The sequence below is a fragment of the Felis catus genome, chromosome B2, assembly GCF_018350175.1.
Source record: "Felis catus isolate Fca126 chromosome B2, F.catus_Fca126_mat1.0, whole genome shotgun sequence".
NCBI classification, from domain to species: domain Eukaryota; kingdom Metazoa; phylum Chordata; class Mammalia; order Carnivora; family Felidae; genus Felis; species Felis catus.
The window spans coordinates 31,710,345-31,779,668 of record NC_058372.1 but is presented as its reverse complement, the minus strand read 5'-3'; the positions used below and the strand labels follow the sequence as shown (position 1 = coordinate 31,779,668).

The window sequence follows — 69,324 nt, the reverse complement described above, 5'->3', positions numbered from 1 at the left end:
GGAAATCCTAACCACAGCAATCAGACAACAAAAAGAAATAAAGGCATTCAAATTGGCAAGGAAGAAATAAAATTTTCACTATGTGTAGATGACATGATACTCTATATAGAAAACCCAAAGACTCCACTAAAAAACTGCTAGAACTAAGAAAAAAAATTCAGTAAAGTTGCAGGATACAAAATGAATGTACAGAAATCTGTTGCATTTCTATTCACCAATAATGAAACAGCAGAAAGAGAAATGAAGAAAACAATCCTATTTACAACTGCACCAAAAATAATAAGATATCTAGGAATAAACCTATCCAAAAAGGTGAAATACCTATATTCTCAAAACTATAAAACACTGATGAAAGAAACTGAAGATGGCACAAAGAAATGGCTAGACATTCCATGCTCATGGATTGGGAGAACAAATATTGTTAAAATGTCTACATTCCCCAAAGGATTCTACACATTTAATGCAATCCCTATCAAAATACCAACAGCATTTTTCACAAAGCTAGAACAAAAGATGCTGAATAGCCAAAGTAACCTTGAAACAGGAAAGCAAAGCTAAAGTCACAATTCTGGACTTCCAAGTTATATTACAAAGCTATAGTGATCAAGACAGTATGGTACTGGCACAAAAATTAACACATAAATGAATGGAGCAGAATAGAAAACCCAGAAATGAACCCACCACTATGTGGTCAATTAATCTTTGACAAAGCAGGAAAGAATATCCGATGGAAAAAAACAGTCTCTTCAACAAATTGTGTTGGGAAAACTGGACAGCAACATGCAAAAGAATGAAACTGGACTACTTTTCTTATACCACACACAAAAATAAATTCAAAATGGATTAAAAACCTAAAAATGAGAAAGGAAACCATTAAAATAATAGAGGCGAACACAGAGGAGAACCTCTTTGACATTGGCTATAGTAACCTTTATTTGATATATCTCCTGAGGCAAAGGAAACAAAAGAAAAACTATTGGGACTACATCAAAATAAAAAGCTTTTGCACAGCAAAAGAAGCAATCAACAAAATGAAAAGGCAGTTTATGGAATGGAAGAAGATATTTGCAAATGACATATCTAATAAAAGGTGAGTGTCCAAAATCTATAAAGAGCATATCAAACTTAACACCCTCAAAACAAATAATCCAACTAAAAAAAGGGCAGAAGATAAGAATAGATATTTTTCCAAAGAAGACCAACAGATGACCAAAAGATGCATGAAAAGATGTTTGACATCACTAATCATCAGGGACATGCAAATCAAAACTACAATGAGATATCACTTCACACTGGTCAGAATGGCTAAAATTAACAACATAAGAAACAACAGGTATTTTTTTTTAATTTTTTTTTCAACATTTATTTATTTTTGGGACAGAGAGAGACAGAGCATGAACGGGGGAGGGGCAGAGAGAGAGGGAGACACAGAATCGGAAACAGGCTCCAGGCTCTGAGCCATCAGCCCAGAGCCCGATGCGGGGCTCGAACTCACGGACCGCGAGATCGTGACCTGGCAGAAGTCGGACGCTTAACCGACTGCACCACCCAGGCGCCCCAGAAACAACAGGTATTGACAAAGATACAGAGAAAGGGAAACACTCTTGCACTTTTGGTGGGAATGCAAACTGGTGCAGCCACTCTGGAAAACAGTATGGAGTTTCCTCAAAAAGTTAAAGACAGGGGCACCCGGGTGGCTCAGTCGGTTGAGCCTCTGACTGCAGCCCAGGTCATGATCTCATAGTTTGTGAGTTCGAGCCCCGTGTCGGGCTCTGTGCTGACAGCTCAGAGCCTGGAGCCGGTTTCAGATTCTGTGTCTCCCTCTCTCTCTGCCCCATCCCCACTCATGCTCTCTCTCTGTCTTAAAAATAAATAAAACATTTAAAAAAAAATAAAAAAAAGAGTTAAAGACAGAACTACCCTGGGATCCAGCAATTGTACTACTAGGTATTTATCCAAAGGTTACAAGAATGCTGACTCAAAGGTCCACATGCACCCCAATGTTTATAGCAGTGTTATCAACAATAGCCAAATCATGTAAAGAGCCCAAACATCTATCAATCGATGAGTGGATAAGAAAGACGTGGTAAACACACACACACACACACACACACACACACACACACACACACACACACCGGAATATTACTCAACGAACACAAAGAATAAAATCTCGCCATTTGCAACAATGTGGATGGAACTAGAGGGTATTATACTAAGTAAATAAATCTGTCAGAGAAAGACAAATGTCATGTGATTTCATTCATATGTGGGATTTAAGAAACATAACAGATGAACACAGAGAAAAGTAAGGAAAAATAAAATAAGATAAAAACAGAGAGGGAGGCAAACCATGTGAGACTCTTAAGTATAGAGAACAAACTGTGTTGCTGGAGGGGAGATGGATGGAGAATTGGCTAAATGGGTGATGGGCATTAAAGAAGGCACTTGTTCGGACGAACATTGGGTGTAATATGTGAGTGATGAATCACTAAATTCTACTCCTGAAACCAGTGCTACACTGTATGTTAACTAACTTGAATTTAAGTAAAAAAAAAAAAAGAATAATAAAAACAAAAACCAAACCAAACCAAACAAAAAACCAAAACCAAACAAACAAAACAAACCAGGCCCTACGATCCAGCAATTGCACTACTAGGTATTTAACAAAGAATACAAAAATACTGATTCAATGGGATACATGCACCCTGATGTTTATAGCAGCATTATCTAAAATAGCCAAATTATGGAAACAGCCCAAATGTGCATAGACTGATGAATGGATAAAGAAGATGTACTATATATATATATATATATATATATATATATATATGTATATACACGTATATATACATATATATGTATGTATATATATATATATAATGGATTATTATTATTATATGTACAAATGGAAATCTTGCCATTTGCAATGGTGTGGATGGAGGTACAAAGTGTTAGGTTAAGTGAAATAAGTCAGTTAGAGAAAGACAAATACCATATGATTTCACTCACGTGTGGAATTTAAGAAACAAAACAAATGATCATAGGGGGAAAAAAAAAGAGAGAGGCAAACCAAGAAGCAGACTCTTAACTATAGAGAACAAACTGATGATGGTTACCAGAGGGGAAGTGAGTGGGGGAAATGGGTGAAATAGGTGATGAGGATTAAGGAGTGCACTTGTGATGAGCACTGAGTGTTGTATGGAAGTATGGAATCACTGAACTGTACACCTGACTAATATTACACTGTGTATTAACGAACTGGAATTTAAATAAAAACTTAAAATTTTTGGTCTTGGGCACCTGAGTGGCTCAGTCAGTTAAACATCTGACTTTGGTTCAGGTCATGATCTTATGGCTCATGAGTTCAAGCCCCATGTCGGGTCCTGTGCTGACAACTCAGAGCCAGGAGCCTGCTTTGGATTCTGTGTCTCCCTCTCTCTGTCCTTTCCTCATCGCACTCTGTCTCTCTCTCTCTCTCAAAAATAAACATTAAAAAGAATTTTTTTTGTCTTCTGGCAGAAATAATAGAAAACAACAATCTCAGAAGCTCATTGGAAATGACTCTACTAAGTATTGTTGATTCTTGATATTGCAGATATTAGAATGAGAGAACAAACTTATGGGTTTAAGCACTGGAATTATAGGACTGCTTTAGTACACAGAAAAACCTTGAAAAAGCACAAACACATGGAGGCTAAACAGAAATGCTACTAATCAACCAATGGGTCATTCTAAAAAAATCAAAGAGTAAATAAAAAATAAATGGAGACAAATAAAAATGAAAACACAATAGTCCAAAATCTTCAGGACATAGCACAGGAAGTTTCTTAGAGGAAAGTTTATAGCAACACAGGCCTCCCTCAATAAACAAGACAAATCTCAAATGAACAACCTAATCTTACAACTAAAGGAGCTAGAAAAAGAACAAACAAATCTTAAAGCCAGTAGAAGGAAGGCTATAATAAAGATTATAATGAACTTAATAAATGTAAAAGAGACCAAAAACTCAATAGAAAAGGTCAATGAAACCAAGATCTGGTTTTTGAAAAGATAAACAAAATTCATAAACTTTTAGCCAGATTCATTAAAAAAAAGAGAGAGAGAAAGATGCGGGGTGGAAAATAAATGAAATCAGAAATGAAAGGGGAGAAGACTCCACCAGAAAATTTTAGAAGAACAAATGAATTCAGTAAAGTTGTAGGATATAAAATTAATATGCAGAAATTGGTTATATTTTTATATCATAATAACAAACTATCAGAAAGAAATTAAGAAAACAATTCCTTTTGCAATTGTATCAAAAAGAATAAAATACATAAGAATAAACTGAACCAAAAAAGTGAAAGACTTGTACTCTGAAAATTATAAAATATTGATGAAAGAAATTGAAAATGATAGATATAAATGGAAAGATATGCTGTGCTCATGGATTGGAAGAATTAATATTGTTGAAATGTCTGTACTACCCAAAGCAATATAGAGATTCAATGTAATCTCTACCAAAACACCAATGGCATTTTTCACAGAACAAGAACAAATAATCCTATAATTTGAAGTTCCTCAAAACATTAAAAATAGAAGTACCATACACGCAATTCCACTTCTGGGTACTCACCTAAAGAAAACAAAAACATTAATTTGAAAAAAAATGCACCCTACAGTTATTGCCGCAATATTTATGATAGCCAAAATATAACATGAAAGCAACCTAAGTGTCTATCAATAGATGAATGGATCAAGAAGACATGGTCTACACACACACACACACACACACACACACACACACACACACACAGAGGAATAATAGTCAATCATAAAAAGAAAAAAATCTTGCCATTTGAGACAACATGGATAAACCTAGAGGGTAAAATAAGTGAAATAAATCAGAAAGACAAATACTGTATGATCTCACTTATATGTAGAATCTAAAAAACAAAACAAAATGAACAAACAAAACAAATAAAACAAAACAAAACAGAAATAGATTTATAAACACAGAGAACAAACTGGTGGTTGCCAGAGAGGAGGAGAGTGGGAGGATGAGTTAAATAGGTGAAGGAGATTAAACAGTACGAATTCCAGTTATAATAAATCACAGGGAAGTAAAGTACAACATAGGGAATATAGTCAATAATATTGTAATAAATACACACGGTGACATATGATAATAGGACTTATTGTGGTAGCCATTTTTTAATGTATATAAATGTCAAATTACTATGTTGTACATCTGAAACTAATATAATATTGTGTGTCAACTATACTTCAGTAAAAATAAATAATAAGACCCTGCCTTTGTCAAACACGCAACGAGGAAGTCTTTATGTCTGAAATCTAAACTGGCTAAATAAAAGAGACTATCCATCTAATGATACTGAATTAGAACATTACTGAAAATGTTCTGAAAAATCTTATTTATACAGGAAAAACTGCTCTAAAAATTAGAAATAAGGCAAAAATTTTGCTTGCTTGATTATTCACTCTCATACTTGAATACTTTCTCATAATTCTGCCTGATCACAATTTGGGTGTGTTAGGGATTGTAACTTGACTTAAAAAGAACCCAGCCAGCCTTGTACTATTAGAGATTAATCTGTAGAAAGCTGATAAGGTATGATGGCTTTGCTTTTCTCTGGTAAAGAAGATATGTCAAGGTTGTGATTTTATTGCTCTGTTGTACATTAACCATTTTGAATCTCTAACAGCAATTTTTCCTGACTACATTCATCTTGGTTTTGCAAATCTCTCTCTCACCCCCACCCCCTTTTTTTGTCTTTGAATCAAGTCTCTTTTATTCTTCCTGGGTCCTTCATTAATGAGTTTGATAAGACTTCAAAAAGTCCAAAAAATACATTTCTCTCAGACTTAGGGTTTTAGAGTAGAAATGTGGAGACAACAGATGGAAGGCTCATTATAAACAGGACAAGACACCCCCCCACACCCCTTCCCCCACCCAGACACAGAATATGTCTGATAAACCGCATCACTGCTGCTGTCCCACTTCTTCTAAAGCTTGCTTTTTCCTCTGTTGTTAGGAACGGGACTTTACCACAATTGGTATTGAAGACACCTCCTCAACCACTTCTGTTCCAGGAACTTCTTTTTTTTAACCACTGCTTCCCCAAAAGCCAATTACTTCTTCTGTCACCTTTGTTAGTGAAATAAGTGCAGAGTGGACCTCCATTTCCTTCTGTTGCTCAGTGTTGAACTGAAGTCACAGGTGGATGAATTTGATTGGTGCCCTAGCTTTAAAGATGGCCTAGGGAATTGAGTTTTCTGATTTCTACTCTGGGGAGGCAGGACTCATAATGCAGGGCAAGTTTTAGGGTATTCTAAGGATTGTGGAATCCCATAGTCAGCCAGAAAACATAACTGTTGTCCATATATGGAATGTGAGATGCTGTGTGGAGGATCTGCCGTGAATAAATGCTTTGGTTCATGGGCTACATCAGTACCTCTTAAAGCCCAGTTAACCTACAGACTCTCAGGAGATAATAAAATGATTGGTTTTGTTTCAAGTCATGAAATTTAGGGGTGGTTTGCTACACAGCAATATATAACTGAAAGATACTTGTATGTATTTTTTGTGTGTCTGCCTTCTTCACTCAATATTGTTTCTATCAGATTTATCCATGCTATTGAATTTTAGTTTATTCATATGGATTTCTTATATAGGATTCCATTGTGTGAATACAGTACATTTTATTTATCTATTTACCATTGAGGAACTATTTTGTTAAACCATTTGAGAATAATCTGTGGACATTACGACAATGCATCCATCAATAGTTTGGCATGTGTGTTTCAAGAACAAGGATATTTCTCCTACATAACCACAATACCACCAGCATCACCCCCAAGACACTTAAAATTGATACAATATTATCAAATACACAGTCCATATTCAAATGCCTCCTATTGCCCCAATAATGCCCCAAAGTAAATGCTTATTATTTTAAGCTGCTAAATTTTGGTGCCATTTGTTACACAGCAATAGATAACCAATAGAGTGGGTATGGCAGGGTAATAAATAACTAATGCAATGGGTCTGCTTCTTCCAGCAAAGATGCTTGGGAGAGTGAGGATTCACAGTTGTCTGACTTCCCTGTATCTGTTCATATATCACCATGTCATATCTCAGGGCCCGAATCTTCCCAACTAGTGGCCTTACCTTAGCATAAGAGACACTATGGGGTTATACAATTAATAGCTTTATAACCCTCATCTACATCTGTGCTAGGATACAGAAGAAAAGGTATCCTTTAAAACTGCTACAGTGGTTTTTTAGAATTTCTCATTCATGTCTTGAGTTTGGATGAAAAGCTATTAATTTGTTCTTTTTTCTATGTATGCTCTCTAAGGCAGTCTAAGGCAGCTAGCCCATAAAGGTAGGGACAAAAAATCCTCAATGAAATCACTCAGTATTTGTTTGGTACCTAACTTAATCTAAAACCTGTTTGCATGTTACCTGGGATGTGAGGTCAGTCTGACACTTCAGTGATCTTTCATCTGTCCTAATGGGTTAGCACCTAGTCCATTTCCTTCCTCAACATTCCCACCACATTTACCTCAAAGTTGCACCTTGAGCCATGTGATGGCTGATTTTGTGTCAATTGGGTTAGGATATGGTACCCAGATATGGTACCCAGGTCCCAGAGGACTCTGACTATTACATTTCCTAGAGAAAGCACTTCCCAGAGAAATCCACTCTCTTCCCTGCCAACACAGTTTAGATAAACATTGAATATCTGTACTTCATCTCTGAGTTTTTGAGAGCATATAGTCTGTATTACACATACCTATAATCCACATACAACTCTGTCATAAACATTGTTGGGTAAAGTTGAATATTGTTGAACCAATTTCCAATGCTTCTGAATAAGGTCAATGGAATTAAGACAGTTTTCTTCTTACAATGTATGCCCATAACCAGCAGAGTTAAGAATTTGGTAAAGAGGACCAAAGATAATCCATATATTCTGGCTCATTATATAAAAAAGAGGATGTTTATTAGATTCTAAAAGACTTAGAATAAAAAATACATATTACTGGAGATAATTAAATTGGAAAGAGATGCTGTAAATGTAGGGAGGAATCTAAGCTTTTTTAATTTCTATCTCCCCTGTCTAAATCCTGATCTTCAACTGAACACTTTAACTATATTCCCTGTATTTAGTTAGATGGAAAAAATAGGGAATTATCGAATATTTGTCATGGAAATATAGAATAAATTGCTCTCAGAGCTATGATTTTCTTTGAGTCATTAATTAAAAAAAAATCTTACACACAAATAGTAGAATTATATTCCTCAGTTCATGGCACATGGTCATCACTGGTCCATACAAAATCTTCTCTATGTTTGTTACTATTTATTTCTGTTGATGCACGTTTCCCAAATTCCAGTTTCTTTCCCTTCACCAAAGGCAACCCTTCTCTTGTGTTTTGTATATATCTTTTGGTTATATGTATTCTTGAAAAATGTGTATTGTTTTGTGTGTATACATTCTTTATTCAAAGTGAGTTGCTTTGTGCTTAACAGTTCATTCTATTACCTTTTTTGTTTCTCCGCCTCTTTTAAAAATGTTTATTTATTTATTTTGAGAGAGAGAGAGGCAGAGAGAGAGGGAGAGAGAATCCCAAGCAGGCTCTGTGCTGTCAGTGCGAAACCTGACGTGGGGCTCAAACCCACTAACCATGAGATTATGACCTGAGCCGAAATCAAGTGAGATCATGACCCGAGCAGAAATCAAGAGTAGGACACTTAACCAACTCAGCCACCCAGGCGCCCTCCCCATACCTCATTTTGAAATCAAGATTATGCTAGCCTAATAAAATTAGCTGAACAGCTTTAATCTTTTTTCTATTTTCTGGAAAAAAGCACATATGATAGGAGTTGTATACTCTGAATGTTTGATGGAACTCACCTGTGAAACCATGTGGGCATTTAAAAAAATTATTTTTATCAGATGCTATTAGCAACTTTTTTCATTTCTTCAATATTTATTGGTATTCTCAAATTTTTATTTCTTGTACAAATTGCATTAGTTTAAATTTTTCTAGGAGCTATCTGTCTCATCGAAATTTTTCAATTTTCTATTTGATAATTATACCCTTTATTAAATTTCATATCTGTAATATTTGTAGGCTATTCTCCCCTTTTCATTCCGTATTTTGTTTCTTCATTTTCTCTCCCCTTTATTCATCATCAGTCTTGTTCTAAATTGGAGTATCTTACAAATATTTTTTTAAGAAGGAGCTTTCGGTTTTGTGAATTTTTACTACATAGTTTTTGTTCTCTATTAAATTGCTTTCTATTCTTATCTTTATAATTTCCTTCCTTCGTATTGCTTTAAGTTTATTCAATCACTCTTTTTCAAAATTTTGGAGGAATTTTAGGCCATTTATATTTAACTTTTCTTGTTGTAATAAATGTATTTGAAGCTGTAAAATTCTGAGTACTGCTTTAACTGCATCTCATAAAATTTGATATGCAACATTTTTACCACCTAGTTCTAAACATGTTATTTTCTCTCATGACTGCCTTTTATTTTTTAAAATGTCATTGCCATTTATAATTTACTATTATTGTTATTTTTTAACACTTATTTATTTTTGAGAGACAGAGTGTGAGTGGAGGACGGGCAGACACAGAATGTGAAGCAGGCTCTAGGCTCTGAATGGTCAGCACAGAGCCCGATGTGGGGCTTGAACTCATGGGCTGTGAGATCATGACCCGAGCCAAAGTCAGACACTTAACTGGCTGAGCCACCCAGGCACCCCATGACTGCCTTTTACATCCACGTTATTCATTAATACTTTCTTAGTTTGCAAACTGTGAGAATTTTAGGTATCCTTTTGTTATCAAGTTCTACTTTTAGTATAATATGGCTATAAAATGTAGCTTTTTTCAAAGATACTGATACTTTGGAATCTACTGTAGTTTCCTTTAGGGTATCATGCATATCCTGTTTTTGCAAATCCTCTATGTGACTTGAAAATTTATTCATGTATATAGAGTTGTTTTTGTTGGATGGTTTCTTTTTAGTTAATTTTTAAAAATTGAAGTATGGTTGACACATAATGTTATATTAGTTTCAGGTGTACAACATAGTGATCCCACAAGTTTATGTTATGCGATGTCCAACACAAGTTGTAGCTGCCATCTGTCACCACACAACACTATTACAATATCATTAACTATATTCCCTGTGTTGTACCTTTTATTTATTATTTTTTTTACATTAAAAAAAGGTTTATTTATTTTTGACGAGAGAGAGAGAGAGAGAGAGAGAGAGACAGAGCATGAGCAGGGAGGGGCAGAGATAGAGGGAGACACAGAATCAGAAACAGGCTCCAGGCTGTCAGCACAGAGCCCGATGCGGGGCTCAAACTCACAGACTGCGAGATCATGACCTGAGCCGAAGTTGGACACTCAACCGACTGAGCCACCTAGGCGCCCCAAGTGCTGTACCTTTTATATGAATCTTTTGAACCTCATACCTGATTTCCTTTCCTTCTTTGTTTTCACCACCTTGTAGCTCAGAGCCAATTGTTTTTTACCCATCTGTAGCTGGTTGATAAACATATGCCCTGTTAAACTGGCTCTCTGGGGAAAAACATTCTGACGCGTAACATTCCTGGTTTCTGTAGAATAAATACTTCCAATCATGGCCAATGTTAAGATACCCATGGTTAACAATTGTCTTTCACAATTTCGGAATATTTTACAATTTGCTCTTGTTTGCCAGTATAAGACAAATCCAGTACTCCATTTCTTTTATTTTCTTTTTTTTTTTTGATGTTCATTTTTTAATTTTTTTTCAACGTTTATTTATTTTTGGGACAGAGAGAGACAGAGCATGAACGGGAGAGGGGCAGAGAGAGAGGGAGACACAGAATCAGAAACAGGCTCCAGGCTCTGAGCCATCAGCCCAGAGCCTGACGCGGGGCTCGAACTCACGGACCGCGAGATCCTGACCTGGCTGAAGTCGGACGCTTAACCGACTGCGCCACCCAGGCGCCCCGATGTTCATTTTTTTAATATGAAATTTATTGTCAAATTGGTTTCCATACAACACCCAGTGCTCATCCCAAAAGGTGCCCTCCTCAATACCGATCACCCATCCTCCCCTCCCTCCCACCCCCCATCAACCCTCAGCTTGTTCTCAGTTTTTAAGAGTCTCTTATGCTTTGGCTCTCTCCCTCAGAGTCTAACCTCTTTTTTTTTTCTTCCCCTCCCCCACGGAACTGGAGAGTGTTATGCTAAGTGAAATAAGTCATACAGAGAAAGACAAATACCATATGTTTTTACTGTTATGTGGATCCTGAGAATCTTAACAGAAGATGTTCATTTTGTATTTTAGTTTGATCCCCTGGCTTTACTTATTTCCTAGCTTTATTTTCTCTCTGCCCCAGTTTCTTCTCTTCCTTCCCCTTTTTCAGTTGTGTCTGTCTCTGTGAACTGCTACAAGTCCTTTTTGGAATGAGGGACACAAGACACAATTCATTGGCCAATAAAGAAAAAGACAGCTTTCTAATCTTAAAGGCTTAAATCTTAGTTCAGCCCTCAAAAAGTCCGTGCTGTGCCTCCCGTTTGTGTATCTCAGGGTCACTCGGCACTCGTGAGAGTTCCAACCTAGACTCAAGGAATCCCCTTCTCCATCAGCTCCCTCATGTGGGAACCCCCCTGCACTCTTCCCCTACACAGGGTTCCTTTTTTCCGGTTCCTCCATTCCTCCAGCCAGAACAATGATGTTTCTCTAGGCAATTTAGGGCACTGCGGCTTTGCACCTGAGGCCTGACTTCAGGGCAAAGCTGGGAGGTGAAAGAGGGAGACAAATCCAAAACTACCCATGGGGAGCATTCCTTCTCCAAGTTTTGGCTCTCCTCATAGCCCACCTGCTTTTGTCTACTGTTCAGAGTCCTTCCGCATTTGCTTTTTGTCTGCTTTCCAGAGTTTCTAGTTGTGATCAGTGGGAGAGATAGGTTCTTAAGCTATTACTTTAAACTTCAGAATAAATTAAATACCATGGCTAGAAAGAACTCAAGTCTCTACAATTTTAGATTTTTTTCTTGTCCTCCAAATGAAACACATACTCCCGAGGGCGTAGGCTTGTTTTAGGGTACTTTGAATTTATATGTGAAGCCCGAGATCCAGAAAGAAAAGCAGACAGCAGCTTCCTGGGTAGCCTACTATGATTTCTGTTAAATATATCTCTTAACTGCTCACTTATTAGCAAGATGACATTGGATATCCAAGCCATATCCCACCTTAGAAGTAGCTCAACATCTTTACCTGACAGAAGAGGAAGTGAGGGCTCACAGAAGGGGGATAATTTGTCCTGTCACTTGGGAAGTGCATGGCAAAGATTGGGCTGTAAGTCGGCCTGTTTAACAACAGTTACTCAGGCATCTGGTAATAACTTCTTGAGTGTCAACCACTGTGCTGGCTAACTATTGCAGATTTCAAGGAAGACATGATATACGATGCTTGAGGGAATGGAAAGTTTCATATAGTGGGAGAGGAAGGGCATACGGTAAAAAAAAGAACTAAATTCCAGATTTCTGCTTTTGAATTTGCTTTGACTTGGGTCAAGGGACTAACCTTTTCTAAGCCTTCATCTGTCTGTAAATGGAAGTAGTAGTCTAACCCATGTAAGTTCTTTTGTTTGGGTTATAAGAGATAAAGTTTATAAGCATTTAGCGAATACCTTGCTCAGTGTTTTGATGGTTGTTATTGTTCTTTGAGACTCAGAAATCATTCAATTTTAAGCAATTGTCATGTATTGATCTTTAATGTGAATGAACACATTAAGAAAGGGTATCTAACTTCTGGGAGGGAAGAAGCCCCCTCCCCTAACCTTCATCTCCTTGAGCACCCGTTTTCCATTGACCATACCAGGTTCTGGTCCCAGACAGTTTATTACAAAATAAGGAAAGGAGGTCTGAGGAAGATTCACTTGTCATAGAATTTCGGCAGCTCATTACCCAAAATTACTTGATGGTCCACACCAGCAGCTGTAATAGTGGCCAGGTAGATGACACCCCCACTAGAGCCATCCCGGTTCATGGCCAGAGTGATAGCTGCAGAGGGTTTCAGGTTGGAGAGAGGGAAAGAGAATGACTTAGCCTCAGAAATCTTTTCCTTCCCGTCCTGTCTATAAGCTTACTACCACTTTCAGACCTGAAAACCCATCTCCTAGGGACACATATCAAGTGGTGTGCTGGTAAACCAACTTAAAAAAATAGTCTTTATCGTAACATCTCCTGGTGTTGGTGGTCTCAAAACTCTCACCACAATGGATTTCAAGTTATGAATAGCTAAATAAGCAGCTTCTGAATCCTTGAATATTTAACAATTGACTCTCATGAGCTAGCCCAAGCCCACTCTAGCACACCAGTGATTCTTAGAGTAACTGTGTATTTTAATATGGGGTACTCAAAAAAATAGTCAGATCTTTGCCTTTGTTCTGAAGTCCCATCTAGTGTAGCATTGTCCTGCATTCTTTCACTCTCAAAAGTGTTCCAGTTTGGACATTAAATGGTCACTCATGTATTCCTCATTGTGTTCCTTACTCTCAACTTCCTTCCTGTGTTTGAAAACCCTCCCCAGGCACCCTTCCATTTGGTTAGTTACCTTTGGTGGTGAAACACCTGCACTCCTCAGGGGACATGCCTGGTTTATATGCTGCATCCACATAACCATAGATATAGGTGCTGCCAGAGCCACCGATGGCAAAGGGCTGCCGAGTCAGCATTCCTCCCAGGGTTCCGTACACCTAGGGGAGGTGTCCTCAGGTCAGACTATGGAAGCATCAATCCTCTCCTTGCCACTGAGACAGTCAGGGTGCTCTATTCTGCAACGAAGCCCCACTATCTCTTTTTCCTGTCCGTTGAGATTATACTATGCTTTTAAAGGCAGTGTCCTTGGAACTCATTGCTAGAATGACATATGACCTCTATCTCCCTCTCTAGGGTAGTGGGGAACACCAAGGGAGGGAGTACATTGGGAAAGACTCACCTGGCCCCCGTCACGTTGGTCCCAGCCAGCTACTATGAGATGTGCAGACAGGTCCTCCCGATATTTATAAGAGATATTCCTTACCACGTTGGCAGCAGCTAGAACAAGCGGACATTCTTCCAGTTCCAACCTAAACGAAGTGTTAGTAATAGGGCTCAATATAATTTCCAGACGTTCCACCCTCCTGTGCTGTTACCATGATCCCTGCCAAGGGACACCTGAAATCTGAAACCCATACTTGTAATAGTTCAAACTCCAGCTTCTCTCCCACACGTACAGGGAGACCAATCTCACACAACCAACTGTTAAGAAGATTTCAATGTTCCCCTCCTTTACTCTTTGTCCTACCCACCCATCCCCCAATTGTATAACTCTTGGCTGAAACGGCCCTGCCTCTATGGATAAAAGCAGATAAGCTTTACTTCTGCACCAGTGATCTTGGCTTCTCACAGGGTAACTGCCTGATAGTATGGTAGGCCACATCATCATCTTCTTTCTCGTTATTTATATTAGGATAGTGATTTACAATTTTCAAGTCATTTTCGCATGGATCATTTGATTCTCAAAATAACCATTGGGTGAGATAGGGGAGGTATTATTAATTATCTCCACTTTACAGATGCAGAAACCAGGTTTGGGATTCAAGTGCCATTTCAAAGATAATAAAAACAGGAGTCCAAACAAGAATTTTTCACTTTTCACTGCAGTGCTCCTGGAATAGGACACTATAGCGGTTTTCTGGTTGGGAGAACTCTAGTGATTGTGGACTGAGAACCCCAAAGCTTCATACCCGTGGAGCTCCAGTTGGTAGGCGGCCATGTCAACCATGGCTTGGGCATCAGCAGCCGAACCAGAGAGAGCACAATAGATGTGTTGGTGTAGTGGAGACAGCTTGTTAAACACTCGGTTTACCACTGCCTTTCTGCTGGGAAGGAGTCAACAGTCATCAGCGTTAGTGTTGCCACAATTTTTGAGGTTAATCATCCAGTGTTTGTCAAATTTATTTGACAAGAGAACAGCCACCACAGAGTACATGAAATTTCATACTTGGATTGGAGCAGGAAAAAAAATCATCTCAAATTAAACAAAATATTGCAAGTAATGATCACAATTAGACTTATTTTTCAGGCTTAGAGTTTATAACAAAACAAAAAATAATACCTTAAGAATAATGTGCTTAAGCAATTTTTCTTTACTATACCCATCTAGAGGAAGTTGTGTGTTCTTTGGGACATACAGTAAGCAATATTGACCTAATCCCATATACCCATTTCACATATGAGGAAACTGGTCAGGATGGAGGAGACAAAATTAGTTCAACATGTACTGGATGAGAAGCTAGGATATCTGCTTGGCAGAACCATCTTTTCTTTCCTTTCTACTTTATTTTATTTTACTCTATTTTATTCATCTCATTTCATTTCATTTTAGAGAGAGAGCATGAGTGGCGGAGAGCATGAGTGGGAGAGAGAAACAGAGAGAGGGAGAGAAAGAATCTTAAGCAGGCTTCACACTCAGTGAGAACTTGGGGCTCGATCCCACGACCCTGGGATCATGACCTGAGCTGAAATCAAGAGTCAGATGCTCAGCTGACTGAATCACCCAGGTGCCTAGAACCATCTTTTCTATTTCTAAACATAGATGGAAGGAGGGACCCTGAAATCTTTGTATCCTACCTCCTTCTCATACCTTATTCTTATATACCCACTCCTGTAGGGACAGGCCACATAAGCATTCAGGCTCCTGATTCTCCTCCATGAATTCAGGGACCCATACACTTGCCATATATCTCATTATAGGGGCCTTTCTGAAAGGTTAACTCAATTTCTTCAAAGTTCTACTTTACCAGTCTCTTCATGAATGGGTAAGAAAAATCTGTTTTGGGAGCCATTGACATCCTTCCAGAAGCATTCACCTTGACGGGTACTTACCCTACAGACACCCGGGAGTCAGAACCCACCACAACACCTCCGTCGAACTCCACTGCCATGATGGTCGTCTGCGGAGATGTGGAGGATGGGATGTCAGAGCAGGAAGAGTCTTGATTCTCTCATGTTACAGATGAGGAAACATTCCCAGAGAGGGGAGGTGACCGGCTCAAGGTCATACAGTAATTTAGGCCAAGATGACTCCCAATACGGGATTTCCCTTCCATCTTCCCATTTTCTCTATCTCCTCTCCTAGCTGCAAAAGAAGGTCATAGCCTGGTCGAAAGAATCACATCCATAGGTCCCAACCTTCCTAAGTAGAATCCTTCCCAGCTATAAAGAAAGAGGTGGGATGAGGTTTTCAGAGGTAGACATTTGGCTCAGGGGGGTACTTTCAAGCACTGGCGCCCCAGTACTTGTGGTGCAAGGCAGCCCCACAGGTGAATTACTTCCACCACGTGTGCTTGGTGTGTGTGTGTGCAGATATGGTACGGACCCAACACAGAGCAAGTGACTGTGACCTTGGGAAACAGGGTCATGTCTTCTTTTGGCCCACAATTCTCTACCCCCCACCCCCCTTAACTAGCTTATTAAACAGCAGAAAACATCAAGGGCCGCAGTGGTTAGCAGGGTCATGCATTAGTAAGGAGGGAAGCAGCCAGGAACATGAGATGATTTAACATGAAGCTTTCATTTAAGGATTTCTGATCAAGAGGTCAACAGTAGCTAGGGGAAGAGATCTGTACCGTTGAGGCGGCTTGTTGGGGGAGTTTTTCAGGTCAAGAAAAGCTGACTTTTTCAGGTCAAGAAAAGAAATTAAGGAAAATAATTCAGGAAGGTGAAAGGAATAAAGCTATACGGTTTCTACTCCTGTTGAGTTGGAAAGAGCCTTAAAGATTCTTGGTTCGAATGAGGAGACTGAATCATAGAGGAGGCAACTGACTTATCAAGGTCACCCAGAGTTAATAGCAGACTGGGACTAAAACCCAGGTCTAACTCCCACCTCTTGTTTTGACTTTTGTTTCCTACTTCCCACTGCTCATCAGGCAGGGAGGGGAGATTTTATACCTTAAATATGGTTTTAGTGCATTCTCATCACCCCATAAGTTACTCTGGACCCCAGGGCTATAGCCCTGAGTGTGCTTTCAGACATATTGACTTACCATGAAGAGAGGGCCATTGAATAAGGGCAGCCCTATTCTAGAGGTTATTTCTCTAAGACAAAGCTGCCCCCAAGCCAAGGGTGGTGGCAGTAGTTTGGGAGCAGAAGCCAGCCAGCCTTGAGCCTGGGCGGGCGGATGGGAGTGGGCAGGGACGACCCAGGGAAGGGAGCACAGCAGCACCTGGGCCAAGCAGGAGCCTTCGTGGATCACCCTGGTGAAGGGCACCACCAGCTCACAAGGAACTCCCATTATCAGGGCTGGGGGTATGAGTTACGCAGGGGCCAGTTTATCAAAGATCTGTGTGATGAGCTGTCCCTTCTCAATCAGTGCCCATATTCTCCTCTCCCAAGCGCGCTCCTACTTCACCCAGGGCACCATTTCTTCATCCATCTGCACCTTCTCCGACCCCTTTCCTTGATTTAACCAGCCCCTCTCTCTAGTCCAGAGTTGAAAGCGAAAGCGCTTCAGAGAAGCTTCCCCTCGACACTTCCAGCTAAGAGCCAAAGCACCTCCTTCTCCACCAGCGTCGCGCGCCTAGTCCTTCGCGGGCCCCTTCAAGACCCCCTTCAGAATAGACATGCCCTGTATTCATCGCAGGGCATCTCTACAGGCACTGACTGGCTGCCACAAACTACCTTCTCACTCTGTTAGTCACCATATTCACACCTCAGAGCTTTCGGGGTCCCCCTGTCTTGCCACCTTCTCCACCCCTCTGCTAAACCTCTAGCACAGACTACTTACCCCAGTGTGGACCTCGCCAGACCGCAGCATCTCCGCGAGGCGCCGCGCTCCTTGCCGCCTGGGGCACTGGTTTTCTTCCTGGGACCGAGGGCAGCGCTCAGCCTATATAGCCCCGCGCCCTCACCAAGACCGCTAGGGGGCGCCGGGGTCCTTTCGGTGCGGCTTCGCACCATGAGCTAACCTACTTAGGACAGAACTGCCCAGAGACAAGTGACGAAAAGGCCTGGGGTTAAGAAAGTCCCAAGGCTGGGGTAAAGAAAGTCCCGACAAGTGGGATCCGCAAGAGGTAGCAATGAAAGGAAGGACGAGTGTGCTTGATGGAGAAGGCGGAGCCTCAAGACTTCTCTCTCCAGAACCTCAGATCGGATTCCCACGCCTTCTCCCAAAATAGTCTGGCGGGCCACATTCTGAAGGGGGGCGGGTCTACAGAGCGGCCTGCCGCTTTCGTTTTCCCTTTCCGCGAAACGGCTGGCTTCTAGCTAGCGCGGCCTGAACCTTGCGTTCCCGGGACTTTCCGAAAGCCCTGCCTCCGCCCGCCCTTCCCTCTTCTCCCGGCCGCCGGTCCCTGCGCCCTCACCGGCACAGACTCGATCGGCACCCAGAGCCTCCGGCACGGCGGGGACAGCGGAGAGTCCCAGGCGGGGGCGCGACCCCCGGCAGCGCTCGCGCGCCCATGGCCAGCTCTGGGCCCCCCAGGCCTTGCGGGTGCCTCTGCCCTTCCCGAACTTCCCTCGCGTGGCTGGGGATAGCGCTGCTGGTTCTCGTCGACTGGGTGCTGCTCCGGGGCGCGCTCCCCGGAATATGCTCCGTGCTGGTGCCCACCGCGCTGCCGCTGCTCCGGGTCTGGGTGGTGGGCCTGAGCCGCTGGGCTGTGCTGTGGCTGGGGGCCCGTGGGGTTCTCAGGGCAACGGTCGGCTCCGGGAGCGAAAGCGCAGGAGTGCGGGGCTGGCTGGCTGCTTTGCAGTCGTTGGCGGCGGCGCTGAGCTTGGCCCTGCCGGGACTTGCCTTGTTCCGAGAGCTGAGCTCATGGAGAGTTCCCAGGGATTCTCACAGCTCCAGGATCCTGCACTGGGGAAGTCGCCTGGATGCCTTCGCCCTCAGTTATGTAGCAGCATTGCCTGCCGCTGCCATTTGGCATAAACTCAGGGAACTTTGTGTGCCGGAAAGTCACGGAGGTTCAGGAGGTGCGGTGCGCCGGCTTGTAGGCTGCCTGGGTTCAGAGAGACGACGCGTCCCGCTCCTGTTGGTCCTGTGTGTCCTCTCCTGTCTTGGTAAGAGGGATGCGGGTAAGAGGGACGGACAGTAGGGGACTGGGCGGGCATCAAAAGTAATGGGCAGTGAGATCGGTTAATGTGGGTTCTGGGAAATGTGGATGGGGGAAGGCGACCCAGCTCTGGTCTGAGAAGACCACCAGGAAAGGGCTCTGGACTGGGTCGGAGTCAGGAGTCGTGGACTCCAATGCTACCTCAGACGTTGCTTCACCGGCCACCTTGGGCCAGTCCTTTCTTCTGGTCAGCACACCTTATGACCTCTGGCCTTCCTAAGCAAACGCACAAAAGTCTGGTGGGGCTCAAGGTTGTGAGTTCCAAGGTGACCTGTTCGGGCGCAGGCAGGGCTGTGTTCTCAGTGTCCTCTTTCTGCTGGTGCCCTCAGGATACTGGTGACAGTGAAACAGTGGGATGGGCTGGAGGGTGGGGGCAGTCTGGTTGGAGCTTATCTGCTTGGCTGACCGGTCCCTCCTTTCTCTCTCCAGGGGAGATGGCCATGCCGTTCTTCACCGGCCGCCTCGTTGACTTCATTCTACAAGATGGGACAGCTTCTGGTTTCATGAGATACATAACGCTCATGTCCATTCTCACCACAGCCAGGTCTGGGGGCTGAATGAAGGCGGAAGGTTGAGAATGGGGGGCCCAGAAAAAGGGGGAGATAGAGGTTGGGGCAGCTGTCCAAAGTGCACTTCTTTGGGACCTTCTCTCTGTCCTCTGAACACACCCCGATCCTTTTTCTCTCCATCTCTCTCTCTAGCGCAGTGCTGGAGTTCGTGGGTGATGGGATCTATAACAGCACCATGGGTCGTGTGCACAGCCAGTTGCAGGGAGAAGTATTTCAGGCTGTTCTGCGCCAGGAAACAGAGTTTTTCCAAAAGAACCAAACAGGTGTGTCATGAAACTCTTTCGTTCTATATCTACATTCTCCCTATATGCACCATATGTCCTCTTTTACTTATAACTTTGGTCTCTCTCACACATAGACATTGTCATTTCTTATTCTCAATATACCTCAAGAGCAAAAATATTATGTTACGTTATAATATTCTGAATTTTTTCCATCTAAGATTTTTCCATGATTTATCCCTATGTGTCTATTTAGACAGAAGCTACAGAATTTCAAACCTGGAAATTTGGAGGTCACAGAGTCCAGCTGCCTATTTTACAGAGAAGGAAACTGACACCTGGACCCTAAATGCTGAAACTGGCATGGTCACCTATGGATAGAGAGGAGCTTGGGGATAGAACCCGTCTCTTGATTCCCAGCCCAGTGCTCAGTATAGTTTTCTGGACTGCTTTTTTTTTTTTTTTTTAATTTTTTTTTCAGCGTTTTTATTTATTTTTGGGACAGAGAGAGACAGAGCATGAACGGGGGAGGGGCAGAGAGAGAGGGAGACACAGAATCAGAAACAGGCTCCAGGCTCTGAGCCATCAGCCCAGAGCCTGACGCGGGGCTCGAACTCACGGACCGCGAGATCGTGACCTGGCAGAAGTCGGACGCTTAACCGACTGCGCCACCCAGGCGCCCCTGGACTGCTTTCTAGCAGCACCCTCTGTTTTTCTCCAGCTCTGTTGTGTGACCAGCTTAAGCTCTTCTTGCCCTTGTAGGCAGCATGGGGTATTCGTGTTCTTTAAGGAACAAAAATCTGTCAGAGAAATGGAAATTCACATGGGCAGCCTGCCTTCCTTCCTTCCTTCCGCCAAGCTTTCTCCTTTCTCTCCCTCCCTCCCTCCCTCCCTCCCTGCCTTCCTTCTTAAATGTTTATTTTTGAGATAGAGAGACAGAGCACCAGCAGGGGAGGGGCAGAGAGAGGGGGAGACACAGAATCCAAAGCAGGCGCCAGGCTCTGAGCTGTCAGCACAGAGCCCGACATGGGGGCTCAAACTCACAAACTGTGAGATCATGACCTGAGCTGAAGTCGGATGCTTGACCGACTGAGCCACCCAGGTGCCCCTAGGCTTTTTCTTTCTAATACTCATTCTCCCTACACTGAGATCCCTAAACTGCCCTCTCCCCCTTACCTTGTTTTCCTCAGCCTCCTCAGAACATCATGTTGTCCCCCCTTCCCCTCCCCCTGGCTCATTGCTAGTCCCACCTACCAGAGCCTCTCATTCATCCACTGTCTTCTTCCCAATCCCTGGCAGGAGCCATCACTTCTCGGGTGACAGAGGACACATCCACCCTGAGTGAGTCTCTGAGTGAGGAGCTGAGCCTGTTTTTGTGGTACCTGGTGCGGGGGCTGTGTCTCTTGGGGCTCATGCTCTGGGGGTCACTGTCCCTCACCATGGTCACCCTGGTCGTCCTGCCTCTGCTTTTTCTTATGCCTAAGACGCTGGGGAAATGGTACCAGGTATGTCCAGGGAGGTGCCTCACCCTACACAGACCTTCGTTTCCCAGACTAGGCAGAATTCATTCCTCTCAGGGTTCTTTCCTGGCTCCCTCACTTGATTCCCCATCTTCACGGGACTCCCTGGCCTTATAAGCCATGTTCCTGGATTGCTCAGTGTTGAGCTCCATGTTCTGTGTGTACTCTCTTCTAACTTCTGCCCACAATCTTCCTTTACAAACATGATCACTGGTCTCAAGATTATGATTCTCTACGACCCTTCTCAGTGATTTCCTCTCCTGTGTGCCTCTTTAGTATCCAGGGAGTATAACGGTGCCCCTTTCTCTTTTCTTCATTCAGCTGCCTCTTCTCACCTTTAATCTCCAACTAGGTAACTCAGGTATTAGTGTCCCTTACGGTCTGCCAACCCTGTGTGACATCTCTTGTCCATGTCTCCACAGGCACTGGCAGCACAGGTCCAGGAATCTCTGGCAGAATCCAGCCAGGTGGCCATTGAGGTTCTGTCAGCTATGCCCACAGTCCGGAGCTTTGCCAATGAGGAGGGTGAGGCCCAGAAGTTTAGGCAAAAGCTGCAGAATATGAAGACACTCCATCAGAAGGAGGCTCTGGCCTATGCAGTCGACCTCTGGACCATCAGTGTGAGCACCCGGAGATAAATGCCTATTCTCTTGCCCCTGAGATGCCTTGACTCCATTCCCTTTTCCATGACTCTGTTCCACACCTCCTCCTCCACTGGGCAATGGTTGGTTCGGTGTTCTCATCCTACTCAGCGTTCCTAACTGCCTCCCTCTTTTTAGGCCCTCTGGATGGCTTCCTTTCACCAAGGTACGCAGAGTCCATCCAGCCCCCTTTTTAGGGAGAGGCCACGTTTTCCAGTCCCAGGGCCTTCCTTTGCCTCTCAGGCAGCACTCAGGGAGCCATAAATTCCTGCGCCTGGTCCTGCATCATGCTGGGACTCTGTGGCTGTGCTAGTGAGAGCCATTATATAATGGAAAGAGAACCAGAGCCATATTTGGGAATTCCTGGCTTGGTGGCTGCCATTTACTAGCTCTATGACCATGGGCTAGTAACTTATTTTCTCTTGAGACCGTTTCCTCATTTTAAAAAGTGGGATTGGTATGACCTTGTCTACAGCGTTGTTGATATGAATATTAGATGGCACTACATTCACGAAAGCCTTTTGTGAAGAGCAAAATGCTCCTCAAAAGCGATGATGATGGTGATGGCTTCTGTGGTGTAACTGAGCAAGACACCATGGAGCCCCCACGCGGCGTTCTTCCTTTCCCCCTGGGGAGCCTCTGGCTCTTACCTGGGGGAAAGGGACTTTACATCTTCATAATGACTAATGAGTCTAGTTCTTTGCACCTCCCTCGAGATTTTTCAACCACAGTCCCTTTTCTCTGTGGCTTTCCCACAGCTCTCAGAGATGCTGCTGAAGGTGGGAATCCTATACATCGGTGGGCGGCTGGTGACAAGTGGGGCTGTAAGCAGTGGGGACCTTGTCACATTTATTCTCTACCAGATCCAGTTCACCGCGGTAGTTCAGGTGAGACCCTTCCATTTTCATTCTCCCGTGCTTTTCTGTCCCACGTTCTGTCACCACCTGTGTCACCTTCCTTCTGTTCTTTACCCTTCTCGTATCACATAACCTTGGCAAGCAGATTCGTTCTCCCCCTTCTCAATACTCATACCTCGCCTCCAGGTACTGCTCTCCACCTACCCCAAGGTACAGAAGGCTGTGGGCTCTTCAGAGAAAATATTTGAATACCTGGACCGGATTCCTCGCTGTCCTGCCAGTGGTGTATTGACTTCCGTAAACCTGAAGGGCCTTGTCCAGTTTCAAGATGTCTCCTTTGCCTACCCAAACCGTCCAGATGTCCCAGTGCTGCAGGTACAACCTACCGATCCTTGGTGTTCACCGGCCGCACTCTCGACACTGCCATCCCAAACTTCCTTCCTGCCTTCAGCTTGCTTAACACAAGGTTCAGATAGATCCTGCCTAATCCTTGGAAGGCAAAGATGAGCACCTTCTACTCCGTACAACTGCCCCACACTCAAGAACGGGTTTGGATTTCTAAAGAGGATGGGAGAAGAGGCTCTCAGGGGGAAGGGTCTCACATCCTAAGGAATTGCTGAAGCAAAATCTGTCTCTAGTCTTCTGTCTTTTCTCTTTGTTTCCAGTTGTGATTTAGAATGTGATTTCTTTTTCTGCTTTCTCATGATACCAAGTGTGTGGCATAGCAGTCCTTGGTCTTTGCTCTGGTTTTTGCCTCACCTTCCATCTCTACTCCTTGGGGAGCTGTCATCCCCGAGGAACAGAGGTCTATGCCTATGGGAGGGTAGGAGTGGCTGTATTTCCCAATTTTTTCTCCCTTTCTTCTCTGGGGTAAGACATCATGCTATGTAACAAGACAATGACAGACTCAAGGCCTTAGTCTGCCTCTTTTCTTTTTTGATTCTCTGGCCTCCAGGGGCTGACATTCACCCTGCATCCTGGTCAGGTGATGGCTCTGGTGGGGCCCAATGGGTCTGGGAAGAGCACCGTGGCTGCCCTGCTCCAGAATCTCTACCAGCCCACAACGGGGCAGCTGCTGCTGGATGGGAAGCCCCTTCCCCAATATGAGCATCGCTACCTGCACACACGGGTGAGCAAGAAGATGGCATGGGGGAGGGCAGGGGGCATTGAGTAAGAAGAACTCTCAACGAACACTGTCACCAAGCACTCTGAAAGGAGGGCTAAGGAGTGATGGACCTTGAGTGGAGATGGCGTGTAGTCAGGAAAGAGGCTGTGGTGTGGAATTTTGTGATATGCTTTCAGTAAAGATTTTGAGTCATCAGTCTCTGGATAACCATACTCCTCTGTTCCTTGTTCTATGCCTCTTCATCATATTTTGTCCCAGGTGGCTGCAGTGGGACAAGAGCCACAGCTATTTGGAAGGAGTTTTCGAGAAAATATTGCCTATGGCCTGGTCCAGAAGCCAACTATGGAGGAAGTCATAGCTGCTGCAATGGAGTCTGGAGCCCATAGCTTCATCTCTGAACTCCCTCAGGGCTATAACACAGGTGCTCTCTTAGCTCGTGTCATTACCCAGACATCTTTACTGAAACCTTTATTCAGCATTCTTCCCAACCCACTGAGATCTTGTTCCTATGGCTTCTTCATCCTCACATCTTCCGAACTTCTTCACCTTCCCAGAAGGAAAGTGAATGCATCCAGTCCTTGGGGTGTGTGTGTGTGTGTGTGTGTGCATGCGTGTGCGCACCCACAGGCAAGCACGTGGACGCACATGTGGTTGTCCAGGCCTCACCTGGGCTCTTATCTCTGCAGAGGTAGGCGAGGCTGGGAGCCAGCTATCAGGGGGTCAGCGACAGGCAGTGGCCTTGGCTCGAGCACTGATCCGGAAACCACGTGTACTCATCTTGGATGATGCTACCAGTGCCCTTGATGCAAATAGCCAGTTACGGGTGAGAGAGACATTTTGTTAGTGGCTATATCCCACCCAATCTTCCCTCCTTCATTCATCCTGTGTGAGGTGTACTAACATAATTATCCAAACCAATCCTTGGAATTCTCAGTTCCCAACAGCTGCTCCCCAAGATGCTTAGAACCAATTCAAAGAGACTATCTACAGACTCTGAATCTCTGAAGCCAAACATAAGATGACCATCCTAACAATATTAATATCAATTGAGCTTTTACTCTTTTACTATGTGCCAGACATGCTACTAGGCTCTCTCCATGTACTGTCTCACTCATTTACTAATCATAAATGCCTGGGAGCTGGGTGTTGTTATCCTCGTTCTACAGACGGTAAAATGGAGGCTAAGAGAGGTTGAGTAGCCTGCTCACTGTCTTAGAGCTGTTGAATAGTGGAGCGTAGACCCAAAGGCAAGCCTGCCTGACCTGAATGCTCATGCTCTTTACCACTAAGTTATATTTCTTTAAAACAGAATAGAAAATCCCCAGTTTATAGGTAGAGAGGAGAGACTTTTTGATACCCTTTACTCTTCCCTTATGGGTTTCACCACAGGACTCTGACTTTTATTCTGCTGTCGCCACCTCATGTAAACAGTCCTTAACAAATCAAAGGCGGGACAGAGGAGCACTCAGAACAAGAATCTTCAGCTCCTTGGGGTTGTTCGCAGAGGTGGCAGTGATCCTGGTGAGATCTGCCCCTGCTCTGGAAACACAGGTGTCTCCCTGGGTTCTTGACAGAGTCTGTGTCTTTTCTCAGGTGGAGCAGCTCCTGTACAAAAGCCCTGAGCGGGACTCTAGGTCTGTGCTTCTCATCACCCAGTGTCTCAGCTTGGTGGAGCAGGCTGACCAAATCCTTTTTCTGGAAGGAGGCACCATCTGTGAAGCAGGAACGCACCAGCAGCTCATGGAGAGGAACGGACGCTACTGGGACATGATGCAGGCTGCTGACGGGTCAGGTGCTCCAGAATGAAAGCCTTCTCAGACCTGCACATGCCACCTCCCTCCCTTGTTTTTCTGCCCTCTGTAGTGGAGAATTTGGGAACAAAGGTGTTACCAGAGCTGCACAATAGACAGCTGCTTCTAGGAGGAGTGACATCCTAGAACGATGCCTGAAATTCTGCCATGAGTGTTACCCCGTCTCCAAGCTCCTCTTGATAATGCAGATTTCTTGGAAGAAAACAGAGTTCATAACCCCTTAGTGTAACTGGGTTTAGAGCCAGGTTTGTTGTGGATAGAACCCTGAAAATGAGAAGAACTTTAGAACATACAGAAAGAATACTTTCCAATAGGACTAAAGGCATATGCTGGCCCATAAACACACTCTGGATTCTTGGTATTTATAATAAAGGTGGTGTTTTATAACTGTGGTTTCTCCTGTTTTCAGTGCACCAAATGGCTCACCAGCATTTGCACACTTCACAGTCCTAAATATGCCATATCCTCCCTTAAGTTTTCTGTTTCCTATGGTTGCCCCTCCACTTCCCCATGCTCCCACGTCCGCCCCCAAGGATGAGTCAGAGTGGGATACAGCGCCCTCCAAGCACTAGCAGTTGCAGCTCGGAGCGGTGGCCTTTCTGAGGTGGAAGATGGAGGGCGAGCGCAACTAGAGGAAGTGCAAGCGCGCCAAGCGCTGAGCTCAGTTTACCACCTGCCCCGCCCCGCCTGGGTCCTTTCCCCCAGAGCTCACCGGGCTCAGAAGTGGCACCTGCCGAGGGTAATTTCAGCCTAGTGGGCGGGGTTGTCTAGTAAATCTCGTCCATTCTGGGAGGGCCATGGTCGTGTGACGTAAACAGTTGCCGGGCAGTTTAGGCCAATACAGGTTGCAAGGAGAGGCGGGGCTTAGAGAAGTTCCCTCACCGTGCTCAGTCGAGCGGGAGTCGTGCGAAGAGGTGCGAGCAGAAAGGGCGGTTCTTGCGGGTGGCTGTAGGTTAGAGGGATCGTTGAACCGGGAGGGGCCCTGAGGGACCAAGTGGAAAGGTTCAGACACTGAGCCTTCTCCTTCCCCCAGACGCTGCGGGTATATTTCTTTGCCGGTTGTCCCAGAACCTGTCCTCAAGACTCACTGCCCCCACGTCCTCCTCTTTCTCCTACTTTTATAAAATGATGCTTCTATGAACACCGCAGCTCCCGGAGGTGAAACTGCTCCCTGCTTCTCATTGACTTGTAGCTTTGTGGTTGAGGCTAAGCCTTTAAGACCATACAATCCCATACCCACTTCCTAAGTGTCCAGAAGATGCCCGGCGGCGTGTTGGTGTCTACTGAAATCTCAGCGCCAAGAGGGCTTTCGAAGTCGCCCCCTCTCTTTCTCCTTTTCTTCTGACAGTCTATCATCCATGGTTTCCTCAACCCGTATAAGGGCGGCGCAGAGAAACCTGTTCCTAATATTCCTGGTCTCCAGCCGCCCACCGGCCTCTTCTTGGAAAGGGCAGGGGGATGCGGAAAAAATTCTGCTTCCCTCCCCTTAAGGCTGCGGGCTTTCGCTTTCGCTTCCCCTTTCCGACACATCTCCGGGTCCTAGGCGATCATGGCGCTCCTGGAGGTGTGCGGAGCCCCCCGAGGGCAGAGGAAGGATTGCGCTTTCTCCACCCTGGGCAGTCAGCTTCGCTCGGACCCTGGACACTACAGTTTCTCTCTGCGATCTCCGGAGTTCGCCCTCCCCCGAGGAATGCAGGTCAGGGCTGTAAGACACCCCGAGGGAAGGCGGGGAGGAGGGTGCAGGGGGATGGGGGGGGTCTCCCTTGAGACCACCCAGAGGCCAGGAAACCCAGAGCGGGCCATCCTTCCGTCAAGGAGAGCCGCGTCCAGCGCGCGGTGCCAGGGCGGGGGCCACGTGGGAATCAGGGGCCGACCGCCTGAGGGTTAGAAAGTACAGATTAGGGCAAAGAGTTAGAGGTGTGGTGGAGGAAGACCAGAGAGCTTTCCTGCCAGTTCTCCATCACACGCAAATCACGGAGCCTTTGGCATGGGGCTATTGTTTGCTATAGGGGCCGTGGAGTGCCTTGGAAAACCGGCGAACTTTGGCTGTTAGCCTCCTCTCAGCCACTCAACTGTTGTGTCTTGGCTCAATCACTTAGTCAAGCAAGGTCTGGGGCATCGCTTCTGTAAAATGGGGATATTATTAACAACACCCGTTGTGGAGGTTAAAGGACTTATGAATGGAAAAAAAAACCCCATTAAAGCCACCCTTACAATGTTTAGTTATGGCTAACATTTATTTCCTTTCATATCTATTGTGCTGGAAAATGGAAAAGGTTGGTGTCACGTGCTTCTTCTTTTCCCAGGTCATTTCCTTGTAGGGATTGGTTATTAACCGTTCCAGTTACTGGTGGCTGGAGAATCTCTGCCTATCTCTTCGTTCTCAAAACTCTCCTAAGCCCTCTCCTGGAGCCCCGTGATTCAGAAGTTTTCAGTGCCCCTTTCTCTGCCTTTTCTCTCTCATTAGCCCACTGAATTCTTCCAGTCCCATGGTGGGAATGGAGAAAGGAATGTTCAGATCGAGATGGCCCATGGCACCACCACGCTGGCTTTCAAGTTCCAGCATGGAGTGGTTGTGGCGGTGGATTCTCGTGCTTCTGCTGGGACTTACATCGGTGAGTGTGTGTGTTCCAGCGGGCAGAACCTGGGGAGCTGGGCCCCCCTCTCAGCAGGAGCCAACACCTGCACCAAGGCAGAAGCAGATACTGATTTTGGAGAGTTGCAGGGTCGTTCCTCCTCTCTCAAAACTCCATCTTCTTCCAGCCACCTTAAGGTGTAATAAGGTGATTGAGATTAACCCTTACCTGCTTGGCACCATGTCTGGCTCTGCGGCGGACTGTCAGTACTGGGAGCGTCTGCTGGCCAAGGAGTGCAGGTAGGCGAGGCCTCTCATCTCCCTCCTAAGCCTTTTGGTCAGTTCTGAATCTTGGAACCTCCAGATCACTGCTCCTCATCCTTTCCCCCTGTGCTAATGTAGTACTTCACAAAACAGCCTTTTGGTGATAAAGGCCTTCTCCCAAATCTCAGCCTGTACTCCAGCTAGTAAGCCAGATAATTTGTCAGTCATTTAGCCCTGGCATCATCAATCCTGGTGGGACGGTATCATTTACTAGGATTTCTTCACGTGGTTTAGATACTTTACTTTTTAAAAAAAAATTTTTTTTTCAACGTTTATTTATTTTTGGGACAGAGAGAGACAGAGCATGAACGGGGGAGGGGCAGAGAGAGAGGGAGACACAGAATCGGAAACAGGCTCCAGGCTCGGAGCCATCAGCCCAGAGCCTGACGCGGGGCTCGAACTCACCGACCGCGAGATCGTGACCTGAGCTGAAGTCGGACGCTTAACCGACTGCGCCACACAGGTGCCCCCAGATACTTTAAGTCCCAAATCTCTCCCTGATCCTTAGATCCTACAAAACCATTCCTCCCAAATGCTTATCTCTTTAATCACTTCCTGTGTATCAAGTGGGTTGCTCAGAGATCCAGCCTTCTGCCACCTCTGAGTGTTCTGCACCCCCTACCCTGTTGTACCCAGGCTGTACTATCTGCGGAACGGGGAGCGTATCTCAGTGTCTGCAGCCTCCAAACTGCTCTCCAACATGGTGTTCCAGTACCGGGGCATGGGCCTGTCCATGGGTAGTATGATCTGCGGCTGGGATAAGAAGGTGGGTGCTTTCCATTCTCCATATTCCCTTCGAACAGATGAGAGGCCAGGTTCCCCATCATACATTCCCACTCCCTGCCCTACAAGACGCGCGGCGCAGAGAACACTGGGTTATAGAACCGTTCCGGCATATCCATGGGCTGTTTCTGGGTCCAGATGTGGACCACTGTTTCATAAGCTTGTCCCTTTCGATAAAATAGCTGATTCCAACTTTTTTTCCTCCTGAAGTTCTGTGATTGTTACTAAGATGCGGTCCTGCAGTAACTCTTTTATCCACTTTTTTGGCTCATACTTGAACCCGTATGTTACTAATACCAACCTGGAACCTTCTTGTTTCCTATAGGGTCCTGGACTCTACTATGTGAATTCAGATGGGACTCGGCTCTCAGGAAATATGTTCTCCACTGGCAGTGGGAACACCTATGCCTATGGGGTCATGGATAGTGGCTACCGGCCCGATCTGAGCCCTGAAGAGGCCTATGAGCTGGGCCGCAGGGCTATCGTTTACGCCACCCACCGAGACAGCTATTCTGGAGGTGTTGTCAATAGTAAGAGACCAATGCTACCATTACCACGCTCCTGGGTGGGGAGGGGGGATTTGAGATTGGGAGTGTCAGGGGAGGCACAGTAGGGAGGAGGTTTTCAGCATCAGAAGAGGGGCATTGACGTTCTAGTAATAAGGTATGTTTGCAGCCTATGTTTCAGCGTCTGTTATTGTCACCTTCCACATAACACCATTGACAGAAACTTGCTGAAGTGAAAGGTGACTCCATGTTCATTCTCATTTGCCCACAGTGTACCACATGAAGGAAGACGGTTGGGTGAAATTGGAAAGTACAGACGTCAGTGACCTGCTGCACCGGTACCGGGAGGCTAGTCAGTAATGGCGGCGGCCAGACACGCCTTCTCTGGCAAAACGTGGCCGACTCAGGGACCAGGCCAGCTTACACCCCACAGGAAAGAGGGGCCTGACCTGAGCTCTGTGGAAGTGAACCAGCGGCCAGTGGGGGCAGGGTGGATTTTACCCTATTGGGTGTTCTCCATTTCAGGGATCATTCCCGCTCCCCCAGCCTCTGGTTGCCCCACTAAACACAATAAAGGAAAATGGTTATAAGTGCCTCTGTGTCGTGGCCGAGTGGGCTTGAGGCTGGGGTTGTTGGGTGGAGGGGCAGGAAATAGAGAAGTTTTCCCTGAGAAGAGACCCAAACCCCTACCTAAGAAATAGGGCTTCACCAAACATTTCTCTTGGGCTTTCCTTCCACACTCCTCTCTCCATGCCCTCAGGAAGGCCGATCATTGTCTGTGGACACCTATTTGCCATTTAGTTTAGGTTAGGATCCTTTTTTATAGGGACGCGACCTGAAGACTCCTGTGTGGTCCATTGTTAATGGTCTGGGCGTCTGGGAGTAGGGTACTAGAGCAACTGTTTTTGACTTTGTGAAGTCAGATGAAAAAGCTTCCACCTCACGTGTATATGGTGATTGTAAACATGGTACCATTTACCTCAAATAACACTTTGGAGATACTGGATATTGAATGCAAAGATGGACACTAGGGGTTCCATTTCATGATGGGTCATGACAGGACCATGACTGAAGAGGAAAAGGACTCCCTGAAGAGGAGAGTATGAAGAAAAAGTAAGCAGGTTAGAAATATGAAACAGACATGAGGAGATTTTTTGAGTCACGCTGGAGGTGCGTGTCATGGGGTATGTCACCTCTTAAGGAGTTAGTCAAAGGACAAACCTGAAAGTAGGAGGTAGCTGAACAGGGAGCTTTTGCTCAACAGGGAGAGAGCCTTCAAATCCCAGAATGGCAAGGTTGGAGTGATTTCAGTAACCCCCTACTTCAAATCCCCCACCCCTCTTTAAACCAGAAGTGCTTCATTGGTAAACACCCCAGTAACAAAGGGGTAGTTTGGAAGCAAGTGATCCTTACTTTGGGGATATTTTGAGTTTGGCAGATTGTTTCAATCTGAAGAGTTATTTCTGGAATAAACAAATCTGCATGTTCCGTAGATGGGCCCTGGGTCAGGCGGGATTTAGAATACTGTTTACGGCTTAATCACTGTTAAAATACACCAGGAAAAAAGTCCATTTTCCTCATATGCCAAAGGTGCTCCCAACGTAATTTGAAACACAAATGTAGAGGCATCTGAACAAGTGCTCTGCTCAAGGTACTATGTTGAGGGGGCAGATGAAAATGAAGAATCAGGGCCTTTTGGCTCAAAATCTGGTTAAGTGGAAACCCACGCAGGCCCTGGTGAAAGTGTCTGGAACCTTCTATCTAGGAGAGGTCCTGAGCGTTTTTCACTCAGGATCTGGCCCTGTTTTGATCCCAGACCCTAAAACTGGGGCTTGGTTGGAGGAAGAGGCAGATCTCAAAATAGGACCAGAGCTTCAGGTAGTAAGAGCTTGAGGCGAGAAAATCTAGTGGTTCTCCAATGACAAAACATCTCAGCTCTTGAAATAGCTTTATTTTACTTAATGACAATTTAAAACACTTGCAACAGCGTTCTGTTCCAGAGTAACTGTTGCTAAGGGCAGGAAGCTCACTGCCAGGCTTGGCGAATGCTCGCCCGGCTCCGCACTGGGGCTCCGCGGTCGGCAGGTGTCGCGCGTCCCCTGCTGGCGGCCCTGCCCGGAACCGGGGCTGGGTCTGGGGAAGAGAAAGCGAAAGCGGCGGGCGCCGGGACTCCCCAGCTCGAGGAGCGTCGCGGGCAGACAGAAGGGGGAAACGAAGGTGAGCCTGAGCGAGCGAGTTTCAGAGCTCGGGGCTCAGCACGTAGCAGAAAGCCCTCCGGAACTGCAGTCCCGAAGCCGCCGCTGGTGAGTTCGTGCGGCCGGAAGCCTGGAGAGCTAACGGACGCATCCCGACCCGCCACCCACTCCGCGCCCCCTGCTGCCCGTCCCCCTGGACCCCGGGGAGTGCGAGGGAGCCGGGCGGGGACCGCAGGGCGGCTCTTCGGAACTCGGCTGCGGCGGACGGGTGTGTGTGTGTGGGGGGGAGGGGTCGGGGTCGGGGGTCACGGGAATTTTTTTTAAAGGATGAGGCTCCTGGGGCGCCTGGGTGGCTCATTTAAGCGACCGATTTAGGCTCAGGTCATGATCTTGCGGTCTGGGGGCTCAAGACCCGCATCAGGCTCTGTACTGGCAGCTCAGAGCCTGGAGCCTGCTTCATATTCTGTCTCTCTCTCTGCCCCTCTCCCGCTCATGCTCTGTCTCTCTCAAAAATAAACAAACATTAAAAAAAAATTAAAAAAAAAAAAGGATGAATTTCCCTCTGCTCGGCAGAATGCCTTGTATGGTAGGAGGGACGTACTTATGGGCACCGGGGACCCAGGGGATCTTTCAGGGTAGGGGTGGGTAAAATGAGAAGCCGATGGGCGGGTTGGGCAGAGTCGGGATGGTGAGGCTAAGGGCGAGGATTGGGACCCCACCTCTGTAATTCCTCATCTTCCACCCATAGATAACACCATGCGCTTCTGTGGCCTGAGACCCTGGGCCTTCCTGCTGCTGGCCGACTTGGCTCTACTCTGGCTGCTTCAGGGGACTCTAGGGGCTCTGTTTCCCCGAGGGCTTCCAGGCCTGTGGCTGGAGGGGACCCTGCGACTCGGAGGGCTCTGGTGGCTGCTACAGGTGGGAGGACTGCTAGGATTGGTGAGAACACTGCTGCCCCCTCTCTGCCTGGTGATCCCGCTGTTTCTCTCCCTGAGGGCTCTGGTCCCTGGAGCCTTGAGTGCTCCCCCAGTCAGAGTGGCTTCGGCCCCTTGGAGCTGGCTGCTGTTGGAGTACGGGGCTGCGGGGCTAAGCTGGGCAATGTGGGCCCTGCTGAGCTCTCCAGGAGCCCAGGAGAAGCAGGGCCAGGAGAACAACACAGACTTGATGTGGAAGCTGCTGAAGCTCTCCAGGCCAGACCTGCCTTTCCTCCTTTTGGCCTTCATCTTCCTTGGTGGTGCCGTATGGGGTGAGTCAGGAGAGGGCATCGTGAATTGGGGGTTGGCAAAGGTCCTTGGTGCCGGCACATTCATCTGTTCTCCTTCATACCTATTTCAGGGGAGACATGGATCCCTTACTATACTGGTCGTGTCATTGACATCCTTGGAGGGGATTTCAAGCCTGATGCCTTTGCCAGCGCCATGTTTTCCATGTGCGTCATATCTGTTGTGAGGTAGGTGATGTTTGGGTCCATTTGGTAGTCCCACATCTTTACAGGTACCCTCCATTTCCTAACTTTGCTTTCATATGCTTTTGTTCGCAAAGCATAAAATAGTTAAACTAAAAATGCCCGTGTTTATTCATTCACCATTCTATTTTACACACCCATTCACTCATTCTTTCATTCACCATATTTACCCAACATTGTACTTCCATTCCATCCTTGCTACCCTTTGCTGAAACCAGTTACTCAAAAGTACTTATTGGTCAAGCCACTGCTTTTTTTTTTTTTTTTTAAATCAGTTCTCTATTCTCTTTGCTTCTTTGTAGCATTTGGCATTTGAATAATCTCTTATTATTGATCTCTTTCTTCAGTTAGCTTTTATAGACTCCCTTTATACTTCCCAATCCACTCTATATCCTCTGGAGAATTTTTCTCCTTCTCTGGACCCTTAAATATAGTCTTTCCTCATGACCCAGTTCTTTGATTCTAAGAAAGCGTTTCCATATTTCTACACCCAGCCCCAATCTTATAATCCGGTTGCCTCCTTGTCATTCCCATTGGGTCACCCACTCTCATCTCACACTCCACATACCCAGAGCTCCAAATGTATCATCCTCCCTCCTGGTCTTCTTGAAAGTGGCTTCCTCTTCTTACTCCCATTTATGAAATGATCAGTTTCCTAGGCTCCAAGCAGCAGTATCATTGATGCCTTTCTGAAGTTCAGACACTAGCCCCATCACTCTCTGCTTTCAAAGTGTTCTTCCTGTGGCTCTTTTCTGTCCGTTCTCACTGTGATCTCCAGAGTTCAAACCCTCCTCATTTTACATCTGACGACCCCAGCAGCCTTCTAAACAGAGTAACTAGGTTTGTGTTAGAAGCCATATTGTGTGAAGTACTTGCTTCTGTGCTTTCACACTTTTCCTTTAAGTTTTGTTGGAAAAGTGGTTGGTCTAAGAGGAATTCTCAACAGCAGGGACAGTAGAGATGAGGGAACAGCATGACTCTGGGGCTCCAGAGAATGGGAGGGCAAGGGAATTCATTGCTGTGGTTCCCACAATAAAGTATGTGGGACGAGGAAGAAAGACCTCAGAGTGGGGAGGAAAGAGACCAAGACAGAGGGGAAGGCTGGAGGGACAGCACCGAAGGAGGCCAGGTCAGAAGCAAGTCATAGGCTATTTCTCTTGACGACATTTCTTCATTGCTGTTACAGTTTTCCCTTGTGTCTTGCATGGAGTGAACCCCAGAAATGCTTGTGGATTTGTATGTGTTGTGATTTTGTTCCCATATCTAGCTCACCATGACCTGTTTTTTCTTTCTCTGTTTATTCCTGCCCCTCCCCTTGTCTCCCTCTCTGTTTCTCTTCTGCCTCTTGTGGTACACTTTCTCCAACCTTGCATTTCTTTTCATTCCGTGATTTCTCCTCTGCTTCCCTCACTCATTTCCTCCTTCCCTGCATCTGTTTTCCTGTTCATCCCCTTTCTCCTCCCTACACCACAGCTCCCTGTGCGCAGGCTCCCGAGGAGGCATCTTCACCTTCACCGAGTCCAGTATCAACGTGCGGGTCAGGGAGCAGCTTTTCTCCTCCCTTCTGCGCCAGGACCTCAGTTTCTTCCAGGAGACTAAGACAGGTGGGGCCTGGAGTCCGGGTGTGGGATTCCCTTGGACATTTCTTGCCCCTCAGTGACCACTACCCCTCCTGCCCCCAAACAGTTTCTCTTCCCGCCTCCACCTGTCGTGCTGCACAAGGAGCTGCTGTGCTCTCTTTGGGACAGGGTAGTGGGGTGGCTTCCACCTGTCTCTCTGCAACTGAGGGGGTGTTTGGATGAGGGGGCTGTGTCAATGGGAAGGGTCGGGGCGGGGGGTGTCTCTGGGGCTCTTCCATTACACACCATTTCCTCACCGGCTCTGTCTTCCCCAGGGGAACTGAATTCAAGGTTGAGCTCGGATACCAAAATGTTGAGCCAGTGGCTTGCTTTTAATGCCAATGTGCTCTTGCGAAGCCTGGTCAAAACGGTGGGGCTGTATTGCTTCATGATCAGCCTGTCCCCTCGACTCACCCTCCTCTCTTTGCTCGAGATGCCTCTGGTAATAGCTGGTGAAAAGATGTACAATGTCCGCCATCAGGTATGTGTGGCTGTTGGGGAATCCCCAGGGGAGAAGAAAGCTCTCCCAAAGTTCTTCTTTTCTCAGCCCCAAGAGCAGCGGTTCTGACAGGCTTCAGAAGGGCCCTGACCCCTGGGACTTTATATAAATGTGTGTGTGCATATGTGTGTGTGTGTGTGTGTGTGTGTGTGTATGTGTGGGTTTGAGAGAGAGAGAGAGAGAGAGAGAGACAGGAAGGAGAGGGAGCATTTTTCTGGGGAGAGGATAAACTTTTTTTTTTAATTTAAAAAAAATATTTTACTTATTTTTAAATAGCATACAGAGAGCAGACAGAGGGGGACAGAGGATCAGAAGCAGGCTCCATGCTGGCAGCAGAGAGCCCAACATGGGGCTCAATCTCATGAACCCTTGAGATCATGACCTGAGCCGAAGTCATACACTCAACCGACTGAGCCACCGAGGCGCCCGGGAGAGGATAACTTCTTATCAGATTCTCAAAGGAGTCTGTACATACCTTCCCCACAAAAGATTAAAAGTGCTGTCTTAGAGGGTTTTAGATAGAATTTTCCCCTTTATAATTAGGGGAGGGAATTTGGATGGAGTGTAGAGAAAAGTAGAAACATGGAGTCAGGAAGTCCTGAGTCTGAATATCAGCTCCACTTTCTCTCTTTTTAGAAAAATTGTGGTAAAGTATATATAATGTAAAAATTACCATTTTTACTGTTTTTAATTATGCCATTTCAGTGGCATTAAGTGCATTCCACATTGCTGTGCAACCATCACCACCTCCATCTCCAGAACTTTCTTCATCTTCCCGAGCTGAAACTCGGTACCTAAGTAGATGATAACTCCCCATTTCCCCTCCTCCCGGCGCCTGGCAATGACCATTCTACTTTCTGTCTCTATGAATTTGATTAGGTATCTCATACAGGAGGGATCATATGGTAGTTGTCTTTTTGTGATGGCTTATTTCATTTACTGTAATGTCCTCCAGGTTCATTCGTGTGGTAGAACGTGTCAGAATTTTCTTCCGCTTCAAGGCTAATCATCCATTGATGCATAGACCACAGTTTGTTTATCTGTTGCTGGACACTTGGGTAGCTTCCACCTTTTGGCTATAGTGAATAATGCTGCTGTGAACATGGGTGTGCAGATATCTGTTCGAGTCTCTGCATTCAGTTCTTTTGGGCATATATCCAGCAGTAGAATCACTGGATCATATGGGGCCTCTGTATTTAATATTTTGAAGAGCCGCCATACTGGTTTCCACGGTGCCTGCACCATTTTACGTTCCCACTGGCAATACCCAAAGATTTCTGTTTCTCCACATCCCGCTCCGGCACTTGTTATCTTCTGTTTGTTTCTTCTTTATTACATTCCCCAGTACTTAGCATAGAACTGGAAGTTTGTACCTTTTGACCACCTTCCTCTAATCAATCCCTTATTGAACCTACAAACCGCAAGATCACGACCTGAGCCACCCCTGCCTCCGGTCTCTGGTAACTGCAGATCTGATGATCTCTTTTTCTGTGAATTTTTTTTTCTTTAGATTCCACATATAAATGACATCATAGAGTATTTGTCTTACTCTGTCTAGCTCATTTCACTTAGTGTAATGCCCTCAAGTTCCATCCATGTTGTTGCAAATCGTGGGATTTTCTTCTTTTTTATGGCTGAATAAAATTCTGTTGTATACATATATGTACCACTTTTTAAAAAATAAGGACTGGGGTGCCTGGTTGGCTCAGTACTTTGGCTCAAGTCATGATCTCATGGTTCGTGAGTTTGAGCCCCATGTTGGGCTCTGGCTCTGTGCTCACAGCTCAGAGTCTGGAGCCTACTTCGGATCCTGTGTGCTCCTCTCTCTCTGCCCCTCCCCCACTCATGCTTTGTCTGTCTCTATCTCTGTCTCAACAATAAAATAAAAAGCATTAAAAATAAAAAAAAGAATAAAAAATAAGGGCCACCCTAATGGTTATGAAGTGATATCTCACCATGGTTTTGATTTGCATTTCCTTAATGATTAGTGGTGTTGAGCATCTTTTCATGTGCTTATTGGCTATTTTTATATATTTTGTGGAGAAATGTCTATTTAAGTCCTTTGCTCATTTTAAAAATTGGGTTGTGTTTTACTTGTTGAGTCGTAGGAGTTCTTTCAATATTCTGGAGATTAGCCCCTTATCAGATACATAATTTGGAAATGTTTTGTCCCATTCTGTGGGTTTCCTTTTCTCTCTGTTGATGGAGTCCTCTGATACATGGAAGTTTTTAATTTTGATGAAGACCAACTTACCTGTTTTTTCTTTTGTTGCTTGTGCTTTAAGTGTCATATCCAAGCAATCGTCGCCAAATCTAGTGTCCTGAAGATTTTCCCCTATGTTTTCTTCTAAGAGTTTTATGGTTTTAGCTGTGGTTTAGGTTTTTGATCCATTTTGAGTTACATCCCCACCTTTTGTTAACTAGCTGTGGCCCTTTAGGAAAACTACCCCTTCTTTCTTCATTCAGACACTGAAACTGGTGTGAATTACCTTAAATGAAGGAACACAAATAGCGTGTATCTCCCACACTACCTAGCACTGAGAGCTTGGTAATATTTTGTTCCCTCCCTCTCTACTGTCTTGAGTCCTTCTGGAAAGAAATGGAAGAAGAGTGAAAGAGGACAGTTTGATATTTTTAGGTAGATCAGCAGAGCATCCCAAGGGCAGGAATGAGACCTGGGGGTGTCCTGTCTTCTCCCAAGTCAGCCCCTCATATCCCCTGCCCTCCTTTTCCAGGCAGTGCTCCAGGAGATCCAGAACGCAGTGGCAAAAGCAGGGCAGGTGGTGCGGGAGGCAGTTGGAGGGCTGCAGACCGTGCGCAGTTTTGGGGCCGAGGAGCTGGAGATCTGTCTCTATAAGGAGGCCCTGGAGCGATGCCGGCAGCTGTGGTGGCAACGAGACCTGGAACATACCCTCTATGGGCTCTTTCGGAGGGTGAGAAGGCTGCATGGCAGGGGATGGGGGGGAGAGGTGAGGGGGGGTGGGGGTCAAGGGGGCTGGGGGTGTGGGGGAGTGAGGAGAGGTGGGGGGTGGGGGGTAGGACCTAGGTAGGGGCAAGGAAAGCAATGGGAAACTTCCAGCTCATCCTGGGGTCTCTGGTGTTCAATGTGGTAGGAGTGGGGAGGGCAAAGAACGTGGGCTCTTTCTCAGTGCCTTTCTCTTTTTTTAAGTTTATTTATTTTGAGAGAGAGAGAGAGAGAGAGAGAGAGAGAGAGAGAAAGAGAGAAGAGAGAGAGAGCGCATGATCAGGGAGCAGGGGAAGGGCAGAGAGAGAACATCCCAAGCAGGCTCTGCACTGTCAGCATGGAGCCCAATGCGAGGCTCGAACTTACAAACCGCGAGATCATGACCTGAGCCAAAATCAAGAATCTGACACCTAACGGACTGAGCCACTGAGGTGCCCCTCTCAGTGCCTTTCTTTTCACCTTCCAGATGCTGCGTTTGGGAATGCAGGCACTGATGCTGTACCGTGGACTGCAGCAGATTCTGGCTGGGGACCTCACCCAGGGTGCACTGCTCTCCTTTCTGCTCTACCAGGAGGTGGTGGCCACGCAAGTGCATGTGAGTCAGGAACCTGTGCATACTGTTTGTCCCCCTGTTTTCTTTCCTCTCTGGCCTCTGGGCCTTCGGCTTTATCTGCTGCCCTTAAAAATACAAAACAAAACAAAACAACCCCCAACTCATTGTGTTATGGAGAATTTCAAACATATGCCAAAAAAAAAAAAAAAAAAAAGATAAACTGTAATGAATCTGCATGTACCCATCACCTACTTTAAAATTCTCAACTCATGGCCGGTCTGTCTCCTCTGTACCCCCACCCATATTATTTTGAGGCAAATTGAAGATATAGTTTTATCTGTAAATGCTTTAGTACGTATCTCTAAATATCTCTATATTTACAAAATCTGGCCACAAAGCCCTCATCACACCACCACCACCAACAACAAAAGTCACAGTAATTCTTCAAATTCATGCACTACAGTGGTTTCATACAGGTAACATATGTGTATGTACTCCATTTATCTCTCTCTTGTGTATATGTGTGGGGGCGTCAGCCATGAATGCTCAGTGCCTAGACCCCTTGAATTATTAGGATTTGCAAAACAGGGACACATTCCCCTTCCTCCATTTACTAGCCGGAATGCATCTATATGCAGGGAGACTTCCCCTCATCTGCTCTTTGGTTACCCAGTGGTACAGGTTGAATAGGAAAGGCAAAATAGCATTTAGTTCTTTCCCAATATTTACTGGTTTTCAAAAAATAATTAGTTACTTGGTCTTGGTCTTTATTGTATAATTTTCCTAGATGTTTGTGAAACATCTTACATGTATGGAGAATTGGGCTAGGTATGAGGTGGGCACCGTGCCTGCTTTTAAGGAGCTCCCTATCTATCTAGTTAGACAAGACGGAGTGTGCCCAAATGATACGGAACAGTGATAGGAAGGGTCTGGGGATAGAAATAGTGCCATATGGGAGGGGTGTGGACCTCTCCATCCTTTACGTTGTGAATTGGCAGAAGTGGGGTTTTGGGTTGCCTTTAAATTCCATCTAACTTATACATTTGAAGGTAGGGAATCCTTTTTTTAAAAATTTTTTTAAGTTTATTCATTTTTGAGAGAGAGAGAGACAGAATGTGAACAGGGGAGGGGCAGAGAGAGGGAGACACGGAATCTGAAGCAGGCTCCAGGCTCTGAGCTGTCAGCACAGAGCCTGACGCCAGGCTCGAATTCACGAATCGTGAGATCATGACTTGAGCTGAAGACGCTTAACACACTGAGCCACCCAGGTGCCCCTAGGGGATCCTTTTTGGATGAGGGGAGGAGAGACTTGGCCAGGGTGTCGCAGGGGAGCGTGTTAGGAGCTGGGGAGTTGGCGTCTGGGGAAGCTACGTTTGATTAGCTGACCCCTCCCTTTCTGTTTTCCAGGCCCTGGTATACATGTGTGGAGATATGCTCTGCAACATAGGGGCTGCCGAGAAAGTTTTCCAATACCTGGACCGAGAGCCAAATATGCCTCCTTTGGGGACGCTGGCGCCTTCCACTCTGCAGGGGCTTGTGGAATTCCAAGATGTCTCTTTTGCGTATCCCAATTGCCCTGACCAGCCTGTGCTCAAGGTGTCTGAAAGGGGGAGGGAACCTGGACCCCTCGCTCCCAGGGGGTGAGGCCTGTAGACCATTTGCCTCTGAGAAGTTGATCTTACCTCTGACAGAAAGAGAAGGGGAGGGTCCGGAGGCAAGCCTCTAACTGTTTCCTGACTTTTCTAGGGGCTGACGTTCACCCTACGTCCTGGTCAGATGACTGCACTGGTGGGACCCAATGGGTCTGGGAAGAGCACCGTGGCTGCCCTGCTGCAGAATCTGTATCAGCCCACTAAAGGGCAGGTGCTGCTGGACGGGAGGCCCGTCTCCCAGTATGAACACTGCTACCTGCACCGGCAGGTGGGTGGGGAGGAAGAAGAGGGTTAGGAGGAGATAGGAGGAAAGAACCATGTGCAGACAGCATGGGAGATCCGTGGAAGAAACACAAGGAGCCCGTTCTTTTTTTTTCTTTTTTAAGTTCATTTATTTGGAGAGAGAGCGAGTGTGTGTGTGTGAATGGGGGCAGGGCAGAGAGAGAAGGAGAGAGAATTCCACGCAGGCTCCATGTTGTCACGTGGAGCCCAACTCGGGCCTCGATCTTATGAACTGTGAGATCATGATCTGAGCCGAAATCAAGAGTCAGATGCTTAACTGACTGAGCCACCCAGGCGCCCCATGAAGAATCCATTCTGTGGGAGGCAGACGAGGAGGTAAGGAGGATCCCTGCCATGGGGGTTTACGCACAGCCCTCTGCGCCCATCGCCTCTGCACAGGTGGCTTCGGTTGGGCAGGAGCCTGTGCTTTTCTCGGGTTCTGTGAGGGACAACATTGTTTATGGGCTGAAGAGCTGCGGTGATGAGAAGGTGATGGCTGCTGCCCGCGGTGCCAGTGCAGACGGGTTCATACAGGAGATGGAGCATGGACTGGATTCAGGTACCTTCGGTCAGAAGAGAAACTGGAGATTCTTGGGGGTGTGGGTTGTGTCCCCGCAAGTCCATGTCTGGTGTTTCCTTGCCCTTTGCTTGGCTCCAACTTCTCCTTCCCCAACACCAGGAGTTCTTTAGTTGCCCGTCCTGTCCGGGAATCTTTGTTCCCAACAGCCGGTGGGAGTAGTGCTCCCTCTATGAAGCGTGCTCCCTCTATGAGGGCAGCCCCCACAGGTCCTCACACCGGCTCTCATACCCCCTGATGCGTGCGAGGGGAAATACCAGTTGTACACTTGCCCCTGCTCCTGAGGAGGATGTTGTTGTGGCCACTGGTGTCTGAAGAAGGGTATTTCTCCATTTCTTCAGATGTAGGGGAGAAAGGGAATCAGTTGGCTGTGGGACAGAAACAATGTCTGGCCATCGCCCGGGCCCTTGTGCGGGACCCACAAGTCCTCATCCTGGATGAAGCCACCAGTGCCCTGGACGTCCAGTGTGAGCAGTCTGTAAGTACTGGTGTGGGAGGGCAGGACAGTGGGACCTGAGGAGGCACGTTTGAAGGACCAGTCTATGCAGAATTGGGCGGATGAGTCTCTGTGCCTTTTCAGGGGGTGGGGAATGGAATGGAGAATACCGGGTGTGGGAACACCCCCTCTTTCTCCACAGCTCCCTTTTCTATCCGCCTCCTGCAGTGGGACAGCTGAGAGGGAAGGGCAGTTTATCTTGCACTCATTCGAACTTTCTGGTCTTTCATGCTTTCTTCACCCTGTGCCACAAGAGATGGTGCCCATTGGGGACGTGGTGCCCACCCCGTTCTTACCTTTCTGAGGTGTTGTGACCCTCCCCCTTCAGCTGCAGGACTGGAGATCCCGCGGGGACCGAACGGTGCTGGTGATCGCGCACAGGCTGCAGACGGTGCAGAGTGCGGACCAGATCCTGGTGCTCAGGCAGGGAGAGCTGCTGGAGCACACTCAGCTCGCCGAGGGGCAGGACCTCTATTCCCGTCTGCTGCAGACACACTGGAGGGCTGAGGCCCCAGGACACCAAGCCCTCTCATGGCCACCTCCGTGACCCAGAGCAGCTCGTGCTTTCAGTTTCCCTGGGCTCCTGTCTCTGGGTAGTCATTCCTGGAGTCTGGGAGCATGCTGGAAGTTTGGAGCACGTGTGCTCTTATTGCGGCTGGCAGTGGGGGGGGGGGGGGAGGTGTTATCTGTGACCATTTCCCTGGTGCTGAGTAGTGTATTGTGATATAATACATCTATTTAAAAATTGTTTTCTTATTAAAAGAGACTCATAAATATGGAGAACAAACTGAGGGTTGCTGGAGGGGTTGCGGGAGGGGGGATGGGCTAAATGGGTAAAGGGGCATTAAGGAATCTACTCCTGAAATCATTGCTTCACCATATACTGACTAATTTGGATGTAAATTTTAAAAAGTAAAAAATAAAGTCAAATTACAAAAAAATTGTTTTCTTATTACGTAAATGGCACATATTCATAAAACTAACCCTTGTTTCACTTTCCAGAGGTAACTATAGCTACTACTTTGCCAGCTATCCTATCAGTGTCTTATCCGTTCTTTCAGATAAATATTAGCCAATACGACATAAATATTCACCAGGTTGCCTCTCTGTATCTTTCCCCATTCTCACTGATGTCTGTAGAGTATGGGGGGGAGTAGAGCACAGTTCCCTAATTAACAGTGTTAATAAGACATTTGATAATATCTACCATTTATTAGAGTTTTAATATGAATAAGAACTATGCTAAATGTTTTTCAGGTATTATCATATTTAGTCCTTTTCCTCTCAACTCTATGAGATTGGTTGTTACCCCATCTTACAGATGAGGAAACAGTCTCAAAGAGATTAAATAACTTCCAAGGTTATACAGTGGTGGAGTTGGAGTTGAATCCTGGCCTGACCTCTGAGTCCACAATCTCAACCAACAAATTATATTATATCTTGTGTTCATAATCTTGAATTCATAATCAGATCAGGTAAATGGCTCTGAATCCACTCTCTGTCTCTAGTCCCGTTGTTATTATAACTTGTCTTTAGTCTTAGGGGCATCTGGATGGCTCAGTCAGCTGAGCATCCGACTCTTAATTTCGGCTCAGGTCATGATCTCATGGTTTCGTGGGTTCGAGCCCAGCATCAGGCTCTGTGCTGACAGTGTGGAGCCTGCTTGGAATTCTTCCTTTCTGTCCCTTTCCGTTTTAAGCTCTCTCTGTCCTCTCTCAAAATAAATAAATAAAAACTAAAACAAACAACTTTCATTTAGTCTTACATGATCTCATCTCCAAAGAAGTTTCCACACCATTGGTTCATCTCCTCCAGCCATTATTCATGAAGTCATTGTTTTCTTAGCAGACACATAGGGTGATGTCACTTCTGTGAAGTCCTTCAAGTGATCTTCATTCTTTTCTGCTCAGATCTTCCTCAGAGTATGCAAGGTGGTCCAGCCCATTTGTAGCCCCCTTTCCTGTTGTGTTAAGCTTCAGCCACAGCTAACTTCCTGCCCTCCTAAGTTCTTTGTGCCTTTGCATATGGTGTGTTCTTCCCATTCCCTGAACCACCCTCCCAATTTATCCCAAGTTCTTCAAGATTTTTTTTTTTTAAATTTTTTTTTCAACGTTTATTTATTTTTTGGGACAGAGAGAGACAGAGCATGAACGGGGGAGGGGCAGAGAGAGAGGGAGACACAGAATCGGAAACAGGCTCCAGGCTCGGAGCCATCAGCCCAGAGCCTGACGCGGGGCTTGAACTCACGGACCGTGAGATCGTGACCTGGCTGAAGTCGGACGCTTAACCGACTGCGCCACCCAGGCGCCCCCCCAAGTTCTTCAAGATTTAACTCAGTGGTCGGGTCTAGGAAGACTTTCCTTATCTCCTTAGTCTGGAGAAAGTACTTTTGTTGCTCCAGAGCTTGCCTTTTTCACAGCTTTTATTAAACTATCCTCCCACACCTTTGTTCTTCCACTAGACCATGAACTCCTGGATGGAAGGCTGTTTTTCTTATTAAGCTTCCTATTGACTACCTGGCACAGGGCTCCATTCATAGTAGACAATGAACAAATGTCTGTTGCACAAATGAATAAATCTCAGTTCTCCCTACACACGCCAAGCACTGAAGATTCAAAGCCATGTACATTACTGCCTTTTGGGAAGGCCTTACCTTTGAAGGTTCCTATTCTAGGAAAGAGAAACTTTCACATTTCCAGAAACAGCAGGTACTTTCCAGTTCAAGCAATGAACTAGCCAGCATGTCTGCTGTTCTGGATTTTTTTTTTTTTTTTTTTGCCTGGCAACTGTTGGGAACAGGGTGGGGTGAAAGTAGGTAGCTTCTTATGCAGATAAGCCTTTGCTTCATTCTGCTGTTTATGTCTTGACTATCACTGAGCATGAAATACCTGTTTGGAGGGAGAGAAATCTGGCCTGATTCCTTCCTTCCTCTATTTATACAATAGGAATAATAATTCCTGGATCTCTCAACCTTATGGAAACTGTAGCCCTCTGGAAGAAGATAATTTGTTAAAATTCTTTGATATCTTCACTATAATGACACCCATAGATTCCTAATACTTTAAGCCTGGAAGTCATCTTAAAAATAACTAGCAGTCAAATCTTATTTTAAAGAAAGGGAAACCAGCCTGAAATCACACGGCTAGTCAGTGATTGAGCTGGGAAGAAAACTCAGGCATCCAGATGGGCAGGTCAGAAAGTTGTAGCAGACCTTAGGATCTCAGGATATCTTGAAAGATGGCTATCTCAAGGAAACTCCCAGGTAGACCTGATGTCAGGGACACGTTCTGAAAATGTTCCCTGGTGGTGAAAGTGTGGACCTTAGGCAAATGCCTACAAGTGCGGTCTGTTTGGTAACCACAGATATTATTAATTCTGGTTTGTTCCGCCGTCCTAATTCTTTTTTAAAATTAATTAATTAATTACTTTTTAATTTTTATCCAAATTAGCATATAGTGCAACAATGATTTCAGAAGCAGATTCCTTAATGCCCTTTACCCATTTAGCCCATCTCCCCTCCCACAATCCCTCCAGCAACCCTCTGTTTGTTCTCTATACTTAAGAGTCTCTTATGTTTTGTCCCCCTCCCTGTTTTTCTATTATTTTTTGCTTCTCTTCCCTTATGTTCATCAGTTTTGTATTTTAAATTCCTCATATGAGTGAAGTCATATGATATTTGTCTTTCTCTGACTAGCTAATTTCTCTTAGCATAATACCCTCCAGATCCACCCATGTAGTTGCAAATGGCAAGATTTCATTCTTTTTGATTGCCGAGTAATACTCCATTGTATATATATATATATATATATATATATATATATACCACATGAATGAATATATCCATTCATCCGTTGATGGACATTTGGACTCTTTCCATACTTTGGCTATTGTTGATAGCACTGCTATAAACATTGGGGTGCATGTGCCCCTTTGAAACAGCACACCTGTATCCCTTGAATAAATACCTAGTAGTGCAATTGCTGGGTAGTTCTATTTTACATTTTTTGAGGAACCTCCATACTGTTTTGCAGAGTGGCTGCACCAGTTGTCATTCCCACCAGCAGTGCCAAAGAGATCCTTTTTCTCCACATCTGCTGTTGCCTGAGTTGTTAATTTTAACCATTCTGACTGGTGTGAAGTGGTATCTCATTGTGGTTTTGATTTGTATTTTCCTGATGATGAGTGATGTTGAGCATTTTTTCATGTGTCGGTCTGGATGTCTTCTTTGGAGAAGTGTCTATTCATGTCTTTTGTCCATTTCTTCACTGGATTATTTGTTTTTTGGGTGTTGAGTCTGATAAGTTCTTTATAGATTTTGGATACTAACTCTTTATCCAATATGTCATTTGCAATTATTCTGTTGGTTGCCTTTTAGTTTTGCTGATTGTTTCCTTTGCTGTGCAGCAGCTGAGGTCAAAGAGGTTTTTGCCTGTTTTCTCCTCTAGGATTTTGATGGCTTCCTGTCTTATGTTTAGGTCTTTCATCCATTTTGAGTTTATTGTTGTGTTTGGTGTAAGAAAGTGGTCCAGGTTCATTTTTCTGCGTGTCGCTGTCCAGTTTTCCCAGCACCATTTGCTGAAGAGACTGTCTTTTTTCCATTGGATATTCTTTCCTGCTTTGTCAAAGATTAGTTGGCCATGCATTTGTGCGTTCATTTCTGGGTTCTTTATTCTGTTCCATTGGTTTGAGGGTGTGTTTTTGTGCCAATACCATACTGTCTTGATGATTACAGCTTTGTAATACATCTTGAAGCCCAGGATTGTGATGCCTCCAGCTTCGGTTTTCTTTTTCTTTAATTTATTTTTGAGAGAGAGAGAGAGAGAGAGAGAGAGAGAGATATCACCAATGGGGAAGGGGCAGAGAGAGAGGGAGACACAGAATCTGAAGCAGGCTCCAGGCTCCGAGCTGTCAGCACAGAGCCTGATGCGGGGCTCGACCCAACAACCTGTGAGATCATGACCTGAGCTGAAGCCAGAACTGACTTAACTGACTGAGCCACCCAGGCACCCCTTGGTTTTCTTTTTCAAGATTGTTTTGGCTATTCGGGGTCTTTTCTGGTTCCATACAAATTGTAGGATTGTTCTAGCTCTGTGAAGAATGCTGGTGTTATTTTGATAGGGATTGCCCAAGTTCTAATTCTTTTCATTCACCCCACCTACCTTCCAATGCCATTTGATCTTCTGGCCCCTTAACTTCCCTATCTTGTCACTTACCTTCAGCATCTTTTCCATTCAGTCATATTTTAATCTTTCCAAAGGAAGAAGGGAGACCTTAGGAAACTCTCATAGATTTTTTTTGGAGCCCCCAGAAAACCTCCCATTCCATCTGCTTTGCCCTGTGTGGAAATGGAGTTGAATTTCAAGTCCTTTATGCCCCAGCCCAATAGGGTAACCAACTTACAGTCCACAGTGCAGTTGTGATTCAAGAGGAGGAAGAGTGGAGTTGTCAGAATTTTGGGGAAAAGACTAGGGTGTAGGGAAAACAAAGATCTTCCCAGTTTTTGGTGCTGAGTGAGTAAAAAAGCACCCATCTTATTGAGTCTGATGCCCATCTGGTGGTCCTAGGAAATACCGGGTTTTGAAACTAGAGTTTTATGGACTTAAAAGTTGTAATAATTTAAATTTATTTTATTTTACATTTCTTTATTTTTTGAGAGACATAGAGAGAGCACAAATTGGGGAGGGGCAGAGAGAGAAGGAGACACAGAATTCGAAGCAGGCTCCAGGCTCCGAGCTGTTGGCACAGAGCCCGATGCGGGGCTTGAACTCACAAACCATGAGATCATGACCAGAGCCAAAGTCAGACACTCAACTGACTGAGCCACCCAGGTGCCCCAACAAGTTGTAAGAATTTTAATGCCAATAATCATTCTAGTGCTATACTATGTGCCTGACATGTATCTTCTTACTTTATCTTCAGGATAATCCTATGTGACAGATATTACTATATCAATTCTAAGAATGAGAAAATGGAGGTTCAGACACATTTACTAACTTGCCTGCATCACAAAGATTTGGAAAAGATGGACTCTGCCCAGCTTTACTACAAAACTCCTTGAAAGAGTTGCCTATACTCCCTCTATCTGCTTACCTTCTTACTATTTCCTTTTTTAAAGATACAATTTATTTGAATAGGCCTTTATATTAATGTGATTTAAAATTCAAAAGCCACAAAAAGGTATACAAAGGCAACTGTCACTCCCATCCTTCTCATGGTTCACCAAGACCCCTTGCATGCACAATCCATGTTCCAAGCTTTATGATTGTCCTTCCAGGGAAATTTTATGAAAATTTAAGCAAATATGTGTATATGTTCTTGTTCCCTATTTTTTTACAAAGAGCAGGTCCTTAGACCCACTGTTGTGAACATTATTTTTTACACTTAGAAACATATGTCTATATAGTATTCTGTTTTATGGAAGTACCATATTTCATTTAGCCCGTCTTCTCCTATAGGTTATTGGAAGTCTTTGGTTTTATAAACAATGCCTTACATAAACATATTAATACACATGTGCAAGAATATCAGTAGGATAAAATTCTAAAGAGGGAGTTGCTGAGTCCAAGTGTATATATATTACTAATATTGATACTTGTTGCAAAATTGCCTTCATATAGTTTATATTCATGCACAGTTCCATCAGCAATATACGAATTCATCTGTTTCCTCACCAACACAAAGTGTTAATTTAAAAAATAAATTTTTTAAGTTTATTTATTTATTTTGAGAGAGACAGAGACAGCATGAGTCAGGGGTGGGGGCAGAGAGAATCCCAAGCAGGCTCCACACCATCAGTGTAGAGCCTGATGTGGGGCTTGAACTCATGAAACTGTGAGGTCATGACTTGAGCTGAAACCAAGAGTCTGGTGCTTTACCAACTGAGCCACCCAGGTATCCCAAATGTTGTTAATTTTTTAGATTTCATCAATCTTATGGATAAAAAATGATATTATATGGTATTGTCATTTGTTTTTATTACTACTTACATAAGAAGGATTCTAAATTCAGCAAGAAGAACTGGGACACAAAGATGAGACACACACACACACACACACACACACACACAAAACAACAGCAGCAAAACATCTGTGTAAAATATTGGTAAATTAGAGGTGCCTGGGTGGCTCAGTTGGTTAAGTGTCTGACTCGATCTCGGCTCAGGTCATGATCTCACGATTCATGAGTTTGAGCCCCATGTTGGGTTCTGCGCTGACAGTGTGGAGTCTGCTTGGGATTCTCTCTCACCCTCTCTCTCTGCCCCTCACCCACTCATGGTTACTCTCTCTCAAAATAAATAAATTAAAAAAAAATATTGGTAAATCAGAATAAGGAAAGAAAAATGACTATAACTATAAAAATCACTAACAGATATGACTATTAAATGTAAGAAAATGATGGAACAAGCACAACATGAGAATGAGGCAGATAAAGTAAAACATTGTAAAGCCTTTGTCTTATTTGGAAGGAGGGTAGAGATTAACTTTGGATATTGCCAATTTAGGTAGCCATGTTAAAAATGTAGGAGTAACTCTTAACTAATAAAATTAGAATTTAAAATTCTTCTTTATTTATTTTTATTTAAAAAAATGTTTTATTTAGTTTTTGGGAGAGATGATGTGAGCAGGGGAGGGGCAGAGAGGGGAAAAGAGGATCTGAAGCTGGCTCTGTGCTGACAGGGTGACCACAGCGAGCCCAATGTGGGGCTCAAACTCAAGAACCACACGATCATGACCCAAGCCAAAGTAGGATGCTTATCCAATGGAGCCAGTAGGAGGAGATTAAAATTAGATTAAAATTAAAATTAGATTAAAAATCTTATGCCAGTAGGAGGAAATTAGAGAATACTTTAAAATGTAATCAATTTAATATGAATGATGAAAGGAGGGAAAAAAAAGGAAGCAAAGAAAGAACATAACAAAATAGAAAACACAATAATAGTAGAAACAAATTCAGATAATTTAAGAATCCCAGTAAATGTAAACAGTTTGAATATGGAGTTAAAAGAAAAAGGTTTTCAGATTGGGTAAATAATACAGTTGTCCTTATCTAAGGGGGATACATTCTAAGACCCCCCCAGTGGATGCCTGAAACCACAGATAGCAACTGAACTCTATGTATAGTTTGTTTTTCCTATACATGCATACCTTGGTAAAGTTTAATTTATAAATTAGGCATAGTAAGAGATTAACAACAAAAATTAACAATAAAATAGAACAAATGTAACAATATGCTGTAATAAAAGTTTTGTATTGTCTCCTTCAAAATATTGTATTGTACTCACCCTTCTTCACCTTGTGATGATGTGAAATGATAAAAGGACTATGTGATGAGATGAAGTGAGGCAAGTGATGTAGGCATTGTGACCTAGCATTAGGCTGACCTTCTGACCTGATGTCAGAGGGAGGATCATTGACTTATGGGCAGTCACTGAAACTGCAAAAAGTGAAACTGTGGGAAAGGGGATCACAAAATCCAGTTATATGCTCTTCTCATTAATCACAAAGAAAACCTAAAGACGTGAAAGGGTTAAAATCAGGACATGCAATAAGATACACAAAACTAACACTAACAGAAGACAATGTGGTCACTTTGATATCTAAAAATATAGTCTAAGACCAAAGGCATTAGTAGAGACAAAGACGATCACTGCATAATGCTAGCAAGAAGTCACTAGAACATTATACTAAAACAGGGTCAATGTACACCTCGCAAAAATGCCACAAAATGTGTCGGAAAATATAGACACAATTATAAGAATAAACTGACAAATAGAAACATATTTCTCAATAATTATAGATTAAATGGAAAAATGAGTAAGGATATAGAACAAGCTTACTAATGGCCTTGTCTGTAGTATTTGAAAAACTGCAATTTAGGAAACATGAGACACAATGAGGAGCACAATGGCTCAGCCAGTTAAGTGTCTGACTCTTGATATCGGCTCAAGTTGTGATCTCAGGTCAGTCATGAGATAGAGCCCTGCATCGGGCTCTGGGCTGACAGTGTGGAGCCTGCTTGGGATTCTCTCTATCTCTCTCTCTCTTTGTCCCTCATCTGCTCATGCTCTTTCTCTCCAAATAGATAAATAAACTAAAACAAAACAAAACAAAACAAAAAACATGAGACATAATGAAAGACTTTCTAAAAGAAATACTCATATAAACGGCATATTTAACAGAAAATAGTGTTACTTACAGGTCACAAATTACACGGAATCTATTTGCTATATTAATTGTAAATGAGCCTACTGATATACATAAAATAAAAATAGTTTTGGATTAGATTGAGAGAAAAACTTTGCTGTTTGCAATATACAAAAACAACAAACAAACAAACAAAAAACCCAAAACACCTAAAATAGAGTGACTCAGAAGGTCCACTCATTTATCAAAAAATAAAATTATGAGAAGGCATAGCAAGAGAATGTAAACAAAAAGGAAGCAGAGCAAAAGTCGTGATACCATTATTAAACAGATGAAATTCAAACAAAAAAACTGAGACAAGAAGGCACTTTATAATGTAAAGTGTAAAATTCATAATGCATATATAAGGGATACATTCAAGTTCCAAATAGCACATCAGCAACTCTAATAAGATTGAAATTAAGGGAGATACAAGGAAAATATTCAGAAGTGTTCTAGTGTTAGGTGACTTTAATTTACTTTTCTCAGTGGACAAAAATAAGGATGATCACAGAAGATACTCCAACAGTATAAAATTAGATCTGATGGGTCTACATTAAACTTTATTGATAAGAAATAGAGAACACATCTTTTCAAGTTCCAGCAGAACATAAATGAAAATGGACTACATATTACAGCACAAAAAGCCTCTATAAATTCCTAAAAGTAGAAATGCTATCTTCTAGACACTATCTTCTAACCTTAATGGAACAAGCTGGATAATTATAAAAAAAAATCAGAAAAGATAAATACTTCTCCACATAGAAAGCTAAACTGTCTTTTTCTTGATCAGAGAGAAAAAACCAAAAATTTCTAGAAAAATTATAATTCAAAATCAGATTTCAAAGTTCTGAGATATAGCTAAGGCAGTGCTCAGTGGAGAATTTATGGCCTTAATCAATTAAAGGAAAGAATGAAACCACATGGCTTAGTGAAAAGAACAACACAATCAGTCACATGAAAGCAGGAGCAGATAATAAACATAAAAGCAGAAATGAAGAGTTAGAAAATGGGAAAACAGAATAAATTCAAAAGCTTAAAATTTTTCAATAAAATAAACCACTGACAAACCTAATCAAGAAAAAAGTAGAGAAAATAAGAAATGACAAGGAAAAAATTAATACATGAACAAGAGAAAAATCATAAGAAATTATTTTGTTCAATTTTATAAAAATAAACTTGAAAACTTAGATTAAATGAATAATTAGTTTGAAAAATATACCCAGACCAATCTCTTTAGAGGTAGAATGTGCATATAGAGTAATTTCCAATGAAGAAACAGAAAAAACTTGTCAAAGAGCTACCCCAAGAAATGCACGAGTTCCAGATATATAGGTCAATGTAATAATATCTTTAAAGAAAAAGAAAAAAAAAAGAGAATTCTAATCCTAATTAAATGCTTCAACTGCAGCAAATGTATTCTTTTAGTGAAGTATAGTATCAGCATTAAACTATGACAATGCACCAAAATAAAAACTATAGATGAATTTACTTATTGATGCAAAAATCCTTAGAAATATTTACAATATTCTGTTTACAATAGAATCTAGTGCAAATTGAAAACAAAAACAAAAACAAAAACACATCAAGATAGGAAGCCCAGCCACATTATTGCCTGCAGAGGAGGAGTAAACAGGCTTGGATTTAAGCCTCTTCCACCCTCTCATGCTTTTGCTGCTTGGGATAATCTCCATGTCAGGTTCTCATTCACTTAGCTTGAAGTTAAAATGTTTTTCTCTACTTCCATATGAGATAAAATACATGGGAAAGATTAAGGTAAGCGTAGGTAGGAAGAAGGGAAGAAGTTAAAACTCAGTGACTTGAGCTCTTTCTGATTGCCAGTTTTTCACTCAGCTCCACACTTGCCCCCCAGGTGGGAGCAATGCAACCATTCGCCTCTAGAAGAAGTACCCAATGTCATGGGTCATATGCTCTGTGTATGGAGTCTACCAGTTTTGGGCTGGGCTCAGATTTCCAATTCATGAATATTTAAATCTACCTGAGAGATATGGAGGAGGCAGGTAAACATTCTTGTTCTTGTCCTATATTAGTTAGGTTAAGCTAGGCTAGACTGTGATAACAACCTTCAGAGCCTTAATGAAGCAAAAGTTATCTCTTATTCATGTAGCATCTGTTGTGGTTTTGGGTGATTCTCTAAGGGCTTCTGCTCTTCATGATGACTCAGCTAATTAGACTGCTTTTATATTCTGATTCAAGATTCCACCATTTCAGCACAAGGTTGTCCTAGTTGACTTGGTGAGGGAAGAAGAGTCATAAAATGGTAGTTAAATTCTTTGACCAAGAACCTTTTGTTCACTAGCCATTGGCTAGAACTGGTCACATAGTCCTGGGAAATCAGGAAGTATAGTTTTCCATGTGCCCAGGAAGTAGAGGATGTCCGTGAACACTAGTGATGTCTTCCACATCTCCCCATCTTTTGATCTGTCATGATCTCCCAGGAGACGGAATTATTATTTTGATTGGTCAGATTCCAGGGCAGCGCATGTTTACTAAGAGTTCCAGGGCCACAGTATTTAAAGTTTACAAAGTTGCATTTCGCCTCTTTTCTGAATGCTATTTCTGCCTTCGGTGAACAGAGTCCCTTTGGGACCCACACTATTACTCATATGCTTGGAAGTTCTTAATCCTTCAGCGGTTACAGCTCGATAGTGGTACAAGTGGTGTATAAGAGGGAACATTAGACCTTGCTTGGGTCTCATGCTTCAGAGATGCTTACCATAAAATCTTCTATTGGGGTATGAGAGATTTGACCAGCTAATAATAGAGTCAGTCTTTGATTTACAATTTGCTATTACTACTTATGGGTAGAGATTTCCTGAGGGCCTCCCAGCATACTTGGCAAGGCATAACTCAAGTATTCCTTGGTGTTCTGGTTAACGACCATCATAATCCTACTTTACACACCCATCAGAACATGTGCATTCTCTTAGGGAAGCGAAGAATAAAAAAAATTGTATCTTTTCCCATTTAGTGAAGTAGTATGCATGTATTTATTTATTGCAGGTAATCAGAAATTTTAAATGAATTCCAGAAAAACTTTTTGTTTCACTGTTTGTCTCCATTCTGTTGTCCATTAGTACTGGGTATTTCAAATTCAAAAAAATCTCTGCTCGGTAGGTCTGTTGTATCAAATATTAACTTTATCATGAACTCTTTCTAGATTAAGTTAAAATCTACTCTTTTGCGTACCCAAACATTACCAAATTAATCTCATTCTTCCTAACATTACAGTGGACTGTCTCCTTGTCACTCTGCTTAGGTTATGTATTTCTTGAGAATAAGGAACATGGCTGTGTCATCGCTGCGTGACCCGTAGTATCAGACATGGATGGCTCTGTGCTAAATAAATTATAATGTACTTACAGACTATTTTGGTTAAAAAGCAGCCTTCTCTCCTTAGCTGTCAAATAGATTTTCTTCCAACTCCTTTTTAGCAGAAGATTTTGCCTTGTCCTAAACTGAGTCCATTGAAGCCATACAACTGGAACTTCCTCGTTCCCCTCTTTCTCACTTCTAATCTCCCTGTTTTCATTCCAGTCTCTGAACAAGTATTCCTTTTTATTACCAAGTCTGACAATCTCTTTCTTTGGATTCCATTAAGAATTTGGGGGGTAATTTCTCTTTTCTTCTCTCTCATATACAGATAACTTCCACTTAACTTAGAAACTTGTTAAGGTCTTTTTTTTTCCTGTTTCAAGTTAAAAAAAATATTTTAATGTTTATGTTTTTGAGAGAGAGACAGAGAGAGAGAGAGAGAGAGGGAGAGAGAGGGAGAGAACAAGCAGGGAAGGGGCAGAGAGAGAGGGAGACACAGAATTGGAAGCAGGCTCCCAGCTCTGAGCTCTCAGCACAGAGCCTGACGCGGGGCTCGAACTCGCAGACTGCGAGATCATTACCTGAGCTGCAGTCAGCAGCCCAACCGACTGAGCCATCCAGGTGTCCCAGTTTCAAGTTTTTATTTAAATTCTAGTTAGTTATTATACAGGGTAATATTAGTTTCAGGAGTAGAATTCAGTGGGTCATTACTTACATAGAACACCCAGTGCTTATCACAACAAGTGCCTTCCTTTTTTAAAAAAAATTTTTTAATGCTTATTTATTTTGGAGAGAGACAGAGCATGAGCAGAAGAGGGGCAGAGAGAGGGAGACACAGAATCCAAAGCAGGCTCCAGGCTCTGAACTGTCAGCAGAGAGCCTGATGTGGGGATCGAACTCATGAACTGTGAGATCATGACCTGAGCTGAAGTCAGATGCTTAACTGACTGAGCCACCCAGACACGCCAATAAGTGCCCTCAACACCCATCACCCATTTAGCTGTTAAGGTCTTTCTTATACATAACTTTCCTGTAGTGTGGCTTTTTGCTCAAGTTTGAGTCCCATCCTTTCCCTTGTTTTCATTTCCAACACTTTTTTTTTCAGTTTATTTATTTATCTTGAGAGAGAGAGAGAGAGCGAGAGAGCGAGCGAGCGCTGGGGAGGGGAAGAGAGAGTGAGAAGGAGAGAGAGAGAGAGAGAGAGAGAAAGAATCCCTACTTGGGATTCTCCCAAGGGGCTGGGATTCTCCTCAGCACCCTCCGCGCTGAGGGTGCGGGACTCGAGCTCACAGTGAGATAATGACCTGAGCCAAAACCAAGTGTCAGACACTTAACCGACTGAGCCGTCCAGGTGTCGCTCACTTCCAACACTCTTGAAGGACTGTTTATATCTGCTGCCTTCATTTCCAATTTGCTCTTTACTCTTTTGAAATATTGCTTCTACCTTTAACACTCTATGTCCCAATGAAGGTTATTGGTGCTCCACTAATTATATAACACAATAATGTTTCTTATATTTTATCTTCTGGAACATTTTTTGCACCTTTTTATTCTTTTAAGAATTCTCTCTTCATTTTACTTTTTGTGGCCCTCTCTTGGTTTATGAGAAATCATACTCTCCAGGTGATTCTCAATCTCTTCTGTTTCTTCTCTGATAATCACTTCATTAACTCCTCTTAGGGCAAATGCTTCCGAATGCTGTCTACTTTCTGCTTTATTTGCACACTCCATTGACAACGTCAACCACACCACAGGAGGAAGAGACTCATTGGTTAGAAGATAGCAGAATGCATAATAAACAATCCGTGTAGTTCTTCTAGGATCACATATTATGTACACTATTTAAAAAAGTTTTTTTTTTTCACAGCCCATTTTCCACATACCTTAAACTACTGTCAGTGATTAAGCAGGTAACCGATTCTTGAGTGGTATAACACAACTTTATGGAAGTAGTCTACCTAGCATCTGATGATGCAAAACTCTTCTATCGTAATTGGTTATCAGTGTGAAGAGTTTCCAATCCTGAGGTGGGCAGGAAAGTATTCATACTCTTAATAAATATTTTTTGACTGAGTTTTGCGGGGGGTATGCCCCATTCTGAAGAAGTTGATGATTTTACTGTCTCACTTATTTTTTCCTTCCAGAATGCGTTCTGGGTGGGTTTCCTGGATGGTGGTTCTGCAAGTGAGTGTAATCAGGCTGGATTCCTCCATGACTCAAGGCAGAGACTCTCCAGGTAAGAACAGAGCATTTTTTTTTCCAGGTGTGCATGCAAGAATTGGCATGGGGGAGGAATGCCTTTCCCTGTGGGTCCAGGCTGCAGACCAGACTAGAATTGGCTTCTGGCTTCAAAGTGTTCTTTCCTTTGGAAGAAAAATAAGGCTCTCTCTTTACCACACACAATGTGGGAAAAGGGACTTCCTGTACCAGAGCCGCAGATTCAAGGAGTAGGGTGTAACAGGAAGAAGGGAAACATTTTGTCTTGCTTAGGGCCCTTATTGTGTCAATGTCTGTCTCAAGAACTGTATAAACTGGAGGCAGTCTGAAAATAGCTGCCAGTTGTTTAGACAGGAGTTTGCTCTGATGATTGTGACCGTTTTTATATTTATCCAATTGAGATACACGTGGATAAAAGAAATTGGAAACAAAGTTTCTTCTTTTGGCATTTGTTAACCCCAGTTTTGAGAAATAAGAGAAGTTGAATGCATTATCCTCAGACTGTCCCCAGGCTACTAAGTACATGTATTTATTGCTGTTATTTTTCTAGCTGAGGAGATAGGCTATACAGACATGAGGCAATATTGCACCCTGAAGACATATTTATCAGCAGAAAACGGGATGTGATGTGCTAAAAACAGAACCTGTTTGAATGTCAGTTTCATTAACTACAAAAGAGGAACCAACCTGGGAGGGTGCGGTGGGTGGAAGATCTTTGTTCTTCAAGAATAGAAACCTCTCTGAGCTCATAAACAACACAGATGAAGAAAAAGTCAGTGCAGATCTTAAATCTGACACAAATCTGACTAAAGAATTATTTTCTTTTTCTGATTTAAACTGTAAGAAGGAAGAGCATTGGAGGTTAGAGCTGACCTTAGCTACTAAGAGATGAGTATGGCTGGCCCAGGAAGGATTCTGCCGTCCTTACACTCCACTCAGTAGCTCGCAGAGGAGGAGCTGAGAAATGAGAGCAAATTGACGACTCGAGATCAGTAACTACTATCCTTCAAGCCTTAGCTCATGCTGTTTCTTCAGGGAGGTCTTTTCTGGCCAACCTGCATTATTAACCCATTTGAATTTCCTTTTTTTTTATTGTTGTTCTCAAGTGCACAGAATTGCATTAATCTTACCCAAAGAGTTCACAGCACTTTGTTATCATTTGTCTGTGCAGGGACTCTCTCCTCTTCCCTTGTCTCCATTTTCACACCCTCCTTTCCTTAGGGAGCCATTCTAACATGTCTTTAACTATGGGGTGGCCTTTAAGAATATTTAGCATTGTTTTTCACATGTATTTAAAAATCTTAATAAATGTCATTGTGCATTAAATCACATTCTGTTTCTTTTCTGTCCAAACACTATGCTTTTGAGCTCTCCTTCAGTGTCGTTATCAAAGGAAAGCAGGTCAGGGAGGGTAAGTGGTTCTATGTAAAACCATCGGATATAGAACTAGAACTCAAGTCAACTGGAACATAACCCAGGGCCATTTACCAATTTGTTGTTTAAAAATTTTCAGATCTTCAAATCTACGAAGTGTCTTAATCCATTCTGGTGACTGCAACAAAATACCACAGCCTGGGTGACTTATAAACAACAGAAATTTATTTCTCAGAGTTCTGGAGTCTGGGGAGTCTAAGATCAGGTGTCAGTATGGCTGTGTACTTATTTATTTATTTATTTATTTATTATTTATTTTTAATTTTTTGCTTATTTTGAGAGAGAGAGAGAGAGAGAGAGAGAGAGGTGACCAGGAGAGGGGCAGAGAGAGAGGGAGACAGAATCCGAAACAGGCTCCAGGCTCTGAGCTGCCAGCACAGAGCCTGATGAGGGACTCGAACTCACAAACCATGAGATCATGACCTGAGCTGAAGTCAGACACTTCTCGACTGAGCCACCCAGATGCCCCAGTATGGCTGTGTTCTGATGAAGACTCTCTTCCTGGTTCATAGCTGGCACCTTATCCCTGTGTTCTCACGTGGTAGAAGGGGCTTGAGATCTCTCTGGAGCCTCCATTATAAGGGCTGATCCTATTCATGAGAGAGGGCTCCACTCTTATGACCCAAACACCTCCCAAAGGCACCTCCTACTGATAATATCACCTTTGGGGGTCAGGATATCAACATAAGAATTTGGGGGCAGGGGCACAAACACTCAGACCATAGCACACTGTGTGTTCAACAAATAAGAATGATCCTTTTTCTTACCTGTGAGGACAGATTACATAATTTTTGAATGTGAAATTACATTGAAGAATAGCAGAGTAGACAGTGTATGAAACAATATGTAGCTCAAGCTAATCACTATTGATATCAGTAAGGTGCTCTGAAAGTAGAAAATTGTAACAGACCATGGAATTAGATTTTTTATTCCACCTTTAATGGCAGTATTTCATGTAAAAATCCCCAAAGACGCTTAAGCTAACTGTATATTTTCTATCACCATGTTGTTGTAGCTACTGGTATGGTAGGTATAGTGCCAACGATACTGATAGCAATATTAATCTTTGAGCCATGGATTAGTATTATTTTACTTAACACCAACAAAGGTAATTAAATCATTACCTTATTAGAGCCAACAGAGGGGTGAAGTCTTAGTAAAAGTGCAAGGGGAAAGGTCCAAAAGGAAATTCTTGGAGAAAACCCATAGTGAGTGAAAAGTGGAAGGGGTTAATTTCACATCAAACGTGTACGGAGTCTGAATTTCTTTGCCCAACCTCCATCACTCCTTCACTCTGCTCCAGAGGGAATGTATCGAATGAACCTGCCATGGGCAAGAGTGCTGTTGGATTACTCCACATGGGGATGGATCTTTTTGACTTGATAACAAAGGGAGTTAAAGTCTTGGGCTTCTGAAAGCTTGGCTTGGAGAAACCAAGCACAGTGTCAGCAAAACACAAATGGTCAATAAATGTTTGTGGAATGAATGTTTATGTCTCTTCGGACTCTCTTTTCGGCTTGCCTTTTTGGGATTACACATCTTCTGTTTGGCTGGCCCTGTAGGATGGATCTCAGACTGCTTTCCACCATGGATGTCTCTTTGCTAAAAGGAACCAGATGTGGCCCAGGGGAGAAGAGGCCACTTTGACCTATTTACTGAGGTCAAAAGCCTCTTCTCAAATCCGTGTGTTCTGGCATAATTTACCACGTATGGGTTCCTAAAAGTGAGGGTTGGTTTGTTTATTTATTTATTTTTTTGGATTTCCAGAAGATTTTGTGATTCAGGCAAAGGCTGACTGTTACTTCACCAATGGGACAGAGAAGGTGCAGTTTGTGGTGAGATTCATTTTTAACTTGGAAGAGTATGCACGTTTCGACAGCGATGTGGGAATGTTTGTGGCATTGACAGAGCTGGGGAAGCCTGATGCTGAGCTGTGGAACAATCGGCCGGATATATTGGAGAGGAGTAAAGCTTCTGTGGATGCACTCTGCAGACATAACTACAAGCTGGGTGCACCCTTCACTGTGGGGAGAAAAGGTGAGGTGGAAGGTGAGGTCTTGTGAGGAGATTCCTGAAGAATCTCCTACATGTGAACGTGACCATGGGCTTTACTTCCTCATGATGGGCAATTTCTTGCTTCAGGATAAATGGCTTGTAAGCAGGGGAGTCTGTATATGTTCTGTCCCTAGTTGTGATTCATTAATTATCCTTACAGGTCAGGTTACTGGGGTCTTGGTCCCAGACCCCCCCAAATTCTCAAAGACTTTAAGCACTAGTGGGCTCTAAAATAAAGGGGGTAATTGTGGGAGTATCTGATAAGGCCTAACTCATCCTTGGGGCATTGACATACCCAGTTTCTGAATCTTGGGGGCAGAGATTTCCCCACATTTCCAGTTTCCACCTGGGTGATGTGAGAAGATTAGGGGAAGAGATTGTCTTTCAAGGAACCCTTGTCCTGGCTTAGTGATTTTCCTTCACAATGTCTCATGTTTTTCTCTCTTCCCAGTGCAACCAGAGGTGGCGGTGTATCCAGAGAGGACCCCATCCCTGCAACACCACAATCTGCTGCTTTGCTCTGTGACAGGTTTCTATCCAGGGGACATCAAGATCATGTGGTTCCGGAATGGGCAGCAGGAGAGAGTAGGGGTCATGTCCACTGGCCTTATCAGGAATGGAGACTGGACCTTTCAGACAATGGTGATGCTGGAAATGACTCCTGAACTTGGAGATGTCTACACCTGCCTTGTTAATCATCCCAGCCTGCTGAGCCCTATTTCTGTGGAGTGGAGTGAGAATCAGCTTCTTGTATTTTCTGGGCCTGACTCAGGTTGATGCTGACTCAGCACACGGCCTGCGTTATCTCTGCATTCATCTTGGTCCCGATAGTCGTTCTTCTTTCCCCTGATCTGAGGGGTCATGGAATTCGGGTCCTTGGGTTAGGGTGGGAGAAGACACGACAGATATCTATCCTTGTATCTGCCAAGAAATAAGGAGGTCTAATCACCTCATCACTTATTTCCAACTTTGGGAACGAGTATACTCTGATAATTTGTCTTAGTATTTTAGGGGGCATTCTTATGGGCTGCAAGATTCAGTAACAGGAACTCCATGGGTGCAAACCTTGGCTTCAAAGAACCATATCTAAATGTATTTCTTCTCTAGATAGCATTTGATCTGATGTCCAGAATGGACTCTGAGATTTCAGGAAGGCACGCCAAACATTGGGAGCTTTTTACTAATTTTCAGACCTGTTTCCCATAGGAGCTCAGTCTGCATATTCTTGGAGAAAGATGCTAAGTGGAATTGCAGCCTTCCTGCTTGGGCTGATCTTCCTTCTGGTGGGGACTGTCATCTGCCTCAGGGCTCAGAAAGGTAATGAGCCTCTCAGGATTCCCCTGTCGCCTGCCCCGTGGCTTCTCCCACTTCCCCTAACTTCAAAGATGTGAGGCAGGGAAAGCTGATTGTACTTCTCAGAGGTCACCATGATAGTCTTTTCTGAATCCAGAAACATTTCAGGGGGTCATCAGAGCTGGAGTATTGATATTTCAGTTCATCCCTATCTGTCAGGATAATCACAACATTTGGTCCTAACTAGAGGCATTCTATTTCTTTCCTCTCATTCCAGGGTATATGGAGACACAGTTGTCTGGTGATGAGGTAATGTCTTCTTCCTTGTCTTTGGGTGGCCAATTGTTGTCCCTGTGCTTTGGCCAGAGGGAGAGGTCTTGGGGATAGGGTGTGAGGGTGGCTTTGGCTGGGTGGTGCTGGGTGCTGAGTCTCTGGAATGGGAGGGTGGAGTCCCTCCTGAAACTTTGATCACTATTCCTGCAGGTCTCAAGAGCAGTTCCCTCACCATAGCCACACTAAGGTCCCAATCAGAGCTTCTTGCCCTGGAGGCTGAAATAGTACCGAATGACTTGAGTCCAAATGACTAAGTAAAGGACTCTCATGAGGTCCATGTTCTGGAGCTACTTCCATGAGTCCTTGGAGGAGTCCTGACTTGATTCTAGAGTTCTGTTTTCTGAGATCATCTCTCATTCGTCTGCCCTTCTTCCTCCTTCTTGCCTGTGCCATTAGTCCCCATTTCCAAGGATAGTGTGCAGAAATTCCCACCAAAGCTGACTCCCACCAGCCCCAACCTGCATACCTCCTATGGTCCAGCCCTAACCTTGTGAGTTATCCTCATGTCTTCCTGTTTCCAACTGCACTCTCCACTGTCTCCAGAAGACAAATGCTCAGAGGCACTGTTTCCTTTTCACCGTTTTTTATGACCTTTTTTATTGTAAAATAAAACTGAGGAACAGATAACCATACAAAATGTAGAATTTAATGAATTATTTAAGGTCAAGAAATAGAACTTTACCAGTCAGGGCAGGAGTCTCCCTGTGCCATAGGCCAATCAATCCCCTCTCCCTCCTCTCAAAAGTAATTATATTCTGGGAGGCCTGGGTGGCTCAGTCAGTTAAGTGTCAGGCTCTGGATTTCGGCTTGGGTCATGATCTCACGGTTCATGAGATTGAGCCCTGCATTGGGCTCTGTGCTGACAGTGCAGAGCTTGCTTGGGATTCTCTCTCCCTCTCTGTGTTCCTCCCCTGCTTGTGCTCTCTCTCTTTCTCTCTCAAAATAAATAAACTTTAGAAAAAAGTAATTGCATTCTGTTAATCACTTTTTAAATTTTTTTTTAACATTTATTTATTTTTGAGAGAGAGGGAGAAACAGAGTGTGAGCAGGGAAAGGGCAGAGACGGAGGGAGACACAGAATCTGAAGCAGGCTTCAGGCTCTATGTGTCAGCACAGAGCCTGATGCAGGGCTCAAACCCAGGAATCAGGAACCATGAGATCATGACCTGAGCTGAAGTCAGACACTTAACCGACTGAGCCACCTAAGGGCTCCTTAAATATTTTTAAAAAATGTTTATTTATTTTTGAGAGAGAGAGCACAAGCAGGGGAGGGGCAGAGAGAGAGAGAGAGAGAGAGAGAGAGCGAGATTGAGAGGTAGACACAGAATCTGAAGCAGGCTCCAGGCTCTGAGCTGTCAGTTCAGAGTCTGATACGGGGTTCGAACCCATGAACTGGGAGATCATGACCTGAGATGAAGTCAGACACTTAACCGACTGAGCCACCCAGGTGCCCCAGCTTAGTTGTCTTTTATGTCTCATACTTTACTATTTCTCCTCCATCCCCTTTGCCCCCCTTATGACTAATACGTTGAAAAGCCTGAGACATTTGACCTACAGAGTTTTCCATAGTCTGGATTTTACCAATTGCATGCATCTGGTGCAGTTTAGCATGTCCTTCTGTCCTCTGCATTTCTTGCAAGTTGGCAAATGGATGCAGAGGCTGGATAGACAGGTTTAATTTCTCTGATGAGTCTGTAGGTGGAGGTGTGTTTTTTTACCATGAGGCCCAAACTGTCCAATTGTGTCTCTTTTTACGGTGCATTCACCTTTGGTGCTCATTGCCTAGGCCCTTGAATTCACTTGAATTCTACCAGTCCTTCTTTGTTTATATGCTTCATTGCTTCTGTAAAGAGACATTTCTCTTCATTTACTGGTGGGTTGCCCAGTGATACAGTGGAAAGAAAGGATCAGTGTTTTAGTTCTTTTACTTTTTTAATTTTTAAGTTACTGAATTTGTTTCCTACTATTACCCAAAGGTGGGCAATTAGGTTCTACTTTTTATTTTATTTCTTGTATCATTATAAACTCAAGGATTTAAATGTATTTGATGGATTTTAACTCCTGGCGGTTTTTAGCCACGAGTTCAATCATATCATCCTAGGTGCATGGAAACTTCTTCAAGTGGCTCCTGAGTCCTTTTGACACAAGTCTTTTGATCATTTCTTTGTTATCTGCATGCCAAAATGTTCCAGGTTTATTCTGTATGTTTCCCGCTCAGACCTGAAATCAGCCATTGTTTTAGAAAGCCCTGGATGATTTTAGTGGGAAATGTCACTAAGACCATAAGCGGGAGTTAGGAGTTCATCACTATATCAGGTCTTTTTGGTGGAAGTACAAATGTTTATATGTAACGTTCATATTTATAGAACCACAAAGTTTATGTATATACAAATAAAAAATTAATCTCTTCTATATTACAGTTGTGTCTCCTTTCTTCCACATCAAGAGTTCTGGTTTTCAAACACACAGGGAGACCTACAATTAGAATATCCACCTTTACTCATTTGCTTTTCCTGAATGAACACACACAGCAGTCTGAGGATGATGATACTTGTGCTACGACCACCAAAATGATTACTGAAAACAGTTGATATTCCTTTTGCCTCTGTTCTCCTCATCATCCTTCCTTTTTATAGTTGTCCTATATCTATGTTATGGATCATACACCATTTCAGAAGATACTTGCTCCCTTTTTAGTCTTAGTGCTGTGAGTAATGACATGTTTAATGATGACTACTATTCCTTATGTCAGTGTCCTTTAAGTGCAGTGGTGCTCCAGTTGTGGTCTATGGACTCCTGGAGGTCCCTGAGACCCTTTTGGGAAGTCCGAAAGATCAAAACTATTTTTATAATAATAATAAGATCTTATTTACCATTTTCACTGTATTTGTACTGATAATGCAAAGTTTACAGTGGGTAAAACGTTTGGTGCTTTAGTACAAATCAGGGCAGTGACACCAAATTCTATAAGCAGTCATGGCATTCTTGACTGCCATGCACTTGCAGTGAAAAACCCTCAAAAGTGCCAGTTTCACTTAAAGATAGCCTTGATGAAACAATAATAATCATTAGTTTTTACTAACTCTTGAATCTCAAGTAGGCACCTTTTTAATATATAGTGTGACAAACTAGCATTTCTGCTGCAAAGTGATGGAAGGGCATTTATTTTGTGGAAAAGCATTGTGTAATTGCTTGAGTTGTGGGTGAAACGAGCCACCTCTTCTTTTTTTAATGGACTGTCATTTTTCTTGAAAGAATGACTGACAGACACAGTATGGTTATTTGGCCCTGGATATTTGGTAGGCATTTTCTCAAAAATAAACAGAAGAAGAATGCCACTTCAAAGAAAATGATATTGACAATGAAAATTAGATTTTCCAGAGAAAATCAAAATTTTGGACAACTTGTGTTTGCCACAGGTTCCCCATAACAAAGGTTTTTGGATGAGATTGATGGTGATATTACCAAATACGATTTTTTTCATATTGTTTAGTGACCCGTGTCAACATTTTGGAGATCCGCATAATCCTGTGGACCCCCTTCCAAATGATCAATGCATGATACTGCAAAATTATCACGGATAGAAGGCCCGCTCAAAGCACAAGGTAGACCAATGAATTTTAACATAACATAACATGAAAAGACCACTGATAAGATTTCAGATTCCACATTGTAACTAATTTGTAAAGATTTATCATTTGTTGAGTTGTAGTATCTTATCAAAGAAGAATATACACAATAGCTGAAAGGCTATTAAAATTCTTCCCCTCTTTCCTATTACATATCTGAGTGCAACCACATTTTCTTCATGCATTTTAACTAAAACAACATATTACAGGCTAAATGTAGAAGAATACACGACCAAGTGAATCAGTACTAAGTGAGATATTAAAAAGATTCTTTTAATGTAAAATAATTCATTTTCTCTCACCATATTTTTGTGCTAGAAGATATAGCTACTTTTCATAAATATGTTATTTATATTAATATATAATGGGTTTATCACTGTTCTTTATACAAATGTTAAAAGTTTTTCAGTTTTAATTTCTAATGTGATGAATATTGCTTCACATAACCCATATAAACTAAAGCTCTTTGGAGTTCTTAATAATTCTTAAGAATGTAAAGGGGTCATGATACCAAAAGTTGTGAACTACTGATGTAATCATTGTGGTTGTTTGAAGCTCTTTCTTGAGTTACTTGCTAAGAAGAGCTCAAGGAAGTCCTTATATTTAACAGACTTCCAGTCAGTTTTGCTGGATATAAAAAACCTTCGTTCCTATTTTCTGCTCTTGAATACCTTAATAATGTTACTGCATTTTCAGGTAACATTGCTATCAAAAAGTCTGATAATAACCTAATTATCAAGTCAGTTATTGTTTTTGCTGAGATGCCTAAGTAGCATTTTCTTTTTCTTTAATGTCCAGAAATTTTATTAGAATATATCTTGGTTTTGGTCATCTTGGTGAGTTTCTCAAATAAGCCATATAGTCTTTCAATATATGGCTCAATCTTTTTTTTTTTAATTTTAGGAATGTTTTATTGAGTTATATTTTTTAGTATTTTCTTTTGTTTCCTTTTTAAGGAACTCTTACCATTTATATATTAGATTTTTTTTTGCATATCTTCAATATTTGTAATTTTCTTTTGAATTCTTTCTCATTCCTTTTTTTCTTTAAAAAAATGTTCCTTTTTACCTTCTTTCTTTCTCTTGAGGCTTTCATCATTGTGTCTATTTTGTTCTTTTGTTCTTTCTAGTTTAGCCTTCATTTCTGAAGTGGATTTTAATTTCATATTATCTCCTGAGTACTGTAACCATATTTCTAAAATTTTAAAAAATTATTTTCTTATTTGATAAATTTGACATTATATTTTGAAAATTTAAGGTATATGGTATATTATTTTGATACACTTATATGATACACTTATGATTGCCATTGAAGGAATATTTAGCACATCTTATAATAGTTTCTATATTGAGATTTTCTAAGTCTGATTTATGTTGTTGTTTCATATTTTTTTAACACTTTCTTAATGACATTTAGCTTGTTTTGAAATAGAGTACAGCTTAGAATTTTTGGTAGCATGACTTTTCTGGTGTGTTTTCACTGTCTGTAAGGATTTTATTCTCTTCATATTTATACTAACTTTGTAGAAGACACACCTTCTGTCCTCTTCTGTGGCTCTTTTTATATGGAATTAATCTCCTTGAGTTTTATTTTTATTTAGTTATTTATTTTTAATTTTTTTAACATTTATTTATTTTTGAGAGAGAGACAGAGTATGAGCTGGGGAGGGGCAGAGAGAGAGAGAGAGAGAGAATCTGAAGCAAGCTCCAGGTTCTGAGCTGTCAGCACAGAGCCTGACATGGGGCTTGAACCCACAAATTGCGAGATCATGACCTGAGCCAAAGTCGGACGCTTAACCAACTGAACCACCCAGGTGCCCCACCTCCTTGAGTTTTAGAAGGAGGCATACTTCAGAATGTTTATCCACTCCCCAGAGCTCTCTCTTCTGTTGTTTTTGCATAATGCTAAAAAATATGGCAGCTTGCTTAGGAGAGTTCCAGACTCTGTTTTCGTCCCTCACTTTGAGCTTCTTTTTCTTCATTTCCTTATTTCTGTCTGGCTCAATTTTGATTCCACTACTCGCAGTGTTTTCCTCAGTGTAAGGCTCTGCCTTGGAAAAGTTCCTGGATGGTCAGTTTAGATAATTCTTGGGGGTGAGACCGCTCCACCCCCTTCTAACCTTACTTTGTGTTCAACTGCTGCTGTGGGATTGGGACAGTCCTGCCTAGTTTCATCTGCTGCTCTTGTACTGGTCTGCTGTGTTTTTCAATGAGTATCTGTCGACTGTTTGGGATTTATCATATTCTCAGACATGTCAAGTGCCTAGGTGCTTCTCCCAACATTCTCTACCACAGACACTTATTCCAGGGATATCTTGTGACTATTAGTGGATTGTCACCCACCAACTTGTATTTTGAGGTGCATGGATGAACCTTATCACCTAGTTTTGTTGAAAATGTTAACGCGTTCTTTAAAATTAAACTCCATTTTGTTATAATTGTATAAGATGTACTTACAAGAAATAAGAGATCTCATGTATCCTTTATCCAATTTCCCCTAGAGGTAACTTCTTGTAAATTATAGTAAATTGTCACAGTCTGAATAGTGACATTGATTAATGCAGATACAGTCTATTTCCATCATCACACTGTCCCTCATCTTGCCTTTTAACAGCCACACCTGCTTCCCCTTCCACTCCTGGACCCGTCAATCCATTTTTATTTCTATAATTTTGTCATTCCAAAAATGTTATATAAATAGAATCATACCCTATATAACCTTTTGGGATTGAATTTTTTTTCCCCCAGCATAATTCCCCATAGATTCATCCAGGTTGTTGTGTGTATCTTTAGTTCGTTTGTTTTTATTGCTGGGTAGTATTACTTGCTATGCATGTACCACAGTTTGTTTCCAGTTTTTGACTATTGTGAATAAAGCTGCTATAAACATTCATGTGCAGGTTTTTGTGTGAACACAGATCTTTACTTCTCTGGGATACATGCTCAAGAGTGTAACTGCTGGGTTGCACAGTTTTAAACTAACTGTCAAACTGTCCTCCAGAGCGGATTTCCCACATTAGTTTCACCAGCAATGGATGAATGACCCCATTTTTATGCAACCTTGTTTTCGGTATTGGTATTGTCCCTATTTTTTATTTTTATTAAAATTTTTTTAATGTTTATTTTTGAGAAAGAGAGAGAGAGAGACAGAGGTGAGTGGGAGAGGGGCAGAGAGAGAGGGAGACACAGAATCTGAAACAGCCTCCAGGCTCTGAGCTGTCAGGACAGAGCCCAATGTGGGGCTCAAACTCAGGAACCATGAGAGTCTTGTATATTTCATCTTCTTGTACATTTCACCTTCTTCGATGTTGTGCCGAAAGGGAGAAGGCAGGTTCTATTTCCCTTGCTGAGAATCTTTGAACTCTTCTGAAGTTACACAATTGCAATGATTAGCAGAAAATGTTAATATTTTAACCTAATATAGTTCGTTA

At 43.4% G+C, this 69,324-nt stretch overlaps 5 protein-coding genes across 13 annotated transcripts; 4 read left to right on the top strand and 1 right to left on the bottom strand.

Annotated features, from left to right (window-relative positions):
* Positions 1–12,778: 12,778 nt before the first annotated feature.
* PSMB9 (proteasome 20S subunit beta 9) lies at positions 12,779–18,023 on the bottom strand. 4 transcript variants are annotated; one of them, XM_011282280.4, is made up of 6 exons: positions 17,856–18,023; positions 15,955–16,022; positions 14,814–14,948; positions 14,024–14,153; positions 13,640–13,781; positions 12,779–13,086 (listed from the first exon to the last, which is right to left on the bottom strand). In XM_011282280.4, the coding sequence occupies exons 1-6, from the start codon at positions 17,883–17,885 to the stop codon at positions 12,959–12,961; spliced, it is 633 nt and encodes a 210-aa protein (XP_011280582.2). In that variant the 5' UTR covers positions 17,886–18,023; the 3' UTR covers positions 12,779–12,958. The 4 variants fall into 4 exon arrangements, with proteins under 4 accessions (XP_011280582.2, XP_011280583.2, XP_011280584.2 ...); XM_011282281.4 differs by having other exon boundaries at positions 14,814–14,945; XM_011282282.4 differs by having other exon boundaries at positions 15,955–16,207; positions 17,856–17,994.
* Positions 18,024–18,326: 303 nt separating this feature from the next.
* Positions 18,327–26,311, top strand: TAP1 (transporter 1, ATP binding cassette subfamily B member). Its single transcript, XM_003985991.5, has 11 exons — positions 18,327–19,126; positions 19,609–19,723; positions 19,881–20,011; positions 21,269–21,474; positions 21,912–22,109; positions 22,889–23,017; positions 23,174–23,362; positions 23,943–24,116; positions 24,372–24,534; positions 24,800–24,936; positions 25,707–26,311. The coding sequence occupies exons 1-11, from the start codon at positions 18,529–18,531 to the stop codon at positions 25,917–25,919; spliced, it is 2,253 nt and encodes a 750-aa protein (XP_003986040.1). The 5' UTR covers positions 18,327–18,528; the 3' UTR covers positions 25,920–26,311.
* A 467-nt stretch (positions 26,312–26,778) lies between these two features.
* Positions 26,779–30,705, top strand: PSMB8 (proteasome 20S subunit beta 8). The gene is made up of 7 exons (XM_003985989.6): positions 26,779–26,838; positions 27,468–27,620; positions 28,392–28,539; positions 28,688–28,799; positions 29,460–29,589; positions 29,932–30,136; positions 30,384–30,705. Exons 2-7 carry the CDS (start codon positions 27,474–27,476, stop codon positions 30,470–30,472), a joined length of 831 nt encoding a protein of 276 aa, XP_003986038.1. The 5' UTR covers positions 26,779–26,838; positions 27,468–27,473; the 3' UTR covers positions 30,473–30,705.
* Positions 30,706–32,230: 1,525 nt separating this feature from the next.
* TAP2 (transporter 2, ATP binding cassette subfamily B member) lies at positions 32,231–43,195 on the top strand. Of its 2 annotated transcripts, none has more exons than XM_045057370.1 (12): positions 32,231–32,415; positions 33,056–33,553; positions 33,643–33,757; positions 35,246–35,376; positions 35,667–35,872; positions 38,626–38,823; positions 39,322–39,450; positions 40,816–41,004; positions 41,155–41,328; positions 41,742–41,901; positions 42,261–42,397; positions 42,744–43,195. In XM_045057370.1, exons 2-12 carry the CDS (start codon positions 33,064–33,066, stop codon positions 42,960–42,962), a joined length of 2,148 nt encoding a protein of 715 aa, XP_044913305.1. In that variant the 5' UTR covers positions 32,231–32,415; positions 33,056–33,063; the 3' UTR covers positions 42,963–43,195. The 2 variants fall into 2 exon arrangements, with proteins under 2 accessions (XP_044913305.1, XP_006931666.4); XM_006931604.5 differs by lacking the exon at positions 32,231–32,415 and adding an exon at positions 32,422–32,575.
* Positions 43,196–56,980: 13,785 nt separating this feature from the next.
* On the top strand, positions 56,981–66,828 carry LOC111560441 (HLA class II histocompatibility antigen, DO beta chain-like). 5 transcript variants are annotated; one of them, XM_045057366.1, is made up of 6 exons: positions 56,981–57,169; positions 60,352–60,633; positions 61,091–61,372; positions 61,846–61,956; positions 62,210–62,241; positions 64,686–66,827. In XM_045057366.1, the coding sequence occupies exons 1-6, from the start codon at positions 57,043–57,045 to the stop codon at positions 64,854–64,856; spliced, it is 1,005 nt and encodes a 334-aa protein (XP_044913301.1). In that variant the 5' UTR covers positions 56,981–57,042; the 3' UTR covers positions 64,857–66,827. The 5 variants fall into 5 exon arrangements, with proteins under 5 accessions (XP_044913301.1, XP_044913304.1, XP_044913303.1 ...); XM_045057369.1 differs by having other exon boundaries at positions 56,982–57,169; positions 60,352–60,621; positions 61,169–61,372; positions 64,686–66,828; XM_045057368.1 differs by having other exon boundaries at positions 56,985–57,169; positions 60,352–60,621; positions 64,686–66,818.
* Positions 66,829–69,324: the final 2,496 nt, after the last annotated feature.

Coding starts and splice junctions, on each gene's coding strand:
- PSMB9 (XM_011282280.4), bottom strand. CDS start 17,885: ATGCTGCGGTCTGGCGAGGTCCACACTGGG. Junction 14,154..14,813: donor TACCAACTGGAGCTCCACGG/GTATGAAGCTTT, acceptor CACTTCGTTTAG/GTTGGAACTGGAAGAATGTC. Junction 13,087..13,639: donor CAGGTGTTTCACCACCAAAG/GTAACTAACCAA, acceptor AACCCTCTGCAG/CTATCACTCTGGCCATGAAC.
- TAP2 (XM_045057370.1), top strand. CDS start 33,064: ATGCGCTTCTGTGGCCTGAGACCCTGGGCCTTCCTGCTGCTGGCCGAC. Junction 33,554..33,642: donor CCTTGGTGGTGCCGTATGGG/GTGAGTCAGGAG, acceptor TACCTATTTCAG/GGGAGACATGGATCCCTTAC. Junction 38,824..39,321: donor TCTATGGGCTCTTTCGGAGG/GTGAGAAGGCTG, acceptor TTCACCTTCCAG/ATGCTGCGTTTGGGAATGCA.
- LOC111560441 (XM_045057366.1), top strand. CDS start 57,043: ATGATTTTACTGTCTCACTTATTTTTTCCTTCCAGAATGCGTTCTGGG. Junction 61,373..61,845: donor CCCTATTTCTGTGGAGTGGA/GTGAGAATCAGC, acceptor TGTTTCCCATAG/GAGCTCAGTCTGCATATTCT. Junction 61,957..62,209: donor CTGCCTCAGGGCTCAGAAAG/GTAATGAGCCTC, acceptor CTCTCATTCCAG/GGTATATGGAGACACAGTTG.
- PSMB8 (XM_003985989.6), top strand. CDS start 27,474: ATGGCGCTCCTGGAGGTGTGCGGAGCCCCCCGAGGGCAGAGGAAGGAT. Junction 28,800..29,459: donor CTGCTGGCCAAGGAGTGCAG/GTAGGCGAGGCC, acceptor TGTTGTACCCAG/GCTGTACTATCTGCGGAACG. Junction 30,137..30,383: donor TTCTGGAGGTGTTGTCAATA/GTAAGAGACCAA, acceptor ATTTGCCCACAG/TGTACCACATGAAGGAAGAC.
- TAP1 (XM_003985991.5), top strand. CDS start 18,529: ATGGCCAGCTCTGGGCCCCCCAGGCCTTGCGGGTGCCTCTGCCCTTCC. Junction 19,127..19,608: donor GTGTGTCCTCTCCTGTCTTG/GTAAGAGGGATG, acceptor TTCTCTCTCCAG/GGGAGATGGCCATGCCGTTC. Junction 22,110..22,888: donor TCGACCTCTGGACCATCAGT/GTGAGCACCCGG, acceptor GCTTTCCCACAG/CTCTCAGAGATGCTGCTGAA.